This window comes from Nannobrachium achirus, assembly GCF_963921795.1.
Source record: "Nannobrachium achirus genome assembly, chromosome: 1".
NCBI classification, from domain to species: domain Eukaryota; kingdom Metazoa; phylum Chordata; class Actinopteri; order Myctophiformes; family Myctophidae; genus Nannobrachium; species Nannobrachium achirus.
The window spans coordinates 66,238,928-66,311,016 of NC_137810.1; the positions used below are offsets into that span (position 1 = coordinate 66,238,928).

General features: G+C 41.1%; 1 protein-coding gene across 1 annotated transcript; it reads right to left on the reverse strand.

The window, feature by feature from the left end:
- Positions 1-1,221: 1,221 nt before the first annotated feature.
- LOC308289509 (uncharacterized protein) lies at positions 1,222-13,695 on the reverse strand (the record flags this gene model as incomplete). The annotated part of the gene is made up of 8 exons (XM_080731204.1): positions 13,617-13,695; positions 10,311-10,401; positions 9,950-10,037; positions 8,597-8,815; positions 6,913-7,088; positions 3,272-3,538; positions 2,252-2,460; positions 1,222-1,607 (listed from the first exon to the last, which is right to left on the reverse strand). Exons 2-8 carry the CDS (start codon positions 10,349-10,351, stop codon positions 1,222-1,224), a joined length of 1,386 nt encoding a protein of 461 aa, XP_080587330.1. The 5' UTR covers positions 10,352-10,401; positions 13,617-13,695.
- Positions 13,696-72,089: the final 58,394 nt, after the last annotated feature.

Sequence of the window (72,089 nt, forward strand, 5' to 3'; positions counted from 1 at the left end):
AGCGTCCGGGAGAGCCGGGGCCGGTACCTATTCGTCCGCCAAGGCAACGCGGAGACCCCACCCCTCATTTCTCACATGGCCCTCTTCTAGCGCCACCATGAGGCAGATTCTTGCAAAACACATTTTTGGACACTGCTCCTACAGATTTTGCCCTAAAATCATGCACATCGGTACACAGTATGTCTACACATTCCCCACACAACTAGGAACCAATGGCAGTTACAGCCCTCTTTGTGTGTACATGTGACCTACGGTCGCTTATCTCCCGATTAGGGAGTCTTACTGGTAGTAAATGTACCCCCATTGATTCCGGACGGGGACCCAAATCCATTTGGGTCCCTATTCGGAATCAATGGGGCTACATTTACTATAATCAAATTTTTGTCTTAGGAAAGTGAAAAAAAAAAATGTTGTTGAACTCAAGTCTCCATGAGCATGAGGTGAGTAATCAATAGGAAAAAAAGTCATTTTGGGGGTGAACTACTCCTTTAATACCAAACTAAATAATTTAGTCTCCGACCTGAAGGAGACGGCGAGGAACGTCGAGGAGGCCGAGCAACGAGTTTCGAACATGGAGGAATGAAAAGGGGGGTTATCATATTATATATCATATTGAGCCCTTTGCCTGAGTTTTATAAGGACAATGTTGTTGTCGGGTAAAGGGGGTACTTGGATTAAAAAATCAGGGAAAAGCGGTACTCCTTTTGGTAGCCAAAAAGGATTGAGAAACACTGCTTTATACCAGTGTTTCTCAACCACTGTGCCTGGGGACCTTTGGTGTGCCCCTGAGAAGGGTCAAGTGTGCCCCTTGAAACTGCTTGAAAGCCAGTATTGTATTCATCATCTTAAAAATTATTTAAACTAGTGAAAACAGCCGATCTACAAGCACACAACGCCTCGCACCGCGAGGCGTTGTGTGCTTGTAGCACCGCGAGGCGTTGTGTGCTTGTAGATCTGCTGTTTTCACTACTGTTGTGCGACAGCCTTGTATGATGAAGCAGGGCTTTACTTTGCGAAGAAACGTACAAATCTGAAACTTGGAGATACAAGGTTTCTTCCCGACAGTGACGATATTTACACCCCCGTATTATGTTGGTGTGCCCATGGATTCTTGGGACATGAAAAGTGTGCCCAAGCAGAAAAAAGGTTGAGAAACACTGCTTTATACAACCACCAGAATGATTGTGTCTTGGTCCTAGCTAGGACACTGCGTTTGCCAGATTATGGGGGAGCAAGTGTTCTGGGCCTCTTAGGTGGCTGGGTGTAGAGGTGACCGGTAGTGACCATGGACAGGCGTCCAGCAACAATCCGACGTTTTCCGCCCAAGCGCGGCTTGCGTCTCTTCACTGATGCCTGACCGGCAGCTCTGCGCTGCCGCATTAATTGCGCTCGTTGCGCTTTAGATCTGACAGAGGTCGTCGTGCTGGTATTTATGTAACGGGAAAACATGTTCAAGGCCGTGGCGATTTTGCGCGGATTGGTCTTTACTCGCTGGAAGGCTTCCGCCGCGGCCAGCGCCGGAGCTGCCAAAGACGGGTCCCTTCTGATCTTGGCCACCAAGTCCTCGCACATTTTGGCCAATCCCGTTGCTGCGGCTTGACACGATGCTGGGGAAACAATACAAAATCGGTTACGGTAAAGTAATGGCTTATTGATCACAAAAATAGTCAATAGTTTTGAAAGAGCGCAGTAATTTGGTCCTGTAAGTCGGGGTGGTCGATATGGTGATAAACATAAATATCATTGAGGCGATACAATGTCTCCACGATATGCCTTTTCAGAGAGATCGTGATACAATGAGGGAGCCGTAAAAAGAAATCCTGTTGAATTGTTAATACAGAGATTCATTGCAGAATCCATTTAAACCTGCATTGTCTAAGTTTAAAAAGTCAAGGTCTCCCCTTAACTCTGACAGCATACAAATGAAACCAAATGGACCTGTAAGGGTCCATTTGGTTTCATTTGTATGCTGTCAGAGTTACATACTTGTAAGAGTCAAATTTAGACCTCCCAAAAGGAACCCAGAGAGTCCCTGGACCACACTGGTCTAAATGGTCTGTTACTCCTTTTTCTTGTAGTTTTTGTAGTGGTTGTGCTGTTAAGTAACTTGAAATATAACCATAAAAACCAACATGAAAAAAAAAAAAATCACGATAAGATTGTGTATCGTGATACAACTAATTACTATTTTTCCATATCACCCAACACTAGCTGTAAGACAGATATATTATTTGAAATAGTGGACTGTTACCTTCTTGTGAAGCAGACAGCTCAGCCTCTTCTTCTGCCATCTCCACATCTGGTTCCTCTGACCATGTATGAACATCTGCCTCTTCATTGGCGATGGCCCCATCTGAGCCCGTCTCCATGTTGCACCCTTCAACCTTCCTCTTCCTAGCCGCCGTCATCTCTACTCCGACTGGACTCCCATACTCCTGGTCGAATAACTTATGGTAAAATCTGTCCAAAGATAACACTTGAATTAGTACAAATATTATTCAGATGAATCACAGGTTATTATTAAGATACAGCCAGTAAAGTTAACAAACAGATCTGTCTAACTCAGTGGTTCTCAACCTGTGGGTCAGGACCCCCAGGGGGGGGGGGGTCCCTAAATCAATTTGGGGGTCCTCAGATGATTAGCTTAAAGGAGATATTGTCAACTTTTTCTTGAAAAACGGATGCTAAAATAAAAATAATGTTTCGAAAATATTTTATAAAAAAATAAGCTTCATATATGTGTTTCTATTAAAAAATGACCACAAAAAGCGTAAAATAATGATAAAATAATCATTTTGGCCATTGTCAGACCGACACTTTGTTTACATTCTAGTCTATAGACTAGGATGTAAACAAAGTGTCGGCCCTACAATGAAAAAGTTGACTATAGCTCCTTTAATGTGAAACGTCGTTTTCTCACTCAACAGTAAACAACCCAACATAAAATGTAAGTGTATAGAGAGTATCTGCACATTTCTAAAGTGTCAATTTAAGGACTTTTAAGACCTATTTTAATACCTCTAGAATGAATTTAACATTGGCCAAATTGTCAAATATTAGAGGCAGAAATTGGGAAAATAGCCGATCTACAGTGCATGCTCGCGAGGCGTTGTGAGCATGTAGATCTGCTATTTTGTGTTAAACAAAATGCAATGCCTCAACTCTTCCAACTCCATGTAGGATCAGGGTGGGGGACCCCAGTTCATCTATGATTATTTTGGGGGTCGCGGCCAGAAAAGGTTGAGAACCACTGGTCTAACTATCACATTACCTGTAGCAGAATTCCAGTTTGGGACACAGTTCTCCGTTTGCTGCGGCACGCTCGTAATCGTCACCATGCTTCTCCAGCAGGTCCAACTTGAGCATGTCCAAGGCTGTGGTCGGGGAGTGTCCCGCCTCGAAATACTTGATCAGAGTTGCTTTCGCCTCGTCTCCCACGTCGCGGTACCGGAGCGCCCCTTCGTCGTTCAGGTTGTGGTTGTGGTCGCTGTGGAGGCGCACTTTAGTAGGGAAGGCAGGCAGATGCGGATCCGAGTTTCTAAAGGGACATTGTAAACAAACATTTAGATAAAGAGTTAGTTAGTAGTCGGGGGATATCTTTAGAAATAGTGTCAAATCCTGGAATAAATTCCTTACCAAAAAAAATCTTCACCAATGTGTTTGTAAAGGTGTCTAGTACCAGTAAGACTCCCTAATCGGGAGATAAGCGACCGTTGGTCGCTTATCTCCTGTCACACTGCTGACATCAGTATGACATCACACCGTACACAAATGACCCTTATATAAGACCGGCATTATCTACCGACAGATTAGTAACAAGATGTCAAAATCGTTGAAGGTTGAATCTCCAGATATGGAGATAACCAACACATCACTCCATATATGGAGATAACCGACGAATCTCACTAAGTCTGACCTCACAAGCCCCATATTTGGACACGAACAACATATAACTCCATATATAGAGACATAGCTGCTGTCATCAGTATGACATCACACTGCTGACATCAGTATGACATCACACCGTACACAAATGACCCTGACGGCACACACCAAGCAGTGTGATGTCATACTGATGCGGAGATATGAGCAGGGCAAAGGTGTGACGTGTGACCGACGGACGGACGGACGGCCGGTGGAGGTTTTGATACTAAACTGCGACCTGACGGTCGCAAACACATCTCAAAAAGACTGAAATTCAGTTTCCCTAAGAAAATCTTTGACAGCGAGGGTAATTCTGGGTCTCATTCACTCACTATACATATACTATAGGGGAAAAAAATCACTCCCAAAAAATATGCTTTAGGTGGGATGTGAGGGGTCTAACTAGGTGTTTTTAATTATTCGGAATCCATTGCAAGCATTTGTTTTGCACCAAAACATTCCTTGGGCTAGAAATGGACCTCCATACCACTGTGAAAAGTGATGACTCATCACTAAACCATCATTTTATGGGCTGTTTTTAGCCGAATGAATGTTTTTTTTTTGTGCAAAACAAATGCTTGCAATGGATTCAGAATAATTAAAAACACCTAGTTAGACCCCTCACATCCCACTTAACGCATATTTTTTGGGAGTTATTTTTTCCCCCCTATAGTCACTTTGACTATAGGGGAAATAGTCACTCCCCTTATAGTCACTCCCCTTGTCACTTTGTATAGTGAGTGAATGAGACCCAGAATTACCCTAGCTGTCAAAGATTTTCCTAGGGAAACTGAATTTCAGTCTTTGTGAGATGTGTTACTAGACACCTTTACAAACACATTGGTGAAGAAATGTTTTGGTAAGGAATTTATTCCAGGACTTTTTAAAGTTGTACCATGTAACTTTTTTTATAAAACAAATCTTAAAATTGTCCTAACTGTTAAATCGCTAAAGTTTTAGAACACCCACTCCGTTATTTTCAGCTTCTGAAGCCTTCTCTTTATATGTTTTCTATGATCCTGGCCGTGGACCGGATTTCGCGCCAAAATGACGTAATCTGCATCATCTGTATACGTTGTGTATACGTTGCCCAATCACATCGCCGATCATGCACACATGGTACACTACCGGCCAATCACAGCTTATCTGCTCTGGTCTCCAGGAAGCGCCTCCGCTTGGCTACAGTGTTTACCATGGTGAAGGATTTTAACCTCTTAATCCACAAATCCTGGCCAGAAAATTACGTTCTACCATGCGTTCTACCCCTCCACGGATTACTATCGGTCGCGGTGGTTTGCGGCGCCGCTCCGGTGGTCCGCGGCGGTGGTCCGCGACGACTCCGGCCGAAAAACGGCCGAAAAAAGCAATACCGCTACTGACCACTAGTTGAACTTACACAGTATAGCTTTAAGATATCCCCCGACTATAGTTATAGTATGCAAATATGTCTTCTCTGTGTATTTTTGGTTACTTCCTTTTGACTCGGAGGCTTTCCTAAAAGCCTCCGAGTCAAAAGGTTTGAAATGCACTGACATAATATCATCTCCTCGCCTTTTTGCCATTCAACAATACTGTGGGTATCAGCTGGGTCACCACCCACCACCCACATACTTAACCCATTTAGGGCCTAGAATTATTGAATGCTTTAACCAGTGAAAAATAGCAGATATACAAGCTCACAGCGCGGCACCGAGTGCCGCGCTGCGAGCTTGTAGATCTGCTATTTTTGGAAAAAGTCGTGAAAATGTGTGCAAATATTTGAATATATGTATTTTCAAAGCGAACGTTTGTAACTAAAATTTTGCTTCTGGGTGGTCCCCTGGAACTAGATATTTTGAGATGGGGGTCCGTGGCCAAATACATATCATCTTGGGGGTCCTTCACATGAAAAGGTTTGAGCACCACTGACATAGTAGTCTCTCAAGAACAGACTAACCGAGCTCCAGTTAAGTGAAAAGGACCTTTTCTTTGACGATGGCTGGCCAGATGGCTGACATAGAAACATAGTTTTTTCCCAAAAACCTTAGAAGGATTCAAAAGACACTTATAGAATCAGGTCAAAATTTAAGATTTTTCAAAAAATAGCAGATCTACAAGCTCGCAGCGCGGCACTCGGTGCCGCGCTGTGAGCTTGTATATCTGCTATTTTTCAATAGTTAAAGCATACAATATTGCGTCATATTGTGTTCAGGCCTAAATGGGTTAAAGGAGGACATCACCACTTATCTTCATAATAGGTCCTCACTAATGTTCATAATAAAATAGCACAGTTTTTTTTCCTACTCGGTCCAAGTCTCTTAGGAGAGCTGTGGGAAGTTCAGAAATCCATAGTCTTGTGACATCATCATTTGACAAAAAAAATATAATTCATATAAAAAAAAAAAGAACAACTTTAACATTGCAACTTTTCAGGAATAGAAAGCCTGCATTTTCTATTAGCTTGGATTCCGCATTGATGATGTCACAAGACGATGGGAAACTGACCTGCCCACAACCCTCCTCTGAGACAAAAAAATCACACCCGTGTGAACTGAGCGGTGGTTTACCCCCCCCCTTCCCCCCTGTGTGTGTGTGTGTGTGTGTGTGTGCGCGTGTGTGTGTGTGTGTGCCTGGGGCTGGCCTGAAAACAGCGCCCCTCCCTTAACATGTGTGGTCAGAAAAGGTACTACACCACAGGCTTGAGGCTACATACGGACGCACCCACCCACCCACCCACATACATAGACGGATACACACACGGCCACGCTATGGAGACGGTGTGACCACCGCTCAAAAAAGATGAAAATAAATACATTTTATCAATTTATTAGTGAGGACCAATTATAGAGGTTGAAAAGTGGTGAAGTCCTTCTTTAATGAGCAGGTGGGCGTGGTCACACAAGAACATAATTGTAACATTTCTGTACAAAAAAAAACATCTTTACAAAAATGTATCGTGTAACACAAAACATTAGCACCAAAGATGTTATACAATACATAACTACTTACATGCTCGGTCTGCCTCTGCTGCATTCAGTCCGTAAGGGTGCGTGGAGTGTCACAACCATCTTAGCAGAGCAGTCTGTGTTCTTGCTTCTGCGCGGCACAGCTGCACCTGGCAAGTTGTCTTTTTCCTGTTTTCTTGGTGTCCTGTTGACCTGTTTGTGTTGGCACCTGTACTCCACCTAATAACAGGAGAATACAAGTGTTATATTGGGTGAACCTCTTGCATACATCCAACGGTGCCTGGTCAAGATTAAAGTGATTAGCCTCCATTCACAAAGATATTATAAAGATTGGATTTATGGTTCTTTGAAGTGAACCGGATCTCTGGGATCCGTTCCTTTCAAAGAGCCGTTCAAATGACTCATTTTAGTTACTTGTCACTTTGTAGATTTTGATTATAATTACAAATCAATTCAACCCAATATTTCGGCCATATACACATTGCCGCCATTTGAAAATAGCCGATCTACAAGCTCACAATTATTGCTCTTCCTGAGCTTGTAGATCTGCAATTTTCAAATGATTTTTCTACATGTATTCATTGGAAAACTTGTGAAATTGGACATTCTGCATAACGAGTACTTCCTACTATTGGTACTTTAAGTGCATTTTGATACCAATACTTTTGTACTTTTACTCAAGTACATTTTAATTCCGTACTTCTACTTGTGATTAGGGCTGTCACGATAATGACATTTTACATGACGATTAATTGTCACTCAAATAACTGCGATTAACGATTTAATTGTGTTTTTGTCGTTGACAATTACATTTCTGTTTGGCTTTTAGGCTTTGAAGATGCACATGGCCATCATGGCACATACATGTAACTTACAAAGAAATAACTGACATATTTGACCATTTTGTACTTAAAAAAAAGAACATTGATATTGGAAATAGCCGATCTACGAGCTCTCAACGCGTCGAGATGCGATGCGTTGTGAGCTTGTATATCTGCTATTTCCACAACTTTTTGAAAGTGTTTGAAACTATATTAACATTTCTCAACATGGAAATGATTATGACGATTATGCAAAATAATTGCGATTACCTCAAATAATTGCAATTAGACGATTATGTAATAATTGTGACAGCCCTACTTGTGGCAGAGATTTCTACATTGCAGTGTTGGTACTTTTACTCTCCTCAGAGGAACGGCTCCCTACTTTCTACCCATCGTTCATTTCAAAGAGCCGTTCAAAAGACTCGAATCGTTCGCGAACGTCCCATCTCTAACTGGCAATGCCCAAAGACAGGTAGTGTATGCCAGTGGTTCTCAACCTTTTCAGGCTGTGACCCCAGAAATAATCATATTTGAACTGGGGACCCCGGCACCCTGACGAGCACTATTGAGGAATTTTGTATAACACTGTTTTATTGTGGAAATAGCCGATCTACATGCTCACAACGCCTCGCATTGCGAGGCGTTGTGAGCATGTAGATCTGCTATTTTCACAATTTCTGCCTCTTAATATTTGACAATTTGGCCAATGTTTAATTTGTCATTTCAGAGGTATTAACAAAATCAATAACCAAAGACAATGCATAGCTATTTTTTCCAGGACCTTCCAGGACCCTTGATCAATTCCAAAACTGTACCAGTACTGGAAAAAAAAAATTTCTCATTTCAAAATATTTCCAGGAATTTCATGACCGTGGGAACCCTGATTATATAAACCCGTCTTACCCTGAAAACCACCCTTCCGCCTTTTACTTTCGTTGTTCTCGCCACCCGCCACGTGGTCACGTGAGATTTCAACCACCGCGCTATTTCATCTGTCGACGACAAGCCCATGCGAAGAGTGGCGTTGAAGTTGACATGATCGTTGAAGTTGACGCGATCCTCTGTTTCACTGATGGCGTCGTATTCACAGACGTGGTAATCATAGCCGGTGGGCAGATGGTCCTGTGAAGAAATTGGGAATCGAATGAGATATGAGTTCATTTCCGTTGTTTCTCGTTATTTTACAACGTCAGTTCTTGCTCTTACCCTGAAGATGGCAGTTAGCTGCCAAAACGTCCTAAAATAAATATTGGCACTTTGGCTACTGTGTGTGTGTGTGTGTGTGTGTGTGTGTGTGTGTGTGTGTGCGTGCGTGCGTGTGTGTGTTTTTGTCTTTTTAAGACTACTATTGAGATTTAAACAGTGGTGAAAAGTAACTAAGTACATTTACTTAATTACTGTACTTGAAGGAGGACTTCACCACTTTTCAACCTGTCTTCATATAATTCATGGGTTGCATTTGTAGTCCTAAACCAGCCATATTGAGGACCAACGGGCATAGAACCAATGTTCTACGTTAATTAAAACACTTAACAAATAGTACAAATGCAATCCATGAATAGGTCCTCACTTATGTTCATGATGAAATAGCAATTTTTTTTCCTACTCAGTCTGGGTCTCATAGGAGAGCTGTGGTGACATCATCAATTTCTAAAGTTGCAATGTTAAAGTGGAAGCCATTGTTCTCGCGATAATAAAAATATATTCTTTCAAAAATATTGTTTAAAAAAGAAATCTGTCAAATGATGATGTCACTGGTGGATGGATTTGACCCGCCCACTGCTCTCCTATGAGACCCAGACTGAGCAGATTTTTTTTTTGTGCTATTTTATCATGAACATTAGTGAGGATTTCCAATTTCCAATACTTTTACTTCTACTCCACTACATCTCGGATCCAAATACTGTACTTTTACTCCACTACATTTATTTGAAAACTTTAGTTACTAGTTACTTTGCAGTCACAAATTATAATATTACAAAACATCCATTGACCACTTTAGCCCTATTTTTTATACCTAGGCCTTGTAGATCTGCTATTTTCTAATATTTTGTACTTTTACTTTTGGTGCTTGAAGTACATTTTGATGCCAATACTTTCGTACTTTTTACTAAAGCACATTTTGAATTCTGAACTTTTACTTGTAACGGAGTACTTCTACATTGCAGTATTGATACTTTTACTAAAAAACGAAAAGAAAAAAAAACTTTTTCCACCACTGGATAAAAAAGAATAATTAAAAATGATGATGCCTACCTTCAATTGAGGAAACTGGGAGATGTTATTGTCAGGGCTTTTGCAGATCTTAACTGGCTTTTTCGGACCAAATGTTGCTAACTGAAATCTGAGGGAAAAAAAACATTCATCATTTTTTTCACCCATTACATACAATACATACATAAGCATTTTTTATTCATTTATAAATATATATACAGCCCTTCTTCAGTAAAAAGGATATAGCAAAACGGCACTCAGTCAGCAACGTTATTTTGATGAATGAATGGATTAGGTGTACCGTTTTTTATTCTTCGTCATCCCAATGCATTCAATGAATTAAATAAATGGCAGCACGTTGCAAAAAGAATACACAGAGATTGCCAAAATATAATGAAATTACCGTTTTTTCTCTTCGGTCACAGGCTCTCGTGTCTTGGGCATGGCGGCAGAGCAACGTTGAAGTCCTAAGCCGGTGTCCAGACTGACCTGATCTTAAGACACAAGACAAGAAATATTTGAATGTTTGAATATCAAAGTCACTATTCGACTCAGTCGAATATTTGCTTTTTTTTTTTTGTCTTTACAAATATATATATTTATTCATGGTTTATAAAGCTTGGCTAGATAGGAAGTCATAAGAACCCTGACAAGCACTTGTAATTGTAGGTATTACATTTAATGTTCCGCAGATAAATATTGTGAAAATAGCAGATCTACATGCTCACAACGCCTCGCATTAGATCGGCTATTTTCACAATGTTCGCATCTTGCTTACTTTGACAGTTTGGCCAGTCCTGTCGAATATTCGACTATTCGAATACTTTGAGGTTGAATAAATCGAATACTAAAAATCACTATTTGTGAATGCCCTAGTATATATACCTTTCAAGTATGCATGATTTGACCAATGGAGACGGTCAGGAGGCTAATTATCTTATAATCAAAGAGCCAGCTACCAGTATCTCTGTGTGTGCAAAGTTTTGCTCTGTAAAATTAATAAACAAATTGAAACAGGACAGTACACTGGAACAGAACAGAAGTTCATCAAAGACTATTAGTGGAGAATGAAACTAACGTTCTGCTGTATTGCCCATTTCATCAGGCCTGTCGATTTAGTTGAATATATAGGCTATGTATTTGATAACCATAATTCACAATTTCAAAATGTTATCCATAAAGCCTGGAACAAGAAAACATGCAATTTATGATCGATCACATTATATCAACTTGTTCTCACCCCTATGCTGTGCGTTCTATGAGTAACCTGGCTTTTAGGGAGTGACACAGGAATATCTTTGGGATTCTTTATTCCCAGGAAGTTGGTGATCTGTAACTTTGTTACTGTACTTTCTGTGTGTGTGTGTGTGTGTGTGTGTGTGTGTGTGTGTGTGTGTGTGTGTGTGTATATATATATATATATATATATATATATATATATATATATATATATATATATATATATTTGCCATCCGCCAGTTGCAAGAAAAGTGCAGAGAGCAGAACAAAGGCCTCTATATGGTGTTTGTGGACCTCACCAAGGCCTTTGACACAGTCAACCGTGAGGGTCTATGGCAGGTCCTTGGGAAGTTTGGCTGTCCAGAGAAGTTGATCTCTCTCATCGCTTCCTTTCACAAAGGAATGCAAGCCAGGGTCCAAGAGAATGGTGATGCATCTGAACCATTCCCAGTCAGGAATGGAGTGAAGCAAGGATGCGTCCTGGCGCCAACCCTCTTCTCCATCCTGTTCTCTGCAATGCTGCTTGATGCTTTCACAGACTGTGAAAGAGGTGTTTACATACAGTTTCGCTTCAGTGGAAAGCTGTTCAACTTGCGGAGACTCCAGGCTAGGACTAAAGTGTTTGAGGCTCTACTGCGGGAATTCCTCTTTGCTGATGACTGTGCCCTGACAGCTACCAGTCCCGACGACATCCAGCAGATTGTGAACCGCTTCTCGGTATCCTGCAGGCGCTTTGGTCTGACCATAAGCCTGGGGAAGACAGAGGCCATGTTTCAACCACCTCCATCACCCCAGAACCCTGCCGTGCTCCCCCCACCTCCAGTGACCATTGACAACACAGATCTCAAGACCGTGGAAAAGTTCTGCTATCTAGGAAGCACCATCTCCAACAACGGATCTCTAGATAATGAGATCTCATTGCGTATCTCCAAAGCCAGCTCATCCTTCGGAAGACTGACAAAGAGGCTGTGGAAAAACCATGGTGTAAAGCTGCACACAAAAACTGCTGTCTACAGAGCAGTAGTCTTGAGTGCCCTACTCTACGGTTCTGAAACTTGGACAACCTACCAACGTCACATCCAGCAGCTGGAACGGTTTCACCAGAGGTGTCTGCGCTCAATCTGCAACATCAAGTGGCAGGACAAGGTGTCCAATCTCGAGGTCCTGCAGAAGTGTGGACTACCCAGCGTTGAAAGCCTGATCATCAAGGCCCAGCTCCGGTGGGCAGGTCACGTTGTCAGAATGCCTGATAGCCGCATACCAAAGATGCTACTCTACGGTCAGCTGAAGGAGGGAAAACGTGGTCTGGGAAGACCCCTTCTCCGCTTCAGAGACACACTGAAGGCCAACCTCAGGAGCTGCAACATAGATGCAGCAAACTGGGAAGATACAGCTACCGACAGGGAAAGGTGGAGGCACCAGGTTACCCAAGGCATCGAGATCTTCGAACAGGCAAGAGCGGAATCCATCCAAGACAAGAGAGACCGCAGGAAACGAGGACCTCTCACCTCAACACAGGACAAAATTCCATGCAGCATCTGTGGGAGACTGTGTGTCCCAGGGATAGGGCTACGCTCCCACATGAGGAGCCATGCTAAGAGGAAATAACTGCCTGTATACTCATCCGTCGGATCGACGGGAGATTCCACGATGGATATATATATTATATAGCCGCAAATTGCAACACTAGATTTTTTATAATGGGATGAATCTAGGGTTGCAATACCTCCCATAGGCAGCCGATGCATGAAAACAGTTTTTTGCTAACTGATTGTATTAAACGACTTCAAACTCACCAATATTGTAGCTCTATGGAAAGCTTGGAATTTACTCTTGCTAACTGCAAAGTGTTTGTTTCTGAAAAATCCACCGACGAATTGTTATGATTTATTTTCTGTCAAGAAATCCGAGCAGACATGGTTTATTTTCTAAGTGCTGAACTTCGGAAGCGCTCGTCTTCTATAACGCCATGTACCGCTGCCTCCTGCATAATGTGACATTTAGAACCAGGTGGTCACAGGACCGTTGAGGGATTTTCCACGAGCGCTTCCAAACTCCGGGAACCAAATTTCTTGGATAGAAAGTAGCTCCTAACATGTCTACTGTGGATTTTTCTGAAACAAACACTTTGCAGTTAGCAAGAGTAAATTCCAAGCTTTCCATAGAGCTACAATATTGGTGAGTTTGAAGTCGTTTAATACAATCAGTTAGCAAAAAAACTGTTTTCATGCATCGGCTGCCTATGGGAGGTATTGCAACCCTAGATTCATCCCATTATAAAAAAATCTAGTGTTGCAATTTGCGGCTATATATTATATATATGGAAAAGCCAAAACAACTATGCCACAACTATGTTTAGAAAAGAAAAAAAAGTTGGGCTCTGAAATACATACATAAAACACATCACAAATAAATGAGATACTTGCAGTAAAGTAAATTACATGAAATGTGGGTTATGTCTAAAACTCACCACAAACAGTGTGTGTAGGGATGGCCAGCTCACACACTGAACACACACTGCAGGTCCCTTATAAACTTCACTCCTTTTCCACTGAGAAAAACATTAACATTGTCAGTAAAACATCTGCTATGAAAACATGTCCTTACCTTACAATAATATGTTGAAACAGAAATACAATCGCTGAGAAACAGTAGAGCAATGAGGACAAGCTCAACCAAGCTGAAAGACCTCTTGTTTACAATACAAATGCATTATTAACCATGTTAATATAAACCATATCAAACCCACTACATATACGACGTTTTCAAGAATATGCTTGTAACGTGTATCTGAAACTATTCCATGAAAGTATAATATATATATTTTTACCAAGATAATCTCTTCACAGAATCCTCCTTGTTTTCATTCAAGACTTCCCATAATCGACTAGTGTAACCCTTGACCCCCACGCATGGAACTCTTAAAGTGACAGTGCACGCAGTGGGGTTTACAAAACACTGCAGGCATTTGCTCCTGGTCTAAGGCGACAGTGACACATAGTGGAGCTTATGTGTAACTGCAGGCATATGATATTTGCCAGTCTGACTGTTCAGTGTTCATCCCCTCTCTCGCCCTCTCTCTCTTTCTTGTTCTCCACTTTCTAGTTTGAAAATTAGACCAGTAAACTGTCTCTGTTTTGATCGTGTTGATTGATTTTGTGTTGTTTGTTATTTTGGTGTCAGCATGTTGGCACTGGAAATAGCCTATGCTACTGTGTTCTTTTAGGCAGTGCATTTGTGTCACTATTCACTGTGCAGGCAGTGCAATGCTAGTGTGACACAATAACACAACAGCAATAATACTAGATATTTGAAAAGAATGCAAAAGAAAAATAAGCTCTTGGCTTCAGTGTGCATGATGCTGTAAGATGATCAATTAGGGCAGTGTTTCTCAACCTGTGCCCTTGGGACCTATGGTGTGCCCCTGAGAAGGGTCAAGTGTGCCCCTTAACTGCTTGAAAGCCAGTATTGTATTTTATTAACCTCGCCTACCAGGCTTTCTCCCGGGAGAGAGCCTGGTGTTCGTTCACAACAGACCGTTTGGTTTCCGCCTAAAGCGCGGAAACCACTAGAAGAAGCGGCGTCGCTTTGATTTGGTTCCCTCCGTTTGTTTCCCCAATCCCTATTAAAATGCTCGAGTAGCCTAGTGTGGTTTTGCCGGTCGCTAAAAGTTGGACTAAAACATGCATATACCAAACTATTTTTTCAAAAGCAAAACTACTCCGTATCGAGGAGTTTATTAGGTAGGCCATAAAAGTATGTCCTTGAGCGCAGGGGAATTATTTTCGGTTAAAACTGTTTCCGGTGGATATTTCCGGCCAAATTGTAGTCCTTGAGTACTACAACATGACGTTTTGTGGTTTCCGCTCCAGACCGGTTACAAACCCGAAAAGTGAAGTGATCCCAGACTAGTATTTTATATTGTATTTTTTTATTTTATATTATAAAAATCATTTCAAGCACACAACGCCGCGGTTTCTGATCATGGATCAGAAACTAATGAGATATCACCACTGTGGCATTATAAGAAAACACAACCTTTTTAAATTTGAAAATTTCGTGAGTTTTTGTACAACCAAACTGGTTTTTACATGTCTACATAATCATGTCTCGCCGCCGGCCTCTGTTCTCTGGACTGATACAGAGACTTCCAAGCTCTGGTAGAGCAACAGCTTCAACAAAAATGGTTCCCACCTGCATTAACTCATTTGGACAGTCTGCCTTCTCAGTTAAGGGGGTAGACCTTTAATTGGAACTCCTTGCCTACCGTTTTAAAACTAGAGACGGATGGTAATGTTTTTTATAGAGGACTCAAGTTATGGTTATAATCAAATCAGCTGTGTTCATATGAATAGTTTCTGAATTTCTACCTGCTGTGTGAATTGTTTGATTATGGCTATTTATGATATTGTAGGCCTATGTCCCACAAGCTGAACGGTCAGATTGTGGTATTAGCCGGGGATCCAGTTATCAAAATGGGAGAGGACCTGTGATGTTCTGCCGCACTTTTTATTTCTGTTTTATCTATTAGTTCGGTCATTAAGGTCCACAGAATGAGAGGCCTGCTCTGCCAGAAACATCGCGAAAAAAAGTTATGGTCATTTCATTTGTATATTCACTGTCCCATTGACTCCACTAGAAATATTCAAAAAAGAAAAAGTAGCATGTGAGGGGTCAAACTACGGGTTCTTCATCATTCTGAATCCATTGCAAGCATTTGTTTTGCATGAAAAACATTCCTTGGGCAAAATATTGGCCCGCAAAAACTGTGAAAAGTGGAAAAAAAGTGATGACTCATCACTTTTCACAGCTTTTACGGGCCAATATTTTGCCCAAGGAATGTTTTTCATGCAAAACAAATGCTTGCAATGGATTCAGAATGATGAAGAACCCGTAGTTTGACCCCTCACATGCTACTTAAAGCAGATTCTTTTTCTTTTTTGAATATTTCTAGTGGAGTCAATGGGACAGTGAATATACAAATGGCCATAACCTTTTTTCGCGACGTTTCCGGCAGAGCAGGCCTCTGATTCTGTGGACCTTAATGACCAAACTAATAGATAAAACAGAAATAAAAAGTGCGGCAGAACATCACAGGTTCAACCCTATTCCTTGAGCTTTTGGGCATGTGGATCCCCGACTATATGTTAGTTCTTATTGGTAAACACATATTATATTTGTTTGTAGGCCTACTTGACTGGGTTTTAGATTAGTATTATTGTTTTTGTACTTGATTAGGTTTTAGATTAGTATTAACGTTTATTGTACTTGATTGGGTGACTATTGTAAAATAGAAAAGCCTCCTGTGGACAGGTGATGAGAATTAGTTCTTGTGCTAAAATCACTTATAATGCATCTGGTTCGTCCAATGTGATGATCAAATAAATAAATAAAACATAACATAACATAACATAACATAACATAACATAACATAACATAACGTGGTTGTGATATTTTATTATGGCCTCCATTGAAAAAAGTAAAAGAATGAGCTCCAAGTTTTACTTAAATACACTAGGCCTACTACTAGAGTAAAAGTCCCCCCAGTGGAAACAGGCAGCTATTCCCCCAGGTTTGCCCCAAGTGACCCTATTATTCATGTCATTCAGTCAGACAGTTTGCACATATGACTTAGCTTTGTTATTCACGTCAATCAGTCAGACATTTAGCACATACAGTTGATAACTCGTCGTCATTAAAGGTGTAATTTACATTGCTTTGTATGTAAGGAACAGTGGCGTGGTGGCTAATTTGCAGTTGTTTGGTCCTATAGGTTTTCAGTCAGTGAGTAAGACTGGTAATGATGGGTCATCATTGTGGTTCTATGGCAACCTTTTAAAAAGCAATGTCCCCAATATATGCGGTCCCACACCCTGTTATATAAAACAACTACATTTAACCCAGTAATATAACTATCCACAATTAAACCTATTGTAATCTTACTTGAATGAGTCCATATGCATGCACACAGTCTGCACATAATCTGGAAGCAAATCTTAAAGCAACAATTACACAATCTACTCCTGAAAATATTAAATTCATTAGTTGACTGGGTCCCCCATGGGTCTATACCTGGTCTGCTCCCCCTTGCCTTACAACAAATCTCTTCAATGAAAATGTGAGCTTGTAGATCTAATGCTTTCACAGAATAGCGTTCATGTGGACGACTAAATGTACAACTGTGTTTTCCCCTTATAAAAGAATATATTTTTGTTCACTGTTCTGATAACATTTACACTGCTTGGACTTGTGGAAATGATGCTGAATGACACACTAGATCCAGAGAGCTGGACAGCTTCAAAGCCTCGATGAGGAAAGATATGGCAGGTCAGAAACGATGTTAAAGGAGTAGTTCAACCTCAAAATGACTTTTTTTCTATTGAAATGATTACTCACCTCATGAACTTGAGTTCAATATTTGTTTTAGTTTTTTGTCGCATTCAAGACAAAAATGTGATTATAGTAAATGTACCCCCATTGATTCCGAATGGGGACCCAAATCCATTTTTCCGGAATCAATGGGGCTACATTTACATTAATAACATTTTTATCTTAGGAAAGTGACAAAAGAAATGTTGTTGAACTCAAGTCTCCATGAGGTGAGTAATCAATAGAAAAAAAAACATTTTGGGGGTGAACAACTCCTTTAATACCAAACTAAATTATTTTGTCACCGACCTGAAGGAGACGGCGAGGAACGTCGAGGAGGCAGAGCAACGAGTTTCGAACATGGAGGAATGAAAAGGGGGGTTATCATATTATATATCATATTGAGCCCTTTGCCTGAGTTTTATAAGGAAAATGTTGTTGTCGGGTAAAGGGGGTACTTGGATTCAAAAATCAGGGAAAAGCGGTACTCCTTTTGGTAGCCAAAAAGGATTGAGAAACACTGCTTTATACCAGTGTTTCTCAACCACTGTGCCTGGGGACCTTTGGTGTGCCCCTGAGAAGGGTCAAGTGTGCCCCTTGAAACTGCTTGAAAGCCAGTATTGTATTCATCATCTTAAAAATTATTTAAACTAGTGAAAACAGCCGATCTACAAGCACACAACGCCTCGCACCGCGAGGCGTTGTGTGCTTGTAGATCTGCTGTTTTCACTACTGTTGTGCGACAGCCTTGTATGATGAAGCAGGGCTTTACTTTGCGAAGAAACGTACAAATTTGAAACTTGGAGATACAAGGTTTCTTCCCGACAGTGACGATATGTACACCCCCGTATTATGTTGGTGTGCCCATGGATTCTTGGGACATGAAAAGTGTGCCCATGCAGAAAAAAAGGATTGAGAAACACTGCTTTTTACAACCACCAGAATGATTTCGTCTTGGTCCTAGGACACTGCATTTGCCAGATTATGGGGGAGCAAGTGTTCTGGGCCTCTTAGATGGCAGGGTGTAGAGGTGACCGGTAGTGACCATGGACAGGCGTCCAGCAACAATCCGACGTTTTCCGCCCAAGCGCGGCTTGCGTCTCTTCACTGATGCCTGACCGGCAGCTCTGCGCTGCCGCATTAATTGCATCTGCGCTTTAGATCTGACAGAGGTCGTCGTGCTGGTATTTATGTAACGGGAAAACATGTTCAAGGCCGTGGCGATTTTGCGCGGATTGGTCTTTACTCGCTGGAAGGCTTCCGCCGCAGCCAGCGCCGGAGCTGCCAAAGACGGGTCCCTTCTGATCTTGGCCACCAAGTCCTCGCACATTTTGGCCAATCCCGCTGCTGCGGCTTGACACGATGCTGGGGAAACAATACAAAATCGGTTACGGTAAAGTAATGGCTTATTGATCACAAAAATAGTCAATAGTTTTGAAAGAGCGCAGTAATTTTGTCCTGTAAGTCGGGGTGGTCGATATGGTGATAAACATAAATATCATTGAGGCGATACGATGTCTCCACGATATGCCTTTTCAGAGAGATCGTGATACAATGAGGGAGCCTTAAAAAGAAATTAATACAGAGATTCATTGCAGAATCCATTTAAACCTGCATATTGTCTAAGTTTAAAAAGTGAAGGTCTCCCCTTAACTCTGACAGTATACAAATGAAACCAAATGGACCTGTCAGAGTTACATACTTGTTAGAGTCAAATTTAGACCTCCCAAAAGGAACCTAGAGAGTCCCTGGACCACACTGGTCTAAATGATCTGTTACTCCTTTTTCTTGTAGTTTTTGTAGTGGTTGTGCTGTTAAGTAACTTGAAATATAACCATAAAAACCAACATGAAAAAAAAAAATCACGATAAGATTGTGTATCGTGATACAACTAATTACTATTTTTCCATATCACCCAACACTACCTGTAAGACAGATATATTATTTGAAATAGTGGACTGTTACCTTCTTGTGAAGCAGACAGTTCAGCCTCTTCTTCTGCCATCTCCACATCTGGTTCCTCTGACCATGTATGAACATCTGCCTCTTCATTGGCGATGGCCCCGTCTGAGCCCGTCTCCATGTTGCACCCTTCAACCTTCCTCTTCCGAGCCACCGTCATCTCTACTCCGACTGGACTCTCATACTCCTGGTCAAATATCTTATGGTAAAATCTGTCCAAAGATAACACTTGAATTAGTACAAATATTATTCAGATGAATCACAGGTTATTAAACTCATTTGCCGCGATCCCCGACAAAACCGGAGATTTCCTGCTGTACCGCCCTGCCATGCCCGAGCATACCGAAGATTTAATTTGGTTTAATCGTTATAAAACAATTAAAAGTATGATCGCTGTTTATCGCCGATTCGGTCTCTATCGGCCCCTCCGAGACTGCATCCGGCCACATTTCCTGTTTTGACCGGATCTAGTTTTCCGTATCCGGTCTGAGGCTGGATCATAGCTCCGCTTCCATAGGTTAGGAGCTGCACGGCCATAGAATGGCGATTTTTTTTTATTTTGAGTCTTTTACCCACCTGGCATATGATCTGCACACAGACCGTCTGCTATGTGCGCGAACGTGCCCACGCAGTACCATAGCGCACAGCTCGGCCTTTTACATTCGTTTTTATGTAAACAGTGACGAATACGGATGTCTTTTTTCCAATGGGATTGTTTTATTCGAAAGCTGCTGTCGGGTCTACACGCCTGCTACATGATACATGCACAGATCGTGCGCGATGCGCGCACGTGCCCACGTTAAAAGGTAAGGACAATTTGGCAGTTGCCGAGTTCAGCGATGTTTAAAAGAGCAGCAAATGAGTTAAGATACAGCCAGTAAAGTTAACAAACAGACCTGTGTAACTCAGTGGTTCTCAACCTGTGGGTCAGGAAGTGTCCATTTAAGGACTTTTAAGACCTATTTTAATACCTCTAGAATGAATTCAACATTGGCCAAATGGTCAAATATTAGAGGCAGAAATTGGGAAAATAGCCGATCTACATGCTCGCGAGGCGTTGTGAGCATGTAGATCTGCTATTTTGTGTTAAACAAAATGCAATGCCTCAACTCTTCCAACTCCAAGTACAGTAGTGCTCGTCAGGGTGGGGGTCCCCAGTTCAACTATGATTATTTTGGGGGTCGCGGCCTGAAAAGGTTGAGAACCACTGGTCTAACTACAGGGTTCCCACAAATCTTTACCAATTCATTTCCAAAGCTTTTCCAGAATATTTAACATGATTTCCAGGACTATATAACAATAATTCAGCTCAATAACGAGTCGCTTACTCCTATGCGCAATGTCCAAAGACAGGTAGTGTATGACAGTGGTTCTCGACCTTTTCAGGCCGTGACCCCCGAAATAATCATATTTGAAGAGAGTTGAGGAATTTTGTATAACACGGTTTTATTGTGAAAATAGACAATCTACATGCTCACAGTGAGCATGTAGATCTGCTATTTTCACAATTTCTGGCTCTAATATTTGACAATTTGGCCAATGTTTAATTTGTCATTTCAGTATTAACAAAATCAATAACGAAAGACAATGCATAGTTATTTTTTCCAGGACCTTCCAGGACCTTTTCCAGTGCTGGATTTTTTTTTTTTTAATTTCAAAATATTTCCAGGAATTTTATGACCGTGGGAACCCTGTAACTATCACATTACCTGTAGCAGAAATCTAGTTTGGGACACAGTTCTGTGTTTGCTGCGGCACGCTCATAATCGTCGCCATGCTTCTCCAGCAGGTCCAACTTGAGCATGTCCAAGGCTGTAGTCGGGGAGTGTCCCGCTTCGAAATACTTGATCAGTGTTTCTTTCGCCTCGTCTCCCACGTCGCGGTACCGGAGCGCCCCTTCGTCTTTCAGGTTGTGGTTGTGGTCGCTGTGGAGGCGCACTTTAGTAGGGAAGGCAGGCAGATGCGGATCCGAGTTTCTACGGAGACATTGTTAAACACACATGTAGATAAAGAGTTATTTTTTCACATAAAAACATAATTTGAACAATTTCTGCACACTTTTTAGGAGAAAAAAAAAGTTTTCTTCACCATGTAACACAAAACATTATCGTGAAAGGTGTTATACAATTCATAGTGAACTACTTACAAGCTCGGTCTGCCTCTGCTGCATTCAGTCCGTAAGGGTGCGTGGAGTGTCACAAACATCTTAGCAGAGCAGTCTGTGTTCTTGCTTCTGCGTTTTTCCAGTTTTCTTGGTTTGACCTGTTTGTGTTGGCACCTGTACTCCACCTAATAACAGGAGAATACAAGTGTTATATTGGGTGAACCTCTTGCATACATCCAACGGTGCCTGGTCAAGATTAAAGTGATTGGCCTCCATTCACAAAGATACTGATTATAAAGATTGGATTTATGGTTCTTTGAAGTGAGCCGGATCTCTGGGATCCGCTCCTTTCAAAGAGCCGTTCAAAAGACTCATTTTAGTCACTTTGTAGATTTAGATTATAATTACAAATCAATTAAACCCTATATTTCGGCCATATACACATTACCGCCATTTGAAAATAGCCGATCTACAAGCTCACAATTATTGCTCTTCCTGAGCTTGTAGATCTGCTATTTTCAAATGATTGTTCTACATTATTTGTTGTAAAACCTGTGAAACGGTACAGTCTGCATAACGAGTACTTCCTACTATTGGTACTTTAAGTGCATTTTGATACCAACACTTTTGTACTTTTACTCGAGTACATTTTAATTCCGTACTTCAACTTGTGATTAGGGCTGTCACGATAATGACATTTTACACGACGATTAATTGTCACTCAAATAACTGCGATTTAGCGATTTCATTGTGTTTTTGTCGTTGACAATTACATTTCTGTTTGGCTTTTAGGCCACCATGGCACATACATGTAACTTAAAATATACAAAGAAATTACTGACATATTTGACAATTTTATACTTAAAAAAAAGAACATTGATAGTGGAAATAGCCGATCTACGAGCTCACAACGCGTCGAGATGTGATGCGTTGTGAGCTTCTAGATCTGCTATTTCCACTACTTTTTTGAAAGTTTTTGAAACAACACTTTCAAATAGCAAAATAATTGCTATTACCTCAAATAATTGCGATTAGACGATTATGTAATAATTGTGACAGCCCTACTTGTGGCAGAGATTTCTACATTGCAGTGTTGGTACTTTTACTCTCCTCAGAGGAACGGCTGGCTCCCTACTTTCTACCCATCGTTCATTTCAAAGAGCCGTTCAAAAGACTCGAATCGTTCGCGAACGTCCCATCTCTAACTGGCAATGCCCAAAGACATGTAGTGTATGCCAGTGGTTCTCAACCTTTTCAGGCCGTGACCGCCGAAATAATCATATTTGAAGTGGGGACCCCGGCACCCTGACGAGCACTAAGACTTGAGGAATTTTGTATAACACGGTTTTATTGTGAAAATAGCCGATCTACATGCTCACAACGCCTCGCAACGCGAGAGGCATTGAGCGCATGTAGATCTGCTATTTTCACAATTTCTGCCTCTAATATTTGACAATTTGGCCAATGTTTAATTTGTCATTTCAAAGGTATTAACAAAATCAATAACCAAAGACAATGCATAGCTATTTTTCCAGGACCTTCCAGGAACACTTGATCAATTCCAAAACTGTTCCAGTACTGGGGGGAAAAAAAATCTAAATTCAAAATATTTCCAGGAATTTCATGACCGTGGGAACCCTGATTATATAAACCCGTCTTACCCTGAAAGACACCCTGCCGCCTTTTACTTTCGTTGTTCTCGCCACCCGCCATGTGGTCACGTGAGATTTTAACCACCGCGCTATTTCATCTGTCGACGACAAGCCCATGCGAAGAGTGGCGTTGAAGTTGACATGATCGTTGAAGTTGACGCGATCCTCCGTTTCACTGATGGCGTTGTATTCACAGACGTGGTAATCATAGCCGGTGGGCAGATGGTCCTGTGAAGAAATTGGGAATCGAATGAGATATGAGTTCATTTCCGTTGTTTCTCGTTATTTTACAACGTCAGTTCTTGCTCTTACGCTGTTATTGTTATCTATCTATAAATGCGAGAAGTCTCTGCGTGTCTGTCTGTCTGTCTGTCTGTGTGTCTGTAATCCGCGTATCTCGAGAACCGTTCGTCCCACCGGCTTCAGATTCGGCACGCGCGTTCCCCGCCGCGGCACGGAGTGCAGTGCCGGGTCTCGACCCGACCCGACGCGCGGTTTTCCCGAACCGGCGCGAAACGTTCGGAATCTCCTTATGCGGGGCTGATTGTTGACATCAGGCTGTTCCGGAGGAAATCGGCGAAAGCTCTGACTCATTGTGACATCACTTCATAAAAGGCTCTGACATCACGTACGCCACATGAGTCAACAAAAAATCTCTGTGAGTGTGTATGTATGTATGTAATCCGCGTATCTCGAGAACCGTTCGTCCCACGGGCACGCGCGTTCTCCATATATGGGCGTTCGTCCCACGGGCACGCGCGTTCTCCATATATGGGCATAAAATGAATGCCCCCATATATGGGCATAACATGGATTGCAGACAGACATATACAGATATCTCCATATATGGACATAAATGGACAGAGGCAAACAGATGGTCAAAGATCTCCATACAGATATCTCCATATATGGGCATAAATGGACACAGGCAAACAGATGTTCAAAACGGGTTCATGACAACAGGTATAATGAGGTTTGCATTAAAGGGGGAACCGGCACTGTGTCTGCAACACAGTTGGAGGCACAGACAGATACTCCATATATGGGCATAAAATGGACGCAGATAGACACATATCTCCATATATGGGCATAAAATGGACCCAGAACTATAACTGCAGTGATCTCCATATATGGACATAAAATGGACGCCGACAGACAGACAGACAGATACAGATATCTCCATATATGGGCATAAATGGACACAGGCAGACAGATGGTCAAAACGGGTCCTACGAAAACAGGTATAATGGGGTTTGCATTAAAGGGCGGGGCATTTCATTCCCTATTTACATTGTTCCGAGTTGGCCAGGTCGCCGACTAGACGCTGGGCCGCCCAAAGGGCGGCCCAGCTTCTAGTTATAAAAAATACCAGAAACGTCCTACAATAAATAATGGCACTTTGGCTACTGTGTGTGTGTGTGTCTTTTTAAGACTACTATTGAGATGTAAACAGTGGTGTAAAGTAACTAAGTACATTTACTTAATTACTGTACTTAAAGGAGGACTTCACCACCTATCTTCATATAATTGGTCCTCACTAATAAATTGATAAAATATATATTCTTTTTTTTTTAGTCTCAGAGGAGGTTGTGGGCAGGTCAGTTTCCCATCGTCTTGTGACATCATCAATGGGGAATCCAAGCTAATAGAAACTGCAGTTGCAATGTTAAAGTGGAAGCCATTGTTCTCGCGATAATAAAAATAAACCCCCCCCCCCCCCTCAAAATATTGATTATTTTTTTTCTTTTGTCAAATGATGATGACACAAGACTATGGATTTCTGAACTTCACACAGCTCTCGACTTGGACCGAGTAGAAAAAAATGGTACTATTTTATTATGAACATTAGTGAGGACCTATTATATGAAGACAGGTTGAAAAGTGGTGTCCTCCTATAAGTACGATTTTGAGGCATTTGTACTTTATTTGAGTATTTCCAATACTTTTACTTCTACTCCACTACATCTCGGATCCAAATACTGTACTTTTACTCCACTACATTTATTTGAAAACTCTAGTTAGCTTGTAGATCTGCTATTTTCTAATATTTTGTACTTTTACTTTTGATGCCACAGGGCTGCCAAGTTCCAGAAATCTTTAAGAGTGAGACATTTTTTGGGGGGGCGCGATTTTTTTTGGCCTTTTTAACATCGATTTAGAGCGATTTCGTGGCGTGTGGGGCTTAAGTTGGTTGGCGCAGGGGGACGGTCCCCTTTTCCGAAACACCGCTATTCCGACGGACCCCTATTACGAAAAAAAAAAATAGACACACCTCTATTACGAATATAGGATTCTCTCCCCTTCGCTCATCCCCCCCCCCCCTCTCTCAACCCCCCCTCACCCCTCGCGCTCATTACTTAAAACAGCCATCACCCATTCCCTCTCTCAATGATTTGTATAGGACTCCCCCCCCCCCCCCCTCTCTCTCACTTGCTCGCCCGCTCCCCCGCTCTCTCTCATTTCAGTCTCAGTTTGCGATGCACGCAATGCATGTAAAGCCATGGGAATTAAAGAATGCACGCAAGGTCAACAATCAACCCATAAACAAACATGATGATACAATTGATTTAAGTTCTTTATGAGGAGATGGAGTGGAGACAGTAGGAAGAACACCACCAAAGTCTTTTAAACTCTCCCAAAGTTGCACAACGTGCGCATGGATGCACTGTGTCACCACTCGACAGTGAGTACTGAGTAGCCTTTATTGTAGGCCTATTGTAATTTGTTGCCATGAAGCATGATGCAATAGCCTACAGAAACACCTTGTTGTGAAAGAAGTGTGCCACGTATGCAGACACAGCCTGCGTCCAATTAATTCCCTTATGCAAGATTGAAGCTGTTTTTTTTGTTTAGCCTACTTTTCATTCAATTCGTTTTCAGTCCCATGCAGTAGGCCTAATAGGCTACTTTAACTGTTCTAATAGGCTACTTTAACTGTTGATATTGGCTGTTTGTGCACCTGCTTGTAATTTATGCATTACAATTATTAAGTCCGGTAAATTTTAATCATGCCGGTCACGGTGACCGGCAGTTTAAAATCCTAGCGCGAAGTCTGATATAGGTCTATATACAAGGAATTCATGCTCATATTATAGCCTACTTCTGCTGCTGACATGCCAGTGAAATTAGAATCATTAGGAGAGAGAAAGGCCTTCTTCTGAATGTGTGAGTGGCTTATTGGAGGGCTGCATCTTTGATGCGGGCATCCACATTTCAACTATATTATTTTATTACATTTGTAATCACAAGATTGATACAGAAGTTAAAGAGAGAGAGAGAGAGAGAGAGAGAGAGAGAGAGAGAGAGAGAGAGAACGGACTGCGCCTAAACACTGTTTGAACGGTGTGAATGGACTATAGGGACTCATGGACTAAATATTAAATAATAGCCTAAATAATAGGCTTTTCGGAATAGCAGGGTCTTATATAAAAATTGGAACCACCGTTACTCCGAATAATGCAAGTCAATGTTCGGAAAAACGGTCTTTCGGAGTAACGGGGTGTAACCTTGGCGCAGACGGGGTCACTACCTCATGCTTATAAAGCATTCAAACTGAGTGACCAGCACAAGTAGAAATAAACTTGCAACAAGAATGACCAATAAATTTACATTTATTAGTAAAACTACTAATACTGAATACAGTACTACTAGTACTGATGAGAATCTCATCAGTAGGCTAGTGGTTCTCAACCTTTTCAGACTGCGCCCCAAATAATCATATTTTAACTGGGGACCCCTCCACCCTATAAGCGTTCAGGCAACATTGTGTAGGCTATAACACGGTTCTACTGTGAAAATAGACATGTGAGCATGTAGATCTACTATTTTCACAATGTCTGCCTCTAATACTTGACAATTTGGCCAATGTTTAATTTGTCATTTTAGAGCTATTTTGTCACTTTAGAAATGTGCAGATACCCTCTATACACTTACACTTTAAGTTGGTTTGTTTACTGTTGAGTGAGAAAACAATGTTTCACATTAAGTTAATCATGGCGACCTCCACAAAATAATTTGGGGACCCCTGGGGGTCCCGACCCACAGGTTGGGCTACTGGGATTCTTCCCTCTAGTAGAGTAGTAGACTAGTAGGCCTAGTGTTGGTGCAAACCTCCCTATCTCTTCTAAAGCCCTCCTCAGAATATGGGGATATTAGGGTTCAAGACAAGTGGATATAGTAACCCATGAAATTATTGCGCGTGGGCTCTTTCGTGCATGCGCTCGCGGGAGGCAAGAGCTGGATTGTGGTCATCTTTGTGAAATATTGCCCGGCGTTTACTCGCGGAGCGAGTGTGTTTCTCCACCGCGGGGGCGGCGCGATCCCCGGCCCCGCAGATCGAAGCGAGAAAGCCGCCGTCTGTAGGGCTCTCTCTCTCGCTCCGTCGCCTGCATGTGTGTATGTGTAGAGGGGAGAGAGAGTGGAGGAGCAGAGCAGCTGCATTCACTGCGCATAGAATTATCCGTGCGACTTTTACCGAGTGAGAAAACCCCCGCAACTTTCGGGAGAGGTCCGTGGGATGGCTGTAAAATTGCGTGAGAAATGGCATGTGTGGCGTGTGGCGTGAGAAGAGGTTAAATTGCGTGACTCTCACGCTCAAAGCGTGAGACTTGGCAGCCCTGATGCCAATACTTTCGTACATTTACTCAAGTACATTTTGAATTCTGGACTTTTACGGAGTAACGGAGTACTTCTACATTGCAGTATTGATACTTTTACTAAAACAAAAACAAATTGTACTTTTTCCACCACTGGACAAAAAAAATATATATATAGGTCTATATATATATGCCTACCTTCAATTCAGGAAACTGGGAGATGTTATTGTCAGGACTGATGCAGATCTTAACTGGCTTTTTCGGACCAAATGTTGCTATCTGATATCTGAGGGAAAAAAAAACATTCATATTTTTTTCACCCATTACATACAAGACATAAGCATTTTTTATTCATTTATAAATATATATACTGCCCTTCTTCAGTAAAAAGGATATAGCAAAACGGCACTGAGTCAGCAACGTTACCTTGATGAATGAATGGATTAGGTGTACCGTTTTTTCTTCTTAGTCATCCCAATGCATTGAATGAATTAAATAAATGCCAGCAAGTTGCAAAAAGAATACAGAGTTTGCCAAAATATAATGAAATTACCGTTTTTGCTCTTCGGTCACAGGCTCTCGTGTTTTGGGCATGGTGGCAGAGCAACGTTGAAGTCCAAAGGCGGTGTCCAGACTGACCTGACCTTAAGACACAAGACAAAGCCCACCTACAGTATATATTAGGGCATTCAACAAATATTCGAAGTCACTATTCGATGTTGTTCACCGAAGTCGAATATTCGCTTTTTTTTTTTTTTTTGTCTTTACAGATATATATATTTCTTCATGGTTTATAAAGCTTGGCAAGATAGGAAGTCATAAGAACCCTGACAAGCACTTGGAATTGTAGGTATAACATTTAATGTGACTTGGTTCCGCAGATAAATATTGTGAAAATAGCAGATCTACATGCTCACAACGCCTCGCAACGCGAGGCGTTGTGAGCATGTAGATCGGCTATTTTCACAATGTTCGCCTCTTGCTTACTTAACACAATTAGTGCTGCAGGGTATGAAGGGTTAACTTTTCGTTGACGCCACGCAGATCCGCCCATTAGCACACGCTGTTATTGTGTAAGGCATGCCTGGAATGTGTGTACACACACGGACTGCTGAATGACATCAACGATTACGTCATCTAGTGAGTTGAGTTCATGATTTTTAAACATTAAAAATGCATTTATCACTGAATGAGCTGAATATGCAAACCAAAGTGATTATTTTGTATTCACATATCATTGTAGAGAGGCTTTGTACAGTATGAGCTAAGATAGGCTTAGAATGAGTGTTTTTACACAAGATAGGTGAGGAATGACAAACCTAATTGACATACATATTGTCAGTTTAAAAATGTGTATGAATTGAAACAGGACAGTACACTGGAACAGAACACAAGTTCATCAAATACTAATACATATGGCTATTTGTGGAGAATGAAACTAACGTTCTGCTGTATTGCCCATTTCATCAGGCCTGTCGATTTAGTTGAATATATATGTATTTGATAACCATAATTCCCAATTTCAAAATGTTAGCCATAAAGCCTGGAACAAGAAAACATGCAATTTATGATCGATCACATATCAACTTGTTCTCTATCTTCCCTATGCTGTGCATTCTATGTGTAACCTGGCATTTAGGGAGTGGCACAGGACACAGGAATATCTTTGTGATTCTTTATTCCCAGGAAGTTGGTGATCTGTAACTTTGTTACTGTACTTTCTGTGTGTGTGTGTGTGTGTGTGTGTGTGTGTGTGTGTGTGTGTGTATAACTATGCCACAACTATGTTTAGGGGTGAAAAAAAAGAAAGAAAAAAAGTTGGGCTCTGAAAGTGGATAGATCTGTATACAGTATAGCACACCTCTGCACACAAATATACATACATAAAACACATCACAAATAAATGAGATACTTGCAATAAAGTCAATTACATGAAATGTGGGTTATGTCTAAAACTCACCACAAACAGTGTGTGTAGGGATGGCCAGCTCACACACTGAACACACACTGCAGGTCCCTTATAAACGTCACTCCTTTTCCACTGAGAAAAAACATTAACATTATCAGTAAAACATCTGCTATGAGAACATGTCCTTACTTTACAATAATATGTTGAAATAGAAATACAATCGCTGAGAAACAGTAGTCAGAGCAATGAGGGTTGAGGAAAAATATGCTCAACCACGTTGAAAGACCTCTTGTTTACAATCTGCAACCACCAACATGCATTATTAACCACCTTAACTCAAACCCACAACATATACGACGTCACTTCATCAAGACTGTGCTTATAACGTGTACCTGAAATTATTCCATGAAAGTATTATATATTATATATTTTTACCAAGATAATCTCTTCACAGAATCCTCCTTGTTTTCATTCAAAATCAAGACTTCCCATAATCTACTAGTGTAACCCTTGACCCCCACACATGGAACTCTTAAAGTGACAGTGCACGCAGGCAGTGGGGTTTACAAAACACTGCAGGCATATTTGCTCCTGGTCTAAGGCGACAGTGCCACATAGTGGAGATTATGTGTAACTGCAGGCATATTTGCCACTGGGATACGTTCAAGTGTGACTTCTGTTCATCCTCTCTCTCTCGCTCTCTCTCTCTTTCTTGTCCTCCACTTTCTAGTTTGAAAATTAGACCAGTAAACTGTCTCTGTTTTGATTGTGTTGATTGATTTTGTGTTGTTTGTTATTTTGGTGTCAGCCTGTCAGGCTGTCAGCATGACATGTTGGCACTGGAAATATCCTACTGTGTTCTTTTAGGCAGTGCATTTGTCATTATTCACTGTGCAGGCAGTGAAATGCTAGTGTGACACAATGACACAACAACAATACTAGGCTACTGGATATTTGAAAAGAAGGCAAAAGAAAATAAGCTCTTGGCTTCTGTGTGATGCTGTAAGTGACAGCAACAATAGGATTGTGACAGATACACATTTACCGTGTACAGCTTATGTGGCTTATATTTGTCACATTCTTAATGTATTATACTAAATGTACCCCTATTGATTATGGATGGGGACCCAAATGCATTTGTGTGAGAATCAATGGAGGTAAATTTACTTGTACCTTGACCCATTTACCCCCATTGAGTCTGACCCAAATACATTTGGGTCCCCCTTCAGGGCCTTATTTGGGTCCTCTTCCAGGTCCATGCATTTGGGTCCCCATCCGGAATCAATGGTGGTAAATTTAATACAATCCATTTTTTGTCTTATGCGACAAATACAAAAACATATTATTGAACTCAAGTCTCCAAGGTGTGACGACTAATCAATAGAAAAAAATGTCAATTTGGGGTGAACTCCTTCATTTCTGCTTTCAGCTGCAGAATGATACTCAATTGTGACATTCGACTACACTGCCAAAGACAATTCATAGGAAATATAATAGCAATCAATTTGTTCACAGCACAGTGTAGTGGTTTACATGTATAGCCAACAGAATACTATTGATAGGCCTATAGCATAAATAGGCCTACAGTGGTTGTGATATATTTGACATAGCCTCCATTGAAAAACGTTTTAAAGTAAAAGAATGAGCTCCAAGTTTTACTTAAATACAGTAGGCGTACTACTAGAGTAAAAGTCCCCCCAGTGGAAATAGACAGCTATTCTCCCAGGTTTGCCCCAAGTGACACTATTATTCGTGTCGTTCAGTCAGACAGACCGTTTGCACATATGACTTCGCTTTGTTATTCACATCAATCAGTCAGACAGTATACAGGTGATGGATCGTCGTCGTTAAAGGTGTGATTTACATTGCTTTGTATGTAAGGAACAGTGGCGTGGTGGCTAATTTGCAGTTGTTTGGTCCTATAGGGTTTCAGTCAGTGAGTAACACTGGTAATGATGGGTCATCATTGTGGTTCTATGGCAACCTTTCAAAAAGCAATGTCCCCAATATATGCGGTCCCACACCCTGTTATATGACAAAACAACTACATTTAACCCAGTAATATAACTATCCACAATTAAACCTATTGTAATCTTACTTGAATGAGTCCATATGCATGCACACAGTCTGCACATAAACTGGAAGCAAATCTTAAAGCAACACTTACACAATCTACTCCTGAAAATATTAAAACTCTTAAAACCGATGCATTGTATTCATTAGTTGACTGGGCCCCCCATGGGTCTATACCTGGTCTGCTCCCCCTTTCCTTACAACAAATCTCTTCAATGAAAATGTGAGCTTGTAGATCTAATGCTTTCACAGAATAGCGTTCATGTGGACGGCTAAATGTACAACTGTGTTTTCCCCTTATAAAATAATATATTTTTGTTCACTGTTCTGATCACATGTACACTGATTGGACTTCTGTAAATGATGCTGAATGACACACTAGATGGGGTCCAGAGACCCTCTGGGTTCCTTGAGGATAACCTCACGTCACCTCAAGGGGGTCCAAAATGGACCCTTACAGGCCTGTATAAGGGTAAGCAGGTCTGCTGCTTTTGTGTGATGATGTAATATGATCAAGTAGGAAGTTAATTTGTGAAGAATGATGGAGATGAGAGGATTGCTCCAGGCAGCAAAAACTACAATGTGATTTAGATATCATGCTATGTAGCCTGATGTAGACATCCTGCAGTGTGTAGCTTCAATGTGCTTATTGATAACATAGTTACACTGTGTGTGTGTGTGTGTGTGTGTGTGTGTGTGTGTGTGTGTGTGTGTGTGCGCGCGCGCGCGCGCGTGCGTGTTTGTGGGGGGTTACTGTTGTTTTACAATAAAGAAATGATTATGGACAGAATTGGGAAGCAAAGGGGATTTTGCTCACATTAGAAATTGAATGAGGGGAGGCAAACACTTATTGACTTGATGTTAGTTTTTAAGACCAACATTCATAAAGAGATCATAAACTAAACAGATGTTATGTATCCAGTACATACTTTAAAAAGCATAGACATGCATAGCAAGTTATAAACTATACTATATTGGGATGGTTGGAAGAATCATCTGTAACGGAGGTGATCCAAACCTCCCCACCCGGTTTCGAACCCGGGTCTCCCGCGTGAAAGTCCTATATCTTAACTATTACTCCAAAGGGATATCTTTGTGGTATGAGAGCAGATACTAGACTTTTGAGGCTTCAGGCTGGGGCTGCGACTCTCTCCGCCACACTCACCCCCCTTTGACCTCCTCCTACAGGGAAGCCCGGATCCGGGTCACGGCACCAATGTAACGGAGGTGATCCAAACCTCCCCACCCGGTTTTGAACCCAGGTCTCCCACGTGAAAGTCCAATATCTTAACCATTACTCCAAAGGGATATCCCTATGGAACGAGAGCAGATACTAGACTTTTGAGGCTTCAGGCTGGGGCTGCAAACGCAGACTGCTGGATATGGTTTTAAAACCAGAGATCAGACTACACAGATCAGGTTGGTAATTCACTCCATTATATTGTAGATACTTTTTTTTTTTTTAAATATTGGTTTGAAAACAGGGTTAGCTTAAACATTCTAAGCACATTTTCACACATTCATAGTGTAAAAACAAGCTTCATAGCAGAGTAATCATCTTTAAGTTTGGTATTTAATGGTGAGATTCCAGTAGTATAAATCAATACTTTTTGAGTGGATAAGCTCCAACCTCAAGTAAAATACTCCACGTTTTATTCCCCAGACAAACCACATCTAATAAACACTACTATGATTTTAGAATATCTGGCAAAAGTCACTGACATTTCTACCTTGAATGATAACAAATATCCTCTGAGAAATTAGTAGGCTGTTAAAACGTGTTTATCAAATTAAATGGCAATACAATCGTTTTGTCATATCCAGTATCTTATCATTTAGACCTTTTATGGTCTTGTTTATGTTGGAAGTCCATGGCACTCAATTTACAGACATAGCAACAATAAAAAAATAACATTTGTTGCATTTACAAAAATAAAAAATAAATACACTATATGCCCAGTGCAGGGAGAAAGTGGGGGTAGGGGGTCTAATTTTTTGCCTGTCTTATGGGCAGGGTTGTCAACATTGGACTGTCAGAATCCAGGAGATTTATTTTTGGGGGGCGCGCGGAACTCCCCAACCGGGGTCTTGGGGGTCCTCTCCCCAAAACGTATTAATAGATATTTTTTCCTGTGTTCTGTTGAATTTTGTGCATGTTTGATACATTTATCAGGCTTACTTTACTAGCATGGGTACAATTTCAGCCTTAAAATGCCAAATGTTGTTGTACAGATTTGATGACTGAAGCAAAAGGACATCTTTAATAATGATTTCTCATCTTTAAGTCATTACTTAAGTGAATATCTGTATGATCTTTCTTGCATGCATTGCCCCCACCCCTAAAGCGGGGGGTCTGGGGGTCCTCCCCCAGAAAAATTTTAACATAGTAGATGTAATTTCCTGTGTTCTGGTGAATTTTGGGAGTTTGATACAAAATCCAGGAGAAATCCAGGAGATTTGCCAATCCAGGAGACTCCCAGGAGAGGGGTTCAAAATCCAGGAGACTCCTGGGAAATCCAGGAGAGTTGACAGGCCTGCTTATGGGAGAAGTGATGCCTATACTTCTCCTCTGGCCAGGTGAATTTTCAGGGCCGTTTTGAAGGAGGCCAGCGATTTACATGTTTTAAGGTAAATAGTCAAGGAATTCTCCTATCAATAAAAGCATAAAAGCCACCAAAAGATCATAAAAAAGAAGGAAAACAGTACAATTTTAACTTAAAAACTAAGTCACAATCTGGATGGACAAAGTGCAGACTGCACATGGTGAAAAGTACAGTGTTATTTACATAAAATAAATACAAATACATAATTTACAAATGTAATACTATCAGATACAATCAGTAGTACGTGGGGCACTGTTTCCAAAACTGGGTCAGTCACAGAACAATTTTCTTTATGAAAAATAAAATAAAATAAAATAAACAATAATAATAATAAAAAAGATATATATATATATATATATATATATATATATATATATATATATCAGGGGTGCAACATAACTGAATATCGAAAATCGAACCGAACCAAAAATATCGAACCGAATGACCCTGTACCAAAGAATACAATACAATACCACTCCACATCCACTTTCCCCTGGAACCCCCTCAAGGACCCCTAGGGGTCCGCAGAGCCCACTTAGAGAACCACTACCCTAAAGGTTGGGTACCGTATTGTTCAAAGTTAAAGAAAAAATACATAGTTATAAAAAGACATTTATAAATCAAGGACATTTCTGTTTATTTTTTGTATCGAAAAATATCGAACCGTGACAACATAATATCGAACCGAATCGAACCGTGACTTTTGTGTATCGTTGCATATATATATATATATATATATATATATATATAGAAGTAGTGAAAATAACGATCTACAAGCTTGCAGCGTGAAGCGACTCGGTGTGCTCTTGCAGATCTGCTATTTTCACTAGTTTGGGTCCCGGGCAAACGTCTATAAATCTCTCTTTTGGGTCTCGACCTGAAAGGTTTGGGAACCACCGATGTAGGGTATGGATTCTGAGAGAAAGAAAACTCATCAGAAAACAAATTTCAAACCAAACCAAACCAGGAGAAGAGAAATCAATGCTCAAGGTGTCCAGAGAAGCCCTATAGGAAACATGCACTGACCTAAAGGTAGCGCTAGTGTCCACCATACGTCTACAATTTAGGCATTTAGCAGACACTCTTAATCCAGAGCAATTTACAATGTGCAAGGCAAAGCATCAATATAATAAGCGTATTGAATTGATGTATACCTTACATCAATTCAATAAGCAAGGTAATAGGCCTACATCGATACATCAAATGCATAGAAATATCAATCTAGAAAAAAATAACATAGGTAGGCCGAGCACCTAATTCAGTAGCTTTATATAAAACCTAAAATGTTAGTATCTAGCTTTCATGTATGGTCATTGAGGGTGAGTGCTACGGTAAGTGCTAGGTGAGTCTTCAGGTCACGGTGGAAACTAGTGAGTGAGTCTGTTGTTCTAAGTGCAACAGGGACTTTATTCCACAGTTGGGGGGCCAGGAGGGTGAATTGTCTAGGATGGGTGGATTTTTGTTCTGGACCCTGGATTCCATTTTTCTATTTTTTTTTAAAGCTAAAAATAATTCAGGATTCCAATTAAAATATAGCAAAAATAGCAGATCTACAAGCTGACATGTTTTCAGGCAATTTTTGCCTGTATATGCATTGTGGCCCTCTAGAGTGAGGGTGAAAATATAGTGTTCCTCTCCATCATCAAAGCTGCCCACCCCTAGACTGATACTTCAGTCCGCACATCACCACCCCCTGGTGGGTGGTGTGTAGTGTGGACTGAACCCGGAGATATTTTATTTTATTTCAAGCGCGCCTAAAGAGCGGGCACATTGAATGGGCCAATCAGGGCTGTAGACTTGAGGCACGTGGTAGGCTGCTCCGGTCCCAGCCCCCTCCCTTTGGAGCTGTTCTGCCCACGTGAGAGTCCGTAGTGGACTCTGATTGGTGCTCTTCTGCCCACGTGAGCCGCTAGTGGACTCTGATTGGTCCGTGAAAACTGTCATGGCGGAGTCAGACTCGACTCGAATTCTTTTAATTAACTATACAATAGTGCCGTTTCATTACGTTTTAATACCATTTTGCACTAACGTAAACATGCAGTCATATAATATGTTATGAGAAATAATGTATTTTTGCAATGTCACGCCACGTCGCCGTCGGCGACACACTGTGTATGGTGTATGTGTGTATGGTGTGTGTGTGTGTGTGTGTGTGACGTCAATAGGCTTTACCCCACCCCCGCTGAAGTAGAATCTCCGTCCCCAGGCTCAGACTCAATCCCAAAACGAAGTGTGTGATTGAGTCTGACGCTTGCAGTCAGGCTAGCCCACCCCTGCCATATGTTGACTCGTAGTCAAAGAGCTATGGTCTTCAGTGTGTTGAAATTGGGGGGGGGGGGGGGTGAAGAAGCAGACAGACAAGAGGAGAAAAAAAAAAGAGATTATATTTATCGGTAGAATAATTCAACCTTTGAATGTAATGTGGTGAAATGTTTATTGATTGATTCATTGTTTTATTAACTGATTGATAATGACACGTGAGATACGTCGCCATGAATTCATTCATACTGTACCTTTCCCATTTTTGAATAAAAGCTAGGCCACACCCACAGCGCTGATGATGCTGCTGATTAGGTAAACCCACCAGCGAACAGTAGAAACTTCATAGAGAAGAGAGAAGTGAAAGATGAAGAACAGAGGTTCAGTCCTCACAGCTCCATGATTATTATAGCCTACTCTGCAACATCTTAAGAGACAAATATTGTACTTTTACTCCATTAAAATTGTCCATATTCTGACCATTTGAAAATAGCCGATTTACAAGCTCACAATGGGTTGTGATGCAACGCACATGTAGATCTGCTATTTTCAAGATATTTTTTTAAACACATTTTAGACATATAACTTGTGAAACGGGACACGGAACATGGTTGCTTACCTTCTTCAGAACCACTGGCTGTGTTCTCCCGTATAATGTTCAGTTCACCTGAATTAACAAATAATACCAGAATTAAACCAAGACTAATAAACACAACAAACAAAAAAAGTAGTCCTACTGTTTTTCTGCAACTCCTCAATGCATGATGTTACCTACCTTTTCTGCCTTCCAAAGAACCATTGTCTGTCTTGTTATCTGAATAAACAAGAAGCAATACCAGAAATAAACCAACAGGGATAATAATAATAAATACATATACTTTGTTTTTTGTAATATAGGACAATAATGGCTTACATTCTATATCCATAGACATTTGTTTTTCTTAACCCCATTGAAATTTTTATCCTGAATGTATCCAATAAGATTTCCCCTTAGAATTAGAATGAGCCAACTGTTTGAGTCACATAATTACCAACAATGAGTTGCACAGTGAATTCCTTCGGGATTTCAGGAAGGAAGCAGGCGTAGGTTCCTGCATCAGATGACATCACTCTGGAGAGTTTGAGGGACACGTTGCCTTTCTTCACTTCATCCATGAAGAGGGACGTTCTACCCTCGTAGGAAAGACTCTTATCATCAAGAACTTCATGCCCGTCCCTCTGTAAATGCACGCATCTGGAAGATGGCAGGTCTGGTCTGAACCACTCTATAGCCATTTCAGAACGGTCGAGATGGGGCATAATGGCAGGATCAATCTTACATGGTAGAACAGCATCACCTCCAACACATGTTTTCACTACACTATTCCCTGAAAAGACAAGATAAGACAAGCCTTTAATGATCACAGACAGAGGTCAATTCAGTTGTCATAGTAGCAACAGAAGTGAGAATGAAACACAGGAGATGTACAGGTTAGAAAATAATAAGAAATGAAATGAAATAGTTTTATTTACAGCTAATAGAATAGACAGATAGAAACGTGTGTTATTCTTCTGCCTAGAATGTCCTAGAATGAGCGAATAGGGAAATGATTCCCTAGTTTGGCCATGCAAAAACAAAAACAAAAAATGTGTGTCTCAAAGAACAATTATTGGCAGAATCACTGAAAGTTTAGAGTAATTGGTGGTCCTGTTTAAGATTCTCACAAGATCAGTGGTTGTTGCAATTACCTGCACTACAATACTTCACCATATGTTGCGCTATGATGAAATAAACCCATAAAATGTAACAATGTGTACTCTCTGTAATGCAATTCCAAAGGTGAAAGATGTGTTGTTTCACCCGGTGAAGGAATGAGAGATTCGGCTTAGCCCCGAAATACCCGTAATATGTCTCAAAGAATATGAAGTATGTGTGGACAAGTGGAACAACCAGTGTTGCCAACTACCCAGTAACGTGAGTGTTTCTAGGGTAATATTTGTTTTTATTATTATTGTTATTATACCCAGTAACGTGAGTGTTTCTATATGTTTTTATTATTATTGTTATTTTCCTGTTAAAATCAGGTTTGCTTGGGCGGCAGCAACTAAACAATTGTCTTACCTGTTTGGGAGAAAGTTAACTCACTCCACACAAACAGTAGTGAGTGAGCGATGCTGAGGCCAGGCCCAGCGCAAGCGTGTGTGTGTGTGTGTGACTACTAGCATCAGGGGAGGGAGGATCCGAGCAGTAAGAGGCAAGGAAGTCACTTCAAGCCAGAGAGAGAGAGAGAGAAAGAAAGAGATGCGGCTTGCATGTATGTACATGTGTGTCACTGAGGAGCAGGCAGGTAGCAAATGGAGGAAGAGAGAGGGAAAAGGAAGAAAAATTAGGGTTCTGTCAACAATATGTGTCCCCAAGTCACCAGAATAAGTAGCTAGATTAGTTGCTAGAAGCTTTTCACTAATTAAGTCTCTATGGGGGTCTGGATGGAAAGTAGCTCAACAAATCCCCTAAGTTGGCAACATTGGGAACAACTATACGATTCTTTTTTGTCTGAAATGTTAATGCAATTATTTACACTTTAACAGGTTTAATTAGGCTAAAAGACCTACAAAGTATTAGAAAACATCAGGTTTTATAAACCTAATGTCAAAACTACTGTATCAATTTAGACATAGTATTGTGTAACAGACTACACAGCCTAGTCACATTTTATTTGAATAATATCCACAAAATTGAGGTTTCATTCAGAATCGTTCCATGAAGGCAATAAGGGCTTCACCTGTTTTAAATTCCATAAAGTGTAGGTTTGCAGTGTAACTTACCTCTTGTGTAGCAGAACAGATGCAGAACGATCACATATGTGTACTTCATCTTCATATCTAAAAACAAGAAAGAAAGAAAGAAATAAGGAAAGAAAGAATGAATCTGGGAACCCATCATGAATTTGGCCTTCATCAGTTAATCAATAAAGATCTGACTGTATCTAAGCTATTCTTAAAACAGATTTATAGAAAAGTGTGCTCCTCTGCAAACAATATGGACTGTTTGATAGTCATTATCACATGACTCGCAAGACCCTTTCTCCCTGCTCGAGTTGTTTTATAAGGCTCTCCCATTGTATCACGATATATACAATATCTCTGAAAAGGCATATTGTGGAGAAATGTATCCCCATATCGCCCACCCCTATAGGTATGTATGTCAATCTAGACTAAAAAAAAATCACACCTGTGTGAACTGAGCGGTGGAGGCTGCGTGTGTGTGTGCACACACACACATGCGTCCATGCGTGCGTGTGTGATTGTGAGTGTCAGTGTGCCTGGCCTGCACAACAGCACCCCTCCCTTAACGTGTGTGTGGGTATGTGGCTACATAAAGGCTACATAGAGACATAAATACACGCATAGTCGCATACACACACAGCTCTGTATAGGAGTGGTGCTCAAAAAAGTCCTGCATAAAGTTCAATGTATGTATGTCAGTGTCTCATCATTAACAGCCAATGAGGGACCAGCATTCCTGGTGATGCCACTGGTGATGTCAGCAGAGTCACACCTGTGTGACGCTGGCACACAAGTAGGCCATGTGTGGCCAGTTAAGAGGCAACTGTGCGCTTTTTCAGTCAGAAAACTTTCTGAAGAGCAGCAGTTGCAACATAACGTTGCTATTGAAAGGTAATTTAATTCATAACATTGGCCTACCTGCTGCTAGTTTACAAGTTGGTGCGTGTGTAACAATACAGCCCAAAGGACCAATAAAGCAGCAAATGGTGCATTTTGTTATAATTTCCTACGCCATTGCTCATAGCTGAGAAGCACGAGACACCGCCATGAAAACCAACCAATTAAAACACCGCACTGACGCCAAACCCCATCTTCTGAGTAGATTTGTTCAGTTTGTGCACTCAGCACACCCGGACGGTGCGCTGTGCACTGGATTTCCGAACGACTATGCTGAATAAGCGAACGACAACATGGCACACAAGTGCGTTGAGTGCGCATTTCCGAACACACCGGTAAGCGATGTCTGTCTGTCTGTTCATCACCCTCAGCCAATCAGGGACCAGCATTCTTGGTGACGTCACAATCAAAAAGTCCTGATATAAATTGCAGGGCGTGCACTGCTGGCGCATAAGTGGGCCAGTAGCCCAAAAGTGTGCCCATAGCCTAAAGCATGTCAAACTGGGGCTCCCTGAAATTAGAATGGTTGAAAATCACAGCAATAGAGCTGTGTAAAAATCTCTTATCGAGGGTTCCTGGCACATTTTTTTCAAATGAGGGTCCCTGGGCTAATAAGTGTCAATTTGGTGGTCCTTGACATGAAAAGAGTTTAAGAACCACTGCTGTATTTTATGGTGTGCATCTGGTCCTTGTCTCCAAGATAAAATAAAATAACCTTGAAGCCCCAACATGAGACATACTTGTATTAAATAAACATATTTTAATGTTATAAAGTATTATAAATATCACTAATATAATGAAATAAATTGAATTATTAAATGTTATATATAAATATTGATGTAATATGTGTGTCAGTGTGTGTATAATCTATAGTATCTATTACTTATCTAATCTTACTGTTATTTTCACATGAAGTCCATGGTTATAATTATTCAGTATTATGCAATAAAATAACTACATCTCTGACGTTTATATCAAACTAACCCGTTTGAAATTTGTTTGAAAATTGAGCACGCTATGGTTATTTCAATAGTACATGCTCTTTGACATTAATTAATTAATCAATAGTACATGACATTAATGTTATGAATGGGAGAACTGCCCTGTCCCAAGATGGCCGACCTGTGTCGACGTCGCATTATTATGATTCACGCCGCAGCTCCAGGCGGAGCCGCTCGTTTCGTTTCACCAGCGTCGGCAGGTTAGGTTTAGGCATAGTTTTACTGAGGTTAAGGTTAGGGTTAGAGTTAGGCATAGTTTAGGTAGTCCTCCCACCCGGCACCTCCGCACGGAGCAAAAGAAGCGCTCCCTAGCTCCGGCTCAGCCAATCAAAAGCTTCCGTGGGAGGGGGTTTCCTGGAGCTGCGGTTTGAATCATATTAACGCGACGACGTCATGTCCCACTTCTATACACCAACACGGAGCTAGAAAGGAACGCCCATAAACGTCACATCCGCTTTGAGCATGGGGGAAAACAAACCGCCTTTCCCCATTGAGTTAATACAGCGTAAACAGTACACTATCGTTTTAATCACGTTCAGAGCGATTTTTTTGGACGATAAAACACTCGACAGCCAAGAAAAATCCATCAGAAGGACTTCTGGAACGCAATCGTTCACTCGCCGTCGTAAAGTTCACTTATTATTAAGATAACAAGCCTATTATGGATGACTGATTGATTCCGCTGTGCAGCACGGAGCTATAACTGTACCTCGCCACCTCGTCTAAACTACTACTCCTGCCTCATCAAAACCTCTGGAATAAAACGGGACCCAATTTTACTCTTTATACGTTGACCACATATTCAGTCTACTACACCAAATCTATTTTTGCCAATCTATGCCGTGCCAAAAATCAACAAGCTAGGACCCCGGTTATCTTCTCCCTGGCATATAGGATATAGAAGTCGGAGTTCAAGTGGTTTGTAATCAGAGTCAGATTAATATATTCCCCGCAAATTACACAAGCACTGACTGAGATGGAGATCTGTCGTTTCTGTAGGCTATCCAAGTTACACAACCATGAGATGAGATCGGAGATCTGTTTTTCTCTCCATCTACTCTACTCCCTGTGTTACAAAAAAAACATGTTTGCACATCCAGTGTTCATTTCAATCCTGGTAGAGACACTAATATTAATATGAGATATGATCAATTAAACGTGCCACAATATAAATCCAACAGCCAGGCCCATTAGTCGTCAATAGATTTGAAACGTGAATATGGTCTAAATCCATTCCCATTGCCTAATACACTTACAATGGCATCCTCCTCCTGTGTCCTTCCCGTACGTGTTCCATGAACATCATTGCTGAATTAATGGCCTTTGTTTTTTGATATTGTGATTAGTGTAATTGATCATGTTCATGAAAATGTGAAAGTGTGTCTCTTACCAGGTGATTAAATCAGTCAGATAACCATGGCATTGATCCGACCAGTCCTATAAGGACAACAATTAATCCCGATGCTATTGCAGATAGTTTTTTGTCCAGGCATTTGCAGTAAGGAATCAATGTAATTAAGTGGTTTATAATCAGACTCAGATTATCCCCCGTGCATGTGTCGAGTTGCACAATATAAGCACCCGTGGTCCCCCTCTTCCCTCTATGCTACAAAACCTGTTTACATTATGTCTTTCACCGGTAGAGACACAATTACAATATATGATCAATTAAACTTACTCAAATATCCAAAAACAACAGTCGTTAAATCGTCAATGTTGTTTATAGAACACATCGTAGTGAGTTCAAGTAGGATAGAGACCTGATCTTTGAATATATGGCAGGATCGACGCCAGTTTAAAAGTATTTTCTGCAGGTTTGAAACTATTTAGGATAGGATTGTGTTGTGTTGCGTTGTGTCAGTGTGTAAATCCTTGCATGATAACAAGCTGTTAATGGCTGTAGACAACTGGAATTCATTTAATGTGCTCTATAACCATCATTGATTAATTAATGCTTTTCGTTTTTTGATACGATAAGTTTAATTTATCATAAAAAAAATGTAACAGTGTCTAATACCAGACGGATAGTCTAGATAACCCATGGTCTTTGATGATGCGACCTGTCCTTAATAATATCAGACAATATTTAATCCCAAAGCTGTTTAATTTTAGATGCATCATTTTTTGTCCATTGGCAACCAAGGAATCAATGTAAGACATTGCAATTAATTAAAACATCGCTATACTATTAAAAAATCGGATTTGAAAACACGGAAAACCCCATTCTACTAATGGGGGTTGTTAAATATTTCCCCCACGCTTGACTCCGCCCCCAGCTATGACGCGCTGATGACAAAGCTCCGTGTTGGTGTATGGCAGAGCAGTATAATCAGAGAGTGGTGTCACCGCGGGGTCAGAAACAGCGCTGGTCACGTGGTTCATTGTCACTTTACACCTCACAGACTTCAATGCATTTTGTAAACTTCCGGTTGGCCGTTTGTCACTATACGCCAATAGATGTGTGCGTAGAAGACCTGGCCCCATGAAGTGAACGGGAGTGACGCAACTCTCCATTCTAGGGCTCTGGTGTATGGTGGCTAACCCATGTGGCTAACTAGCTCCTTTCGGAACCCCTCACTCCACTGCTACGCAGCTCCGAGATGCAAGTATCCCACTGCTCGCATGCCGGAATCCTGTTGCTGGATCGACGATCCGCCGTTAGCGAACACTTCTTAACTTTGATGAACACTCTATCCAAAAAGTGACTGGTCTCTGTTAATCTATAATCGTTTTACTTCTTTATCGTGGAAGAAACTCGAAGCACTGGGGTGAAATAAAGACTTTATATCGCTCAGAATAGCCAGCCGGTTCTGTGTTTTCCCCGTTGTGTAACTTGTGTATATACCACGTGACCAGGGGAGGCAGTAATGTTTTCCTATGCGGCCGCAACTTCCGGAATGTCTAAAAACACAGAACCGGCTGATCTTCTGAGCGATATAAAGTCTTTATTTCACCCCAGTGCTTCGAGTTTCTTCCACGATAAAGAAGTAAAACGATTACAGTTTAACAGAGACCCGTCACTTTTTGGATAGAGTGTTCATCAAAGGTAAGAAGTGATCGCTAACGGCGGATCGTCGATCCAGCAACAGGATTCCGGCATGCAACCAGTAGGAACCCCATCTCGGAGCTGCGTAGCAGTGGAGTGAGAGGTTCCGAAAGGAGCTAGTGGCTAACAGCGTGCGTGCGTAAGCTATATAGGTAGGCTAGCCTTGCTGTATACCGGTATATCTATGGAGCTCACTAGGTCCACTACATCTGGATCACCCACTGATCTCGGGAGTAGGGGACGAGTCCCGCATTTCGGAGGCAGCCCCAGGTCTGACCGCGGCCACCCTGTGTTTACTATAACAATGCTTATTTATTTACTTACCCTAGTAGCTCCTAGCCTAGTAAACGACCAACTTCCGTTCTCCAGGAGGATTCCAGAAGAGGGGCGGGTACGAGGCTAAGTAGCTCCCAAGACTGAGGGCGTCAGGGCGATAGCAAGAGGGCGGTACTTCCCGTTTCTGCAACAGCATGACGCTACAGTCACGCGTCTATGAGCTGGCTGGATACCTTTTTAGGAGCAAGGAGGCGGAAGCATGTTTGGAGTCTATTCATTTAGAGAGAGCTAACATAGAGCAACATAATAGTTCAGAAGCTATGGTCAGGTCACTGAACTAAATATTGGACCTGATCTTCATAAGCCACATATTATTAACAAAATTGTCATACTAAAGTAGCTTTTTTCAGCGACAATAATAAAGCGATAATAAATGTGAAATTTGGCCAGTATTATTATTACACTAATTATAAATACCTCATGTCTATTCTTGTTACAATTACTATCAAAGCCAAACAGCAGATTCTGCCAATAAAGATGAAAGTCAACGGAAAAGGCTCAGTGGCTACAAAGAGATTTATCATTAAAAAGGCAGAAGGTATATCTCGCCTCACATATGCAGCTATAAGCAAATACAAAAGTAGCTACAATTGACACATTATTATTCAATGTCATATGGAAGAATAAGACTCATTATGTGAAGAACTCTGATACTTATGATAGGCTACTGGAGGGCTTAATTTTCTTGATTTTACAACCCTTAAATAATCAGTGTTGGGCAGTAACGAATTACTAATAATAATATATTACTGTAATATTATTACTTTACCCAGTAACGAGTTAGGCAAGGAATTACTGTCAAAACTGGTATAACACTTTACTCCGCAAAAAAAAAAAAAAAAAAGAAAAGAAAAGAAAGAAAAGCCTTGTTACCCGTTTACTGAGCGTGATTTGGCAAGTTGCCGCATCATAGAACAGACCTAGAAACTATCAACACTATCAACAACAGAGATGCGATGTAGCTTGTAGATCTGCCACAGCACCGTTATAACTATGGGGTACGTTGTTGTACTACGCAGATGCAGCCACTAGGGGTCTGTGGAGGTCCATGGTAGACACTAGACAGGAACCTCCACAAGTGGGAGCAGGCATTAGCCTAGCCTATATCTATGGCAGCAGGTGTGCAGATGAACTGAGGCTTACACACAACAGTACAGAATGGATACTCTGATAAATAATGGCTTCAAAACAAGAGTTATTTTACCCTTATTGTATTTATTTATTTTTGATCATTTGGTTTAATTTGATGATACAGTCCACATTGTGAAATGTCAAAAATCCTTTAAGATACAAGATCAAATGTGGTACAAATGAATACAATAGCCATAAAATATAATATTGTATCAGCCACCCAATGAATATGAACTTGCTTATTAACAGCTTTTTCTCCCCTCCTTTTTGTAAATGTATAGAGAAATGTATAGAGTAGCCTATTATTTTGAGAGCCCTCTACTCCTTTGCGCTGGCAGCTCGTAAGAAGAGTACATGCAATAATAATTGGCTCCCAGCTTCCCTCCCCCGACACAAGCAGTTGCACCACAGTGGAGTGAAATCCACAACCTCGCCTAGCTGAACTGACACAAAGATGATTTATTTACGCACAAAAAAATAGATATGTTGAATGTACAGTTAATTGTTTTCAATGTCATGAAATAAAACTCTAAAAAAATATCTCCTCTCCTGACAAAAGTACAGTAATCAGAAGTAGATCATACATTAAAGTACAGTAAGTACAGTAGATCATACATTAAAGTACAGTAAGTACAGAAGTAGATCATACATTAAAGTACAGTAGATCATACATTAAAGTACAGTAAGTACAGTAGATCATACATTAAAGTACAGTAGATCATACATTAAAGTACAGTAAGTACAGTAGATCATACATTAAAGTACAGTAGATCATACATTAAAGTACAGTAAGTACAGTAGATCATACATTAAAGTACAGTAGATCATACATTAAAGTACAGTAAGTACAGTAGATCATACATTAAAGTACAGTAGATCATACATTAAAGTACAGTAAGTACAGTAGATCATACATTGTTAATGAAATGTATGAATGTCATTTGTTCTGACACAAGTTAAGACCTTTGACCTCTGAATGAGGTATTATTAGACTGGCTGTTCCTCTATTGTAATATTGTAAACATAGTAGTAACATTCATCATCTGTGACCTCATCGGTGACCTCATCAGTGACGTCATTAGTCAGAATAGTACAACCACTGTAGCCTGATTTCAGACTCAGCTTGAGTCCACTCTGAGAGTGGGCGGGGTCTATGGTCTGGAAGCAGGCTACAACCACTGACCATGTGGAGACCTTCTGTGTCCTGTGCTATAGAACACTGTTTATGGGTTGCAATTATTATTATTTCTCCCTTTTTGAAGCGGTGAACGCCGCTTCCAAGGAGTGGCTTTGTGTGTCCCATGTCCATATATGGTCATTTCAGTCCAGAATGAACAGGTTTTATCAAAAACAAAATGTGTGTCTCATGTCCATATATGGTCATTTCAGTCCAGAATGAACAGGTTTTATCAAAAATAAAATGTCTGTCACCTCATGTCCATATATGGTCATTTCAGTCCAGAATGAACAGGACGTCCAGAATATGTGTGTAGTGTCCGTCCCGGTCTGATGATTAGCCCTATTCACGACCCGCCCACTCAGCATCCCCCGTGTGCTGAAGTCCCGTTTTGAAGGGGTAAATCCTACCATAGCCTATGGAGTTGGCACAGAAATCGCAAATTTAATGCAATTTCCGAATAGTAAAGTATAAAATACGGTCACCGGCACTTTCGCCTATAACATATTCGCCTACACGCATTTGGTCCTTTCGCCTGGCATTTTCGCCTTGGAGGAGAGTCTTTTCACCTACCTGTTTGAGCCATTTCGCCTACCCTCAATTCTGCTGTCAGACTGTCCATGTTTGCAAATTATCTCTTTGTCATTTAAATATCATAGTGACTGTGACAGTGGTGTCAAGTGAATCTAACAGTTTACTTGACATTTATTATTTACATCACATTTTATTCCTAAAAATGGCAAAATAGTTTTTTATGCCTGTTGACAGGCAAGGTTGATTCTATAGGCTATTTAGGTGTAGCATATCTTATATAGACCTATAGGCTAATAGCCTACATATATATTTTGTATAGCCTAATGTTAAAACAATATAGGCCTACAATACTGTTCATTTTACAATACTGTTCAATACTGCACCAAAGAATGTATAGTATCGGGACATGGATTAATTAATTATTTGGGCGCACCTGATTCCAATAGCTCTGTATTTATGTGATTACTATGGAGTGCATAGGATAGCCGTGTGTAGGTTTGACATGTAACACCACTGTCACAGTCACTATAATATTTAAATGACAAAGAGATAATATGAAAACATGGACAGTCTGACAGCAGAATTGAGGGTAGGCGAAATGGCTTAGACAGGTAGGTGAAAAGACTCTCCTCCACGGCAAAAGTGCCCCGCGAAAAGACCTGGCGAAAATGTTATAGGCGATTATGCCTGACTAGCATGATCAAGAACACAAGATACTTAACGGCACAATGCACTGTAATTTACTTTACTGTTAGAAATAATGATTTGTTGGCTTTAAGTCCAGTATAGTTTCCCCTTCTAAATTGAAGTCAGCACCCGGGGAAAACTGAGAAACGGAAGTAGGTGGGCGGGCCGTGAATAAGGCTAATTGGATACTTTGAGGATTGGTCAAGCTTCACATGACAATTCGGCCCTCCAGATAAAATCATTCATTCATTCAGAATATAAAGAATGTATAGATCACAGAGTTCATAACTCTAGAACACATAGAATAAAAGTTTACCGCTTCACTTCAAACCGAGGTTTGATTTTTTTCTTCCCTTTTTACATTTAAAAAATATAAAAGAATATATATATATATATATATATATATATATATATGTGTGTGTGTTATGTGTGTGCGTCATTTGGTTCTCTGTGTGTGTGTGTGTGTGTGTGTGTGTGTGTGTGTGTGTGTGTGTGTGTGTGTGTGTGTGTGTGTGTGTGTGTGTGTGCGCGCGCACACACATGCCAGTAGAGGATTTCTGCAAAAAAACGCTTTGGCGGAACGCAGATTCCACTCTCATAGACCATTTTGGTGTGTGTGCTGTGCACCCTTATTTGTACTTTACTTGAGTATTTCCAATTTCCAGTAGTTTTACTTCTCCTCCACTACATCTTGGATCCAAATATTGTACTTTACTCCACTACAATTATTTGAAAACTTTAGTTACTAGTTACTTTGCAAATATACATTATAATATTATAAAACATACATTAACCACTTGTAACCCTATTTTATACATAAGAGTTTTGAAAATAGCCGATCTACGTGTTGTGAGCTTGTAGATCTGCTATTCTCAAACATTTTGTACTTTTACTTTTGGGACTTAAAGTACATTTTGAGGACAATACTTTTGTACTTTTACTCAAGTACAATTTGAATTCTGTACTTTTAGCCAACTTGTAACAGAGTATTTCTACATTGCAGTATTGATACTTTTACTTAAGTAAATCATTGAGTACTTTTTCCACCACTGGAGATCAGTTTAGTATGTACAGTGGCAATGGCATCTATGGTAATTCATTTGTGTGAATGTGACTGACATGACACTGTCATCACTGTCAGGTTGTAGTTGAGTCACTGGATCCAGAGTCAAGTCTCCATTCCTCCAGTGAAGTCCCAACCCTGAGTCACACTGTGTCTGAATGAATCTTAATGACAACACTTCATGATGGTTATGACAGAGTTATGTCAGTCTTATGAACACACCTTCAGACTTAATTTGTATTCCAATAGACCTTCACCTTAAGATAATAAACAATGGGATGCCAGGAAAAACTTAAATTGGCAAACAGAAACAGCTTAACAATTGTAGTTAAGCTGTTTCACTACACACTGTTTGCACACACAAAGCATCACTGTCCTCACTAACATCAAACAGTGAACACGTCATAGGCGTTCATACAGAGGAGCGTTTTTCATATTTACCCTCAAGCAGGATGCCAGAGAGTTTCCTTCTTATAGAAATGTTTAAGTACTGTGGTTTCGATCACTAAAAACATCCCCTTCCGCAGAAGTATCTGTTTGCTGGTGTGTGTGTGTGTGTGTGTGTGTGTGTGTGTGTGTGTGTGTGTGTGTGTGTGTGTGTGTGTGTGTGTGTGTGTGTGTGTGTGTGTGTTTGTGTGTGCGCGTGTGCGTGTGCGTGTGTGCGTGCGTGCGTGCGTGCGTGTGTGTGGCAGCAGTAACCATGCATTTTCAACTCTCCCTCTCTTCTCCACCTGTAACAATAAAACAATAAAACAAACTATAACAAATACATATGCTGATTATATAATATAAAACTATCATTGTTTACATTAGATGACATAGGCTACTGTAATCAGCAGTTAAACAGCATTACCTCCCCATCCATTATCAAAGGGTTTCATCGTACGCAGACTCATTCCTGATTCCTGACGTTGGAATAAACTGGATCAGCTGCACGTTGAGGTCTTGATGATCCTGTGACTGAGACATGAGTTGAAAGATGATTAGAAGATTTAATTGTGGCTAATAGACGTATATGCAGTCATCTCTCATCTCTTTTACAATTCCCATTCCTTAACAAATCACATCTTATCAAAATATGAATCACTCTAGACAACAGTATGACATGAGAACATTAAATTGATATAGGCCTACTGTACCATTTCCGTAGTCACCAGAACGATTCAGTACTCCATAGGTGCCTGTGTTGCCTAAATGTGAATAAATAAACATTAATGTTGACAAAATGTACGAATAAAAAAGGAAAATATGCATATATGTGTGCATGTACACACACACACACACGCACGCACGCACACACACGCACGCACACACACACACACACACACACACACACACACACACACACACACACACACATGCACTTATGTCCTGCAAAGACTTACCGTACTGCAGTGGACAGTACACATCATCAGGAGCCCCACTTTGATTGGCCGTCGTCGGGTCTGAAGCAGAGCCCTGATTGGTCCCCTGAGACTGAATGGGTCTGTAATTAAAATATAAAAATAATTAGTCATGAAGTAGAAAACAACATGCAATGTGGGGGGGGTCAATGCTTAATGTGCAATATTGTTTTATTTCAACAGTAAACAAACCAACATAGAGTATGTGAATACAGGATATCTGTACATTTGCAAAGTGACAATTTAAGGAACTCTAAGAACTATATTATAAAAAATGATCAAACATTGGCCAAAGTTGTGAAATATTACCTGAGAAAGAGGCAAACATTGTGAAAATTGCTGATCTACATGTATTGTCTATTTTCACATCAATCACAATATTTAGCTGTGGAACCGAGTCCAACTAAATGTAACGCCTCAACTCCTACCATTCCATGTGCTTGCTAGGATGGGAGGGCCACAAGTTCAATTACAGTATGATTCTTTTGGGGGGCCACAGCCTGAAAAGGTTGAGAACCACTGATAACCTATCTTTGTAGATAAACAGAAACAAAACTAAATACTATGCTTACCTGACACAACATGGATCTGTAAATAAAAGGGGGAAATGGACACATGCAGTAAGTTCCATGGAAATCTTTAATCCTTCTTATTGCTATTCTGTATCATGGTACTCTGTATGTTTTATTGAGACTTTCTCAGTGATTGTAATATAATCCATCTAATAGTAGTAACCTACTCACCTTTAGATGTTCTGTACAGACACAGCAGCACCAGAAGGATGGTCAGTAGAAATACAAAACCAAGTCCTACGATCAGAACCACTACATGTGGAAAACCCAGAACCACTGCAGGAGGAGGAGGAGGAGGAGGAGGAGGAGGAGGAGGAGGAGGAGGAGGAGTGGGTTCTGGTTCCACTGATCCAGGCAGATCTGCAGACAGAAATTTGCTTTCAACCACAATGTATTCAACTGACATCCAATGTGTTGAAGCTTTCGTAAAGGCAAGTCTGAGAGGCTTCAATGCATTTATTACTGCTGTTTGGTAGATTTTGTATTCGTCCTGTAACGATAATTATTCTTCCAATATACAGTAGGAATATTCAGAAAAACAGTAATAAGTAATATAACATGTTACTCTGCCAAAAAAGTGATATAAGTGATTTTTAAATTAGTTATACGTCTAGTAACATATTACTCAGAGTAGCCTGATTATACCGAACACTGGTCATATCAGCCCTAGGCGTACAGCATGCAGCCAGGTCAAATAAAGTCTGGGTTTGTGACACAGTGATCTCACCTCTGACATCCATGCTGCTCTCTAGTGACTCTCCAAGGCCAGAGATGTTACACTTGTAGAGTCCTTCATCAGACTTGGAAACACTGTGGATGGTCATCTGTCCTGTAGACTCACTGCTGATGAGGGATCCATCTTTATAGAAATCAGCTGGACGGTCAGAGGATGGTTTAGCAGTTCGCGTGGCTTTGGACCAGCAGTGCAGAGTGACATCACTTCCTTCCATCACAGGAAGTACAGGCATCCCCAGGATCACAGCTCCACCTGATCAATGATAAATAACATCAGAATAGAAGAACATTAGACTGAGGTTACAGCACTTTTTGGTTTTGTCAAGTCAGTGTCATGTCAGTATCATGGTCACTGGTCAGAATCAGTAAACATGGTCAGTATCAATGCTAGTATAATATCAGTATCAGTGGTCATAGTCATGCTCGTGTGTGTGTGTGTGTGTGTGTGTGTGTGTGTGTGTGTGTGTGTGTGTGTGTGTGTGTGTGTGTGTGTGTGTGTGTGTGTGTGTGTGTGTGTGTGTGTGTGTGTGTGTGTGTGGGGGGGGTTCCTGGATGAACATAATAAAGTATTTTCCGGGAACACTACTGTGAAAATGGTCATCACTATTTTTGTTCATAATAGGCTATAGTGGGGAGGAAATCATAAGGTCTCAAGACACCCAGATAAAAAACATAAAAGTTATGATTCTGGACAATCTGGCTGATTTGACCGGAACACTGCATGAGGGTTATGACAATAACCCAAGGGTTACAAAAAACCCAATGAGGGTTACAAACAATACAGAACAAGGTTGTTGACTTTCTGAACGTACCAGTCACAGTGACAATAACGGTGTTACTCTTTCCCTTTGAAGACTCACACCAATAAACTCCATCATCTATGGGGTACATGGATCTGAGAAAACAACCTGTGGTGTCCATCTTCCCCCAGCGAACACCACCACCACCATCACCTCCACACTCTGAGGTGATGTTATTGATGTTGGTCCTCTTCACTGTCCAGACAGTAGAGTCAGACTGTCTGTCCTCACAGCTCAGAAAGACAGACTCAGATCTAAGGAACTGAGATCTGTCAGGACTGAGTCTGAGAGACGCTGTGGGGCAGAGAGGGAGAGAGAGAGAGAGAAATAGATAGATTGACCATGTTTGTATGGTTATATATTAAATCTATATTTCTTGCTAGAGTTCCCTGATTCCATTGATAGTTTTGAATCATTTGAACAGAACAGAAACAGACTTACCTCTCATAACATCCCCACTGTTCTGAACTTCTGCTGAGACACTCACCATGGAATAAACCACTAGAGAGAGAGAGAGAGAGAGAGAGAGAGAGAGAGAGAGAGAGAGAGAGAGAGAGTTGGAGATGCCCCCAAGGAAATTTCAAGGGGTGTACCTTGCACCTACCATTGCAGTTAACGTAATTGTGGGCTCGCTGAAAGTGTTATTGCGCATGTTATTGTCATTAGTGTGGTTGCCCTAACAGGGCAACACACTATAGTTCTAGGGAAACTTTATTCTTGTGTAACCAAAAGTTTGACGCCCTACTCCTCCCACAGTTTTTGCACCAGACACTCGCGCCATATGGTGGCGCTATAACAGCCCACTTTAAGTTTCGGCCTATAACTCTCTAACCGTAGGTCGGAAAATTAAAATTCCATTTTCCCTGGATTCCTTGGGTGAAGACGAATCTCCCCATATAGGCCACGCCCATTTGCGTCAGGATAGATTTTCCGCCATTTTGAATTTTCTTCAAAACACACTTTTTGCTCCTTTTCCTACATATTTTCTCCAAATGTCACAAAAATCGGCACACATGATCTCTGGACCCATGCGATAAACATATTCAAGCGATATTTTGATAGTCCATACCGTTCACCCGTAATAGGCTTCCAAATTTAGCGGAAGGGACCCTGAACACACATATGCGTCTCCTCATGCTGAACAACTTTTACACTCTGACTTTTGACCTTTGACCTTTAGATCTCCCACCATTTTGAATTATATGAAAAACAGTAAAATCTATCTCCTCCTGGGATTTTTGCGTTATGCGCACAAAACTTTATCTATACAGGCTATGTGGTGAGAAGAAGTCTGTACGTTAAATAATTATTTTTTAATAATTCAATGAATATTGCGGTTTATGCAAATTATTCTTCTGCCTCTAAATCATAAATTTTCGTTTCGTTTGAAGACATGCAACTTGCTTACATGCGTGCCTTGACTCAAGTGGAAGACATCTGTGTCTTTGTTAAGTAAGCTCCGCCCTTAGATTTTCCGCCATTTTGAGCAGTTTGTAAAATGCTTAAACCCGTTTTTATCCTGGGATTTTCGCGACACGTGCACTGAACTTTTTATATATGAACTTTCGACCGATATTTAAAGATCGGTCTGATCGGATTTTTTTTTAAATTGAAACATTCTTTTTTAATAATTCAATGAATATTGCAGTTTTATGCAAATTATTCTTCTGCCTCTAAAACATACATGCAAAGTCACATTTTCATGACAAAATAGTGTAGAGGGTTAGTTCAAATATCACTGAAACCAATCTTACCCCAAATGGCCAAAGGGGGGCGCTATATAATTTTGAGCAGTTTGTAAAACGCTTAAACACGTTTTTAGCCTGTGATTTTTGAGCAATCTGCATGAAACATTCTACACACAATCTAAGGACCTTTATCTAGCATGCCTATTAAGTGCACAATTTTTTAAAATAATATTAATAATAATAAATATAGTTGCAAGCAGCGATAAAGTGACTAAAAACACCTCAAATCATGAACACAGCCTGCGATGTGCGTGAAATCTTGCAAGCACATTCCCACTAGGTCAAGGATCAAATGCCACCCTTCTCACATTGGCCTGTTATAGCGCCACCAGCGGGTCATACTTTTGCATAACACATTTTTGGAACAAAATGCCTCAAATCATGCATGCAGCGACCGATTGCGTCAGTAACGTCAAAGAGAGCACTGATCTTGATATTTTGTACTTTTATAGCCATTGTTTTTTTTGGCTTGAAGCGAGCCCACAATTGTTTCAAAGGAACACTATTTTCTAGTTGCAAAAGTTTTATACTGCGTTATTAACCTATATTTTTGATTGAATGTATGAACTTATTTGTACCTAACCTTAAATAAGGTTAATTCTAACCATTAGCCTTTGGTACGTGATCAAACTCTCCACAACTGGTCTGGTTGTTTATCTGCCTGGAATAATCTCCCCAATCCAAGCGAGCTAGTCGGTAATGTTACATTGCGTCGCGATCGAAATTTAACACCACAAAGGTACAGATGGAACCAAATGGACTAGTGTTCCATGATTTTTTTACCACCCGGCACCCGCTGATATTAAGCATAATCCTAGGAAATCGTTTACGAACAGTTCAAATCAGTTTGTGTCTCTAAGGCAGCCTTTGCTTACAAGGGCTTGTGAATGTGTCTGCTAACCTTGTGTCACCGCTTCGCTACTTGTTGTTGTAGGGTGTGTGTGTGTGTGTGTGTGTGTGTGTGTGTGTGTGTGTGTGTGTGTGTGTGTGTGTGTGTGTGTGTGTGTGTGTGTGTGTGTCAGAGAGGGAGAGGAGAGTCAGTTTGCTTGTCTGTGCGACCCCAATGGCACCTTCACGCGACCGGGAGCATTGGTTCTCAAAGTGGGAGTTCCAGGGGGGTCCCCAGCTAAATGATAGGAAGCAAATGGGCCCTAATGGGTATGTAACCCTGAGAATTTGGCCCCAAAACCGAAACAACCCACAACCAACCCCCCCCCCCTTCCCCCGGTCAGTCCGTTGCTCCCCACTGGCAGAAGGAGTGTTGCGCCCAGGATTAGTACATTAGATAATTGGCACTGGGTGAAAATGGGTTGCAAATGGGGTGGAAATGGGTAGCAAAATCGTGGGATGAACATTTAAGAAAAATAGAAAAAAACTATTTAGTAATTGTTATATTTCAACATTAGGGAGTCTTATGGGTACCCTGTCATGCTAAATGCAAGTCTTTAAGTATATTGTGTAAAATATAGCCCATTTTGTGACCTTAAAAACAAAAAAAACTTTGTATGCCTTAATTTTATACCAATTTTGAGCATAACAATGTTTTACAATTCAGTCCCCATCCAGCCCCCATCAATGTCAGGCATAGTTTAATATATTCAATTGCATTATAAGGATATGATATGGAAATTAATACAATTATTTTGGTTATTTCTCATATAAAAGTGGTGGTAACAGGTAGAAAGCTACGAAGCTGGGATAGTGCTACCAGGGCTTAAATGATTCCATGGGCATGTGGGAACATAAAATTATCATTAGAATTTGCCACCAGAATCTATCAACCCCACTGGCCCATGGCCTAATAATATTATCAAACATATCAGTACAATAATAGCACTTTATGTTAGTACTCACAGACTAGAAGGTAGAGAGATGTTAACTCCATGCTGTGTTGCTGCTCACTGACTGACACACTGTTATCACAGAGTTACTGACTGATGACTCCTCCTACTGCTGTAGTTGTTGTGGGGAGGAGGATTCAATGAAGGAAGTGGTGTGTGTGTGTGTGTGTGTGTGTGTGTGTGTGTGTGTGTGTGTGTGTGTGTGTGTGTGTGTGTGTGTGTGTGTGTGTGTGTTTTTTTCTGAGCCTAGAACCCACCTGTCTGGTCCCTGTGCTCGCTCATCCTGTCTCTCTTGAGGCCACCAGGAGAAGGCATGGACGCTCCCACCGTCACCAGTGTCCAGTGTCCAGCTGGACACGAAGGTAGCTGCTGCTACCTTCGCCCTCATCAGCTGATAACCTGCTGTCTTTGTGGACGGCCTGCCTGTGCCTTCGTCAGCCGACAGTCTGCCTGAACCCCGGTCAGTTTTCTGTGTGGACACCACTCCTGAACATTCAAAACTGCCAGAGGTCAGTCTGCGCCCCTGTCCCACCGCCCATCAGTCCTTTTGTTACCCGGGTCTTAAGTCCACCACAGACTGCTACCTCTCCACAGACCCCTCTGTTCGGCTCTGGAGCTCCATGCCCCTCTGCAAGAGTTTTAGGTGGTGCACAAACCAGCCCATTGACTGCTCTTCCGAACTGTCTGTCTGCCTGTATCGCAATATGTATGTCTGCTAGTGTGTCTGCCAGTCTGCTTGTACGCCTGTCTATTCCCCAGTCTAGTCTCCCTTCCACCATGTTTAACCACCTGTTATGTCAGACCACCTGTTTGTCCGCTTGCCTGTCTGTATGTCAGTTAGTATGTTTGTCTGTGTGCTTGTCTGTGTGTCTTCCCACATGCCTTTCTGTGTGACTCATTGTTTTGCCCTGCCCTAAGTCAGTCCAGTGTTAAGTTGTGTGCCCCAGTATTATTCTATGTAGGCCCTGGACCCTCCGTCCAACTCCCCTCCACCCACCCTGCTTGGTGTTTTGACATTTATCGTGGGATATCTGGGATCCATCCCTTGAGGGGGGGTACTGTCAGGATCTGTCTCCTTATACCCTTATTTTGTAGTGTGTGTGTGTGTGTGTGTGTACTGTGTAGTGTATACCATGCATCACTGACATTAAGCAGTGAACACAAGTGAGGATCAGTGTTTCCAGCTTTTGTGAGAGAAATAAGCAACCAGGTCTATGAAAACAAACACTATAGGCCACATGAGCACTTTACCTATATGCATTTGAAAATAGCAGATCTAAAAGCTCAGAACACATTGCGATGTGACACGTTATGAGCTTATAGATGGGCTATTTTCAAAAGAAAAAAGTGACAGTTTTTGTACAGGGTACAAAACGGGTACAGGGCTCCCTGCCCTGGCACAAAATATCTTTAGATGGAGGGTCCCTGGAAAAACACATTTTTGTGAACCACTGGTTTAAACAAAGTAATTCCATGTATACTATGCATTTGCAAAGCGACTCTGTCCTCACTCTCATCAAGCGGTTAAAACATGGTGTTCACACTTAGCAGAGGAACAGTTTATTTTGTTTGCATATTTCCCCTCATGCAGGATGCAAATGAGTGTTGTGGTCACAGAGCTGTTCTGATACCACGAAGTAAGGGGGTGGGGGTCCTGTGGTTATGTGAGCAAGTGTAACCTCGCCCACCAGGCTTTCTGAGAAAAAGCCTGGTGTTCGTTCACAGCAGGCCGAAACCACTAGAAGAAGCGGCGTCGCTTTGATTTGGTTCCCCCCGTTTGTTTCCCCAATCCCTATTAAAATGCTCGAGTAGCCTAGTGTAGTCTTGCCAGTCGCTAAAAGTTGGACTAAAAGATGCATATACCAAACGAATTTTTCAAAAGCAAAACTACTCAGCATCAAGGAGTTAGATAGGTAGGCCCTAAAAGTGTGTCCTTGAGCGCAGGGGAATATTTTGGGTTAAAACTGAATCCGGTTTGATCTTTAAAAACTGGCCAATCAAATTGTCAGTATCTCAGGAGCCACATTGGCCACATTGGCCACATTGGCTCCAATGTTCCAATGTTTACCCTCCTTTACTCCCCAATTTAGTTGTTGTGCCAATTCAGTTTCAGTTTATTCTTATTTATAGTGCAACATCACCACAAGGGGTCTCTGTGCACTTCACAACAAGGCAAACAGCAAACACAATAGCAAAAAAAGGGGGAAAAAAACATTAAAAGGTGTCAGCAAACATGGTCAAACTATTTCCATGTAGCAGTACACAGCTGAAGATGTATAAGTCAGCAAAGAAACAGAAGGAAAAACAAAATAGGATAAAATAAAACAACACAATGTACCGTAAAAGACACAGGGTTATGTCATACAAGTGACGTTCAGAGATTAAGGCAGACCGTAGTGTAGTCAAAAGAGATTCGTTTTTAATCTAGATTTAAAAATGTTTAAGGAGTCTGCATCCCTGACAGCTTGAGGGAGTGCATTCCAAAGATAGGGGGCTCGATGTGTGAATGCTCTCTACCCCCCACTGTTACTTTGTTGTGATTTGTGACTTTAAAGGCCCCACAGACGAGACGCGATGTTGGGTCAGATCAGATCTTGTGCCCGGGGGTTTATCGGTGTTCATTTCAAACGACAGCGATCCTCTGTCTTGAATTCGGGCCCGGTATATCCCGCTGTGCCAAGTGAAATATCTCAGACCATTACAAATGAGACCGACGTCTCGCGATTCTAGCCACCCACGATCTCGGGGGGGTGGTGCCATGAGAGACGCGACTAGATGAAAATTCCGCACCCTCAAGAGGGATAAAATCAAGAGTGTTTTTCTCTCTCTCTCTTTCTTCACTCACTTTTATTTTTTCTGGCAGTTGATTGAATAAAGAAACAAGGCTCCAGCCTCCACGGATTGAGAAAGTGGCAGCGGTTCTCAAACTATGTGTCCCGACCCAACGTGGGGTCGCGGATGGTGCCATGGGCTCGCACATTGCCGACCAATAGAATAAAACATAAAGAATGAATAGGTCTATAACCAAGAAACGCTAAAAGTGAAGTCGTTGCGACCAGCGTGAAGCCAACGGACATGTTACCAGCCTACATATAGACCTACTGTGTAGGCTATAACGTGTATTTGCCCCTTTGCTTTTTTTTTCCTTTTCTTTGTTTGCGCAGCCTCTTAAAGAGTTTTTTTTTATATTTAATGGGCCCAACCACCCTATTCTACCACCCTATTCTATCACCTCTCAAAAAAGCCTTTCCCCACACGTGGGGATATATAATATCGTTATTATATTTATATAAGATAGGCTAATAATATATTTGGCTTGGTCGGAGTCACAACGGTGAGGTTTGGTCTGACATTTAATTACCTTGAGTGCTGCATCTGTGATGTGATGTAGTCCACATTTTGAAGAATTAATCCGGTTTTAGGTGATATGCAATACCCTGACAGTGTAATGGAACTAAATGAACCATACATGTCCATTTTCCTTTTTGGACAGTTGGTTGAAGGCTTGGATGAGGCGGTGGGACAGTCAGACCGACAGAGTTCAAGTTTATCTCTCTCTTTTTTTTTTACTTGGCCTTTGAGCGCGGAGAAAGGCTCACCTGAAAGCATTCTCACTGATTAGGCCTACTTTTACCATCACTGCTCAAATTAACTGTTAATCAGCGTGAATACTTTCAGGTGTGTATCTGATCAATAGGAAATTGCCCATTACATTCTGCATGACATCAAAGCGACATGTTGCGTGAGAGAGTTTGAACTTGAACATGGGCTTTGCCGACCAAAATAAATAAATAATGAATAGACTATATTGGTGTAACCAACAGCGTGAAGCGAACGACGCGTCCTCTCCCTTTCCACACACACACACACACACACACACACACACACACACACACACACACACACACACACACACACACACACACACACACACACACAATCAAAAAAGCGTATAGGCCAAACCAATTTAGATCCACAGCTGATTCTAGACTCGCTAATAACATTCCAGCTCTGCTCTCATATGACCCTAGCGACGCACAGTGAGTGCGGTGCGTTGCACTTGCAACGTGCTGTCACAGCACTGCTGTGAGCTTGTAGATTTGCTGTTTTCAGCGCACCACTGCCATGCAACATAAATGACCAGTTAAGTTGAATAAATAGCAAATAATACCAAACAACCAAACAAATAATAGCCCGGGCTCTTATATAAAACATAATAAGGATAATATTAATTGCAAATAAGAAATAACGGCCCAGGCGCTTATACGAACCGTGCGCTTATTTGAAACAGGCGTTTCAAATGGTGATTTACGGTATTATCTTTTATAAATATAAAAAATATATTTTATATATATATATGGGGAAAGGCTTTCGTGAGATGATAGAATACACTGCCTTGTCGCCAAATGACTGCGCAGAAGAAGAAAAAAAAGAACGCTATAGGCTATAACATTTTTGAACAAGTGATTACAACATTTTAGGGAGAAAGTAGGCTAAAGTAAAAAGTAAGTAGGCTAATAATAACAATAAAAGTGTAGGCTGTTCTATTGTGAGGTGACAGAATAGCCTACACCCCGTCGGAATATCGAGATTCAGCCACTTGCACTCCACTTTATAGCCTATTCAGTTATTTTAAACAATAAGCCTACAGATCAGATCATATTCATATAGGTTGTCAGTTGTCAGAACGTGTCACTTTGTTGTCATGGTAGCTCTGTTTTGGACCATTGAACAAAGATGGATAATGATGAAAGGGTTCACTTTGCGAACGGGACATGTTGGATTGGATACTGCTACTTCAGTGGAGAGACGACATGGAATACCTACCAGCCAACGTTAGTAGCCTACATTGCCGTGCCAAACCAAACCTTGCCGTTGTGATGCCGTAAAAGATGATTTGACAACTCCAAGCCAAATATATTATCAGCTAATAGCAATTATGAATGTCCAAACCTCGCCGTTGTGGGCGTGCAGTCGCAGAAAAAAAAAAAGTTTAACCTCTCGCTTTTTTTTTTACTGTCCCACCACCTCATCCAAGCATATAGAATAGGGACAGGCCTAGGTTCCTCAATATCATTTAGCTGGGGACCCCCTGGAACTCCCCAAGGACTGGCGGTCCTCTTTGAGGACCAATGAACAAACTGACAGCACGAGAGGCGCAATGACTACATACACTGCATGCCTTGTGGCCAAATGACTGCGCAGAAGAAAAAAAGTAAAAAAAAAAGAACGCTATAGGCTATAACGTTTTTGAACAAGTGATTACAACATTTTAGGGAGAAAGAAGGCTAAAGTAAAAAGTAAGTAGGCTAATAATAATAATAAAAGTGTAGGCTGTTCTATTGTGAGGTGACAGAATAGCCTACACTCTGCGCAGCCTAAAAAGGGAGGAGCTGGCTTCATATAATCTGAAGCAATCCCGTGAGCTCATTCAGACGACAATAATTGTAAAGGATTCCTACCCGATGACCCGAGAATATCAAGCTTTTTTGATATTATCGTGAGTGCTCCCGACGAGTCCCGAGGTCATAAAAAAGCTAATTAACATAATCCGATCGTGTCGGGGTACTGTTCAAGCCCAAGACCGATTCCGGGGCCGACCAAACGATTTTCCCGGGGGGTCCTCCCGAAATCTGATCGGGGATCCTCGGCCCCGGGATCGGCTCAATGTGTACGGGCCCTTTTTTAAGCAGACCAGCATCCTGGGAGTGTAATGGTCTCGCAGGGATGTATGGTCATTGGTTCAATTAAATCTGACATGTAGGTTGGGGCAAGACCATTTAGAGATTTAAAGGTCAGGAGCAGCACCTTGAAGTGGGCTCTGGCCTGTATCGGCAGCCAGTGTAGTGCAATGAGTGTTGGTATGATGTGGTCAAATTTCCTTTTACTGGTTAATACTTTGGCTGCTGCATTTTGGACTAGCCTGAGGCTGTTTGTTGTTGTTGATGATTGTTGTGGAAATTGAACATTTCCTCGTGAGAGAATGAAGAATAAATACCAATGTACATTTTGGAAGATTTATTCAATACAACAGGTGACAATAATATGACAATAATTCCTATGTAATATATACAGGGTCCAGTTGTCTCGGAAGGCAACAGGAGTCTGACACTGATCTGGATGTTGAGGCAGCTTAAATACAGATTCTGCAAGGATGCATACACATTGTTAAGATAATTCTGAGGACTGACATTCCTTCTGTCTGACCAAAAGACGCGTTCTCTCAGCACTTGAGTATGGAAGGTCACTTCTGCCTGACTATGAAATGTGCTGCTCAACGCTCAGCGACTGAGAGTGGCGACACTACCCTGACCAACCGCTGCATGAACATGTGTTTCATTCTTATCGACTGAGAATGGAAGGCCCACTGCTCTATGCCGAGGCTGTAGTCACTGCCCTAGCCAGAATACTGTCGCCTGATACGAGAAACATTCTCCTTGCGTTCATAACACCTTACAACTTGCTTGCCTACAGGGGAATAGCTACCGAGGTGAAAACATGACATTTTACGTTGTCTCTTATTGTAGTACTGTATCTATCTCGAAACAAATCGGATCCCGGAAACAAACCACACAGGTCCGAATCATCTTGGTCTGTCTTTAAAAATAAAGAGAAAATAAGACAGTCCACTCATATCTCGGAACGAATGTCACAGGTCCTTTTAGGGTGCCGAGTCTGTCATCTTGGACCAGCTCTAGTTGTGTATAGCTTATGTACAGTATTACATTCACTTTTTGTTCTGCAGGCATAGGCCTATTTGCTCCTGGTCTAAAGTGACAGTGCCACATAGTGGAGCTTATATATAACTGCAGGCATATTTGCCACTGGTCTACACATTATTTTTATCACCTTGTCTACATTCAAGTCTGACTTCTGTTCATCCCCCCTCTCTCTCTCTTGTCCTCCACTTTCGAGTTTGAAAATTAGACCAGGAAACTGTCCCTGTTTTGATCATGTTGATTGATTTTGTTTTGTTTGTTATTTTGGTGTCAGCATGTTGGCACTGTGTATTTGTCACAATTTACTGGCAGTGAAATGCTAGTGTGACACGATAACATAACAATAATACTGGACATTTGAAAAGAAAGCAAAAGAAAAATAAGCTCTTGGCTTTTGTGTGATGCTGTAAGATGATCAATTAGGGTGTTAATATGAAGATACAAGGTTCCTGCCTGACAGCAACAATAGGATTGTGTGGGACCGACACTCATTTAATCAGTGTACAGTTTCTGTAGCAGCAATGTGTTGACAATATGAATGGAGATCCATTCTGTGGTTGACTACTTATCTACATAGACACAGTACCTACTGGCTAAAACCTGCAATTAAGAATTGTTGTCCGGGAGTCTTGGTACAGTAGGCTACATCAATGAATTTTGCAGTACTTCAAAGGAGTAGTTCATCCCCAAAATGACGTTTTTCTATTGATTAGTCACACCATGGAGACTTGAGTTCAATAATATTTTTTGCATTTGTCACAAAAATGCATTATGGTAAATGTACCCCCAGGATGAGGACCCAAATACAAGGCCCTGGGTGGGGACCCAAATGCATTTGTCTGAGAATCAAGGGGGGTAAATTGACTTGACCCTTGACCCTTAATTTACCCCCATTGATTCTGACCCAAATGCATTTGAGTCCCCATCCAGGCCCATGCATTTGGGTCCCCTTCCAGAATCAATGGGGGCACATTTACTATAATATTTTTTTTGTCTTAGGAACGCAACAAATACAAGTCTCCATGGTGTGACTAATCAATAGAAGAAATGTTGTTTTGGGGTGAATTACTCATTTAATTTCTGCTTTCAGCTGCAGAATGATACTCAATTGTGACATTCGACTACACTACCAAAGACAATTCATAGGAAATATAATAGCAATATATTGCATGCATGTGAAAAGTGTCTGCTTTGTTCACAGCACAGGTTATTGGCTTACATGTACAGCCAACAGAATACTATTGATATAGCATGAATACAATGATTGTGATGTTTTAAAATATGGCCTCCTTTGAAAAACGTTTGAAAGTAAAAGATGATCTCAACATTTTACTTAAATACAGTAGGCCTAGAGTAAAAGTACCTTCCCCCAGTGGAAACAGGCAGCTATTTCCTCAGATTTGCCCCAAGTGACCCTATTATTCATGTCATTCAGTCAGACAGTTTGTACAAATGACTTAGCTTTGTTATTCACGTTAATCAGAATCAGTCAGACATTTAGCAAGTACAGGTGATGACTCGTCGTCATTAAAGGTGTGATTTACATTGCTTTGTATGTAAGGAACAGTGGTGTGGTGGCTAATTTGCAGTTGTTTGGTCCTATAGGTTTTCAGTCAGTGAGTAAGAAGAACTGGTAATGATGGGTCATCATGTTGGTTCTATGGCAACCTTTCAAAAAGCAATGTCCCCAATATATGCGGTCCCACACCCTGTTATATGATAAAACAACAACATTTAACCCAGCAATATAACTATCCACAATTAAACCTATTGTAATCTTACTTGAATGAGTCCATATGCATGCACACAGTCTGCACATAAACTGGGAGCAAATCTTAAAGCAACAATTACACAATCTACTCCTGAAAATATTAAAACTCTTAAAACCTATGCATTGTATTCATTAGTTGACTCTGGGCCCCCCATGGGTCTATACCTGGTCTGCTCCCCCTTTCCTTACAACAAATCTCTCCAATGAAAATGTGAGCTTGTATAATGCTTTCACAGAATAGCGTTCACGTGGACGGCTAAATGTACAACTGTATTTTCAACACCAATCTTGTAGCTTCTGACTGCTGTTGGTGTGCGCCCCGAACCCCTGATGGGCCATCACACACACACCCAGGCCTGTTGCCTGGCCGTACCTAAACTTAGTCAAAACGAGAAATAACTGTCCAGGAACCTGACTTCACCAAAGAGATGTTTGGCTCTTTACCAGCTCAAACACACTGTGAAACCATAAAAAACTCACATACCTACTGGGAGAAATACAACAATGTGCGAACACAGCAAGAAGAAATAAGCTTTATCATTTAGATATTTTCTTCTTTTGACAAATATGTTCATGTAAATGCATTTTCATCAATAAAAGAGAATTAAAAAAATAAAGAGAGTGTAATTGTCACTATTCATACGGGCAGGGACGTGCAGAGAATGTTAGAGAGGCAGGGGCTGACATTTCTAAAAGGGCCTTTGCGATGTGCTGTGAGCTTAAAGGTCTGCTATTTTCGGTGCTTGATACCACACTGAACTAAGGGTAATCAAGTCATAATCATAATACTTGAGGTGTGGTGTAATGGCATGGATTTCTACACATTTTTTCAACATAAGATGCTGCATTCAAGTTCAGGAGAGTTTGTGGAGGCAAAGGCAATTATTTTGAATGCTGTCTTCAGGTATGGCATGGAAAGGGGACATTTGCATTTCAAGCACCCTTAGATGTCTATGTGTGCACGTGCCTGCATACGGGTACAGGCAGTGAAATGCTAGTGTGACACGATAACACAACAAAAATAATACACTGAATTGCATTACGAATAAGTAATGCAATTACTGTTTTCTGTCAGTCTACTCTCCTATCAATAAAGGCATAAAAGCCAACAAAAAATCATAAAAAGAATGAATAAAACAAATAAAATAATAATAGGTCATCATTAATTGTATTGCAGTCAGTATCAGACAAATTAAAATCAGCAAATGAAATCAATGTTAACCCAGTAATATGGGTCGTTGCACACTGCTGCGTTTTTCGGGCCTAATATCGGAGTGGATTTCAGAGCACGTGAATAAAAAAATCAACCTTGCGTTATGTCAGTCACGTTTGTACACTGCCGCCCGTTTCACGCACCACTCGGCCCCTTGCTCTCTCTATCTTTCTCTCTCTCCTTGCCCTGAAAAACGCATTTCGCAACGAAAAATGCAGCAGTGTGCAACCAGCTTAACTCTCCATAAATAAATCCTAATTTGTCATTTTAACTGTGTACTTCACTGAGCCATATGCACATAGTAATTTAGAAGTGGCTGTCATAGATCCATAAACTTGATCATTTTGAACGTGACCCCAGTTAGCCATCATTGCAAGTGTAAACAATGATGTCCCTGATGTGACCTGTGAGGTGGCCCCTGGTGTGACTATTGTCATGGTTGACCCCTGAAACGTGTTTGCGCCAAGTTTGGTGCAGATTGGAGCAACAGTACACCATCTGGCCCCTGGGGGCCCCTGGCATGGCACACCGGGGCACCTCATACTGCCCTTGGTGTAACATTTGTTATGGCAGACCCCTGAACAGTGTGTGTGTATGCCCAGTTTGGCACAGATTGGACGAACGGTGCACTTGTGGCACCCAAGGGCCCCCTGGGGCCTCTGATTTTGTCCCTGGGGGCCAAATGTGGCCTGGTCCAGTATTATTATTGTCTGAATGTCACTTAGGCACTAAACATAAAGCAAAAAGCTAGAAAATGTTGGAACGCATTCATAACGAGATGGAGATGAGAGGATTGTTCCAGGCAGCAACAACTAAAATGTGATTTAGATAGCATGCTATGTAGCCTGATGTAGACATCCTGCAGTGTGTAGCTTCAATGTGCCTATTGATAACATAGTTACCGTGTGTGTGTGTGTGTGTGTGTGTGTGTGTGTGTGTGTGTGTGTGTGTGTGTGTGTGTGTGTGTGTGTGTGTTTGTGGGGGTTTACTGTTGTTTTACAATAAAGAAATGATTATGGACAGAATAGGGAAGCAAAGGGGATTTTGCTCACATTAGACATTGAATGGGGGGAGGCAAACACTTGTTGCCTTGATGTTAGTTTTTAAGACCAACATTCATAACGAGATCATACACTAAACAGATGTTATGTATCCAGTACCTACTTTACAAAGCATAGACATGCATAGTAAGTTATAAACTATACTATATTGAACTGTGTGTAAATCACACATACTGTACAAGGTGGGTGATCACACATGGCCAGAACTGATCATCACACACACATACAAGGGGGATGATAGATTACTACATTATTTGAATGACAAAACACAGTGTGACTGATGGGCCATCAGTGTGATGGGTGTGTTGATGGTCTGCTTTCAGGAGGAACATCTTTTGAATGACAAAACACAGTATTTTCTACACCAATCTTGTAGCTTCTGACTGCTGTTGGTGTGCACCCCGCCTCCCTGATGGGCCATCATCACACACACATCCTCTGTGAGTATTTAAGAGGTCTCTGTTGGGTTTGGCGTCACATTGTGTTTGAGCTGGTGAAGAGCTAAACATCTCTTAGGTTCCTGGACAGTTATTTCTCGTTTCGACTGATTTGGACTGAGTTTAGGTACGGCCAGGCAACAGTTGTGTTGTTTCCATCTATTGCTGATCTATTCTCCACCAGACATAGAGAGCTGTATAGCTTTGAGACATGGCTTCACTACAAACACTGAAGTCCCTGCTCAACAAGCAACTCAACAAGCGACTCTCTGCTGCTGCCGCTGAAGACATCTTTGGGATGGTTGGAAGAATCATCGCAGAGTATGAGGACAGAGCTCTCTGTTCCAAGCAGGAAATTGAGCGCCAATGCAGACTGCTGGATATGGTTTTAAAACCAGAGATCAGACTACACAGATCAGGTTGGTAATCCACTCCATTATATTGTAAATACTTTTTTTAAATATTGGTTTGAAAACGGGGTTAGCTTAAACATTCCAAGTACATTTACACACATTCATGGTGTAAAAACAATCTTCATAGCAGAGTAATCATCTTTAAGTTTTGGTATTCAATGGTGAGATTCCATCGATCAATACTTTTTGAGTGGATAAGCTCCAACCTCAAGTAAAAGACTCCACAACCATTGAATAGTTTTCAATGTTTTATTCCCCAGACAAACCACATCTAAACATTACTATGCTTTTAGAATATCTGGCAAAAGTCACTGACATTTCTACCTTGAATGATAACAAAGATCCTTTGAGAAATTAGTAGGCTGTTAAAAAGTGTTTATCAAATTAAATGGCAATACAATTGTTTTGTCATATCCAGTATCTTATCATTTAGAATGTCTAATTTATCAGAATTGGCACATAGGTGGGTCCACTGTATGAAAAACAGATATGTAATAGTTCTGTCATTTGTCTCTTGATAGACTGCCTGCACCTCCATGTGTGCAAAGAGGAGGAGAGCAGGAGGCCCAGTGTGGTCCAGGAGCAACCAGAACCTCCCCTGATCAACCTGGATGAAAACACAGAGACACAGCCTCTGGCCACAACCTCAACTCAACCCATGGAAACAGACTGTGGAGCATCAGCACGCACATCACGCAAAAGAAAACATGTGGGAGGACAATCCTTGTCTCTGAGCGACAAAAAGGCACCACAACGCAAGTCACGTAAAAGAAACAATGGTGGTGGACAAACATCGTCTTCTAGCAACAAGCCATCATCACTCTGCCAGGACATGGAGTGTCCAGAACCAACCCCTGCATCCACGGAGGTTCCAACAAAGAAAAAGAGGAAAAGCGGCTGGAAATGGATAAAGATGCAGCCCATTCCATGTAGCATCTGTGGTGAATCTGTGTTAGATATGGAGATGGACAAGCACAAGGAAGAGGTTCACGTCGGGAGAAAATACTTTAAAATCAGATGCTGTTATTGTGACGAAGGATTTAATTTCTACACAAAACATAAACTCCACTTGCTTCTGCACCTATCAGGGGAGCTGCCCATGTGAGACACTTCCCACAGACTACAATCATTACATACACCGAAAGTGAGTTTGAAACCAAAAAAAAAAAAAAAAAAAAACATTACCTACTGGGAGAAATACAACAATGTGCGAACACAGCAGCAAGATTTGTGAACCAGGACCGGGGTGAAAATTCTGCAAAAATAGCTGCAGAGGAACCTCCTAGGAAATAAGCTTTATCGTTTATATATTTGTCTCCACCAGCCGAAGGCTGAGGGAGAGTATGTTTTCCCCTCCATCCGTCCGTCCGTCCGTCCGTCCGTCCGTGCGTGCGTCCGTCCGTGCGTCCTCGCAGTTTGTGAGCAGCTAATCTCAGTCACCGTTGGCCCGATCGCTGCCAAACTGAGCACACACACTCCCTGGATGCCAATCTAGAACCTCTGCCCCACATTTTTCAAATCAGCCTCATGGTGGCGCTATAACAGGCCGATTTGTGTGGCCTGGTTGTTACCAGCTAATCTCCGGCGCCGTTGGCCCGATCGCTGCCAAACTGAGCACACACACTCCCTGGATGCTAATTCAGAACCTCTGCCCCACATTTTTTAAATCAGCCTCATGGTGGCGCTATAACATGCCGATTTGTGTGGCCTGGTGGAGACCTGTGCTCGGAAGAGCACTGCTTCTAGTTGTTCCTCTTTTGACAAATAGGCGGCAGGCCTATTGTACAAATATGTTCATGTAAATGCATTTTCATCAATAAAAAAGAATATTAAAAAAGGCTATTTGTCACTATTCATACACGATAATGCGACACTGAATTGCATTACGCATATTTGAATAAACATGGTTGGGGACATTGCATTTTAGCTCTACTCTACTACTCAAATCAAAGTGATTATTGTCTCAGCCAGGTCGAAAGTCATGGCAGAGACTATGTTTTGACCCAAGTGACCCTATAGGCTAGTATTCACATGCATTCAGTTAGCTTTGTTATTCACTTGTCATTCAGTCAGACAGTTAGCACATACAGGTGATGACTCATCATCATTAAAGGTGTGATTATTGTCTGTGAGCAATTTGTGGCATGGAAAGATGGTGGCTAATTTGCAAGTGTTAGGTCTAGGTTTTCAGTCACTGAGTAGAGCTGATAAAGAATGAGAGGTCAGGTCACCCTAGGATGCAATGAAGTCTGACGGCGTCCGGAGTCCCGATCTAGACATCCTTTTCTGCATGTCACTCCATCCCTGTTTCCTGTCAGTCTACTCTCCTATCAATAAAAGCATAAAAGCCACCAAAAAATCATAAAAAAGAAGGAAAAACAAACAAACAATAGGTCATCATTAATTTTATTGCAGTCAGTATACAGACATTAAAATCAGCAAATTAAACTAAAGAAATGTTAACCCAGTAATATAGGCCTAACTCTCCATAAATAATAAATCATTTGTCATTTTAACTGTGTTCTTCAATGAGCCATATGCACACAGTCATTTAGAAGTGGCTGTCATAGATCCATAAACCTGATGGATTTTGAACACGACCCCAGCACGACCCCAGTTAGCCATCATTGCAAGTCTAAACAAAAATCCAACAATCCGTAGTTTCCAATTTAAGCAATATTAAATGAGAGGGTGCATTATCATCATTATTGTCACGCCAGCGTTGCTGCAGGAACGAGCCGTCATTCAAATAATGTTATCTATCATCCACCCCACGTCAATATGCTGTAGTAGTTCATAACAATAAAGCTAGGTACATACACTGTACTACGTCTATAACACTTGTTTATAGTCTTGCTGTGAACTGTTATGGACGTCTAGTCCCCTCCAACACATGTAATAAATAAGTCTGTTGTTGGCCCAGCCCACCCTCTGATGGGCCACACACACACGCACGCACGCACGCACGCACGCACGCACGCACGCACGCACGCACGCACGCACGCACACACACACACACACACACACACACACACACACACACCTTTGTAACTCCTCTTATATGGTGAGAGGGTAGCGCAGTGTCTGGGTTTATATAATACAATAATAATAAAAGTAAGAGAGTAACATTTATAATTAAAAACATCTCTATAACAGCCAGTGGCAAGTTAGGGAGCAAACATTTTTTAAAGAGGGGTACCCCTGGAGGAAAATAGGGAAGGGTCATGCCTTTCTCATTTTAGTCCAAGGGAGGGTCAGCTAATTTTATTTGAGCCCAATGGGGGGGGGGGGGGGGTCATACAGTTTTTTCTGTTTTATGCCTTTTTAGTACAGCTTCTCTGAATTCATCACCTCTGTTTCAAAGGATACAATTGATTCAAAGTAGTGCTACAGTATAGTATAGTGCACAATACAAATGACACTAGTTTTGTGGATTTCTTTTTTTTTTTTTTTTTTTTATGAGTGCACCCCAGACCTCGCCAAATTACCGGAAATACTTTATATGAATCAGAAACTGACCACAACTCTGACGGGACTCTGGCAATCAATTAATATCTTTGCAACCACTATGGCAAGTATTTCCTACCGCTTTATGTCCAAAAATCTGAACTAACCATTTAAGCCGAAGGGAGATTGACACATGATTAATGATTCCTATGATTATGGTAAGCTTACATATTATGTCATACACCATACAGTAAGAACTCCTATAACTTTCACCAGCAAAAATATTAAAATAAAATATATATACACATTTAAAAAATATATATTATTGTCACATTTTAATATCACGATACATTGTAGGACAATATATTGTGACACGCACATACATTTTCTCCAGGGGTACCCCTCTTTAAAATATGTTTGCTCCCTTATTAACCTATTCTCTTCTACATGTCACAATCTGGCTCTTAAGGACAGGAAAGTGGAGACTGCACATGGTGAAAAGTACAAGAATTATTTACATAAAATAACAAAAAATACCTAGTTTACAGATGTAATATACTGCAAAAAAATAAATAATATATATATAATAAAACATAAATACAATAACAAGACAAAGACA